The sequence below is a fragment of the Aegilops tauschii genome, chromosome 3 (assembly GCF_002575655.3).
Source record: "Aegilops tauschii subsp. strangulata cultivar AL8/78 chromosome 3, Aet v6.0, whole genome shotgun sequence".
NCBI lineage: Eukaryota > Viridiplantae > Streptophyta > Magnoliopsida > Poales > Poaceae > Aegilops > Aegilops tauschii.
The window spans coordinates 60,006,537-60,078,464 of NC_053037.3; the positions used below are offsets into that span (position 1 = coordinate 60,006,537).

A 71,928-nucleotide genomic window follows, 5' to 3' on the forward strand; every position below is an offset into this window, starting at 1 on the left:
TGCTTTGAAACAACGAACCTTCGCAACGGTGCACAGTTAGGGGGAACACATCTCTTGGAATTTTAGTGAGGGATCATCTTATTTATGCTACCGTCGTTCTAAGCAAATAAGATGTAAACATGACAAATATCACATGCAAATCATAAAGTGACATGATATGGCCAATATCATCTTGCGCCTTTTGATCTCCATCTTCGAGGCGCGGCATGATCACCTTCGTCACCGGCATGACACCATGATCTCCATCATCGTGTCTTCATGAAGTTGTCTCCAACTATTACTTCTACTACTATGGCTAACGGTTAGCAATAAAGTAAAGTAATTACATGGCGTTTTTCATTGACACGCGGGTCATACAATAAATTAGGACAACTCCTATGGCTCCTTCCGGTTGTCATACTCATCGACATGCAAGTCGTGATTCCTATTACAAGAACATGATCAATCTCATACATCACATATATATATAATTCATCACATCCTTTTGGCCATATCACATCACATAGCATACCCTACAAAAGCAAGTTAGACGTCCTCTAATTGTTGTTGCATGTCTTACGTGGCTGCTATGGGTTTCTAGCAAGAACGTTTCTTACCTATGCAAAACCACAACGGTGATTATGCCAATTGCTATTTACCCTTCATAAGGACTCTCTTCATCGAATCCGATCCGACTAAAGTGGGAGAGGCAGACACCCACTAGCCACCTTATCCATCAAGTGCATGTCAGTCGGTGGAACCTGTCTCACGTAAGAGTACGTGTAAGGTCGGTCCGGGCCGCTTCATCCCACAATGCCGTTGAATCAAGATAAGACTAGTGACCGTAAGCAAATTGAACAAATCATCGCCCACAACTACTTTGTGTTCTACTCGTGCATAGAATCTACGCATAGACCTAGCTCATGATGCCACTGTTGGGGAACGTAGCAATAATTCAAAATTTTCCTACGTGTCACCAAGATCAATCTAGGAGATGCTAGCAACGAGAGAGAGGAAGTGCATCTTCATACCCTTGAAGATCGCTAAGCGGAAGCGTTACAAGAACGCGGTTGATGGAGTCGTACTCGCGGCGATTCAAATCACGGAAGATCCGATCTAGCGCCGAACGGACGGCGCCTCCGCGTTCAACACACGTACAGCCCGGGGACGTCTCCTCCTTCTTGATCCAGCAAGGGGAGAGGAGAAGTTGAGGGAGAACTCCAGCAGCACGACGGCGTGGTGGTGGAGCTTGTGGTATTCCTGCAGGGCTTCGCCAAGCACTACGGAGGAGAAGGAAGAGTTGGAGGAGGGAGGGGCTGCGCCAGGGAAGGGGTGTGGCTGCCCTCCCACCCCCTCACTATATATAGGGGGAAGGGGAGAGGGGGCCGACCCCTCTAGATGGATCTAGAGGAGGGGCGGCGGCCAGGGGAAACCCTAGATGGGTTTGGGCGCCCCCACCCCCTAGGAAACTTGCCCCCCAAGCCGGGAGGGGCGGCTGCCCTAGGGGTGGCGCCCCCACCTCTCCAAGTTACATGAGATGGGATGGGAGGGGCGCTCAGCCCCTTAGTGGGCTGATGTGCCCCCTTCCTTTGGCCCATAAGGCCCCCCAACGCTTGCCGGGCCTCTGGAACCCCTTTCGGACACGCTGGTCATCACCTGGTACCCCCGGAACAATTCCCGACTCCAATACCCTTCATCCAATATACCGATCTTCACCTCCGGACCATTTCGGAGCTCCTCGTCATGTCCGGGATCTCATCCGGGACTCCGAAAAACCTTCGGTAACCACATACTATTTCCCATAACAACTCTAGCGTCACCGAACCTTAAGTGTGTAGACCCTACGGGTTCGGGAACCATGTAGACATGACCGAGACGTTCTCCGGCCAATAACCAACAGCGGGATCTGGATACCCATGTTGGCTCCCACATGCTCCACGATGATCTCATCGGATGAACCACGATGTCGGGGATTCAATCAATCCCGTATACAAGTCCCTTTGTCCACCGGTATGTTACTTGCCCGAGATTCGATCGTCGGTATCCCAATACCTCGTTCAATCTCGTTACCGGCAAGTCTCTTTACTCGTTCCGTAATGCATGATCCCGTGACCAAACACTTGGTCACATTGAGCTCATTATGATGATGCATTACCGAGTGGGCCCAGAGATACCTCTCCGTCATACGGAGTGACAAATCCCAGTCTCGATTCGTGCCAACCCAACAGACACTTTCGGAGATACCTGTAGTGCACCTTTATAGCCACCCAGTTACGTTGTGACGTTTGGTACACCCAAAGCATTCCTACGGTATCCGGGAGTTGCACAATCTCATGGTCTAAGGAAATGATACTTGACATTAGAAAAGCTCTTAGCAAACGAACTACACAATCTTGTGCTATGCTTAGGATTGGGTCTTGTCCATCACATCATTCTCCTAATGATGTGATCCCGTTATCAATGACATCCAATGTCCATGGTCAGGAAACCATAACCATCTATTGATCAACAAGCTAGTCAACTAGAGGCTTACTAGGGACATGTTGTGGTCTATGTATTCACACATGTATTACGGTTTCCAGTTAATACAATTATAGCATGAACAATAGACAATTATCATGAACAAGGAAATACAATAATAACCATTTTATTATTGCCTCTAGGGCATATTTCCAACACGACCCCAACTTTGCTGAAGAGGCATTCAATGCCTTTAGCTCAGCGGACACATACATCCGAGCTGCTCAGGATGGACTTGCCGGAGCCACTCACCAGCTTTCAAAGGATATGCGGGTAAGGACTATTGTGTAGATTTAATAATCATATGCCAGTAGCCCCCGAGACCTGAAACAGTTGAAGCAAGTGATTTAAGGATCGTTATATTATAGGTACTCACAGAGAAGAACAACATGTTGTCTCAGGAGTTGGAAAAGTGTCGGACCCAGCTAACTGATGTTATCACCGAACTGGAGAAGTCCAAGAAGGCACCGACTGGTAATGTCCCCTTCTGTCCGGAAAATATAATCATGTGCCAGTAATGTTTATTCAAATAAACACTGTTATATTAAAATGGCAGGATCATCGGATCAGCTGGAAGAGAAACTGAAGGCCACACAGGCGGATAAACAACATGCCGAAAGGCAAGCGGGCCGCTAGTCAACGTGTACTGACACAGACCAGGGATGAGAAGAACAAGCTACAGGATGCCAAAACCCAGCTAGGCGAAGAGCTGAAAGACGCGTGAGCCCAACTGGCGGACGCCTTGAAGGAGAATAGAAAGCTGAGAGGCGGCATATTCAGTATGCCTTTTACCTTACTTTCGCACAGTTCGCTAATGCGAATTTTAACAAGTTTATTTTTGTAGGTGTGCTGACTGGGCGGCCTAAAGGAGAGGTGTCCGGATTTCAAGGCGATCTGCTACAAGAGCTGTGCAAAGTACATGAGCGAGCCCGGAAGGCCATGAGGAACCTTGCTAAGGCTCTATGGTCGGTCGATTCTCCTTCGGGAAGTATGGAGGAGCTAGTAAATTTATTCAAGGGAGCCCGTCACCGCTTTGGACTATGGAAGATATCAACCTGCCGAGAAGGCACGCGAGAGGCCTGGGCCATGGTGAGAACACGGTACACCGGACTTGATCTGAATCATATGGCCCGGGTCAGGCCTCGGGGACCAGATGGACAGGAAATTCCTGTTAGCTTGGTATATGACCAAGTGAAGATAGCCGGCAAGTTTTCGCAACAGGATTGTAAGCTAGACAACTTATTAGATGGTCTAGAGGAGGAGGAAGTTTTCGAGTCCAAGTAGTAATGTACTTTTGTCGACAAACGTATCTCCAGCCGAATTATAAAACGATTGTCATGGCATACCTTCCGCTTTAACCTCCGAAATCCAAAGTTTCGGAGTGTTTCTGAATACTGTACCGGTGGTAAACACCGAAGTATGTTCGGAAACCAGGCAGTCCGGTCATAGTTGCTTGAACAGACAAGTTGTATTCGGGGAGTTATGTTATATTACATTTGATCGTAAGAAACATCTTCCAGAGAGAATTGTTCCGTTAAGGGTTCCTTTCCCTGGGCCAGCATGCGTTGTTATGCATGCTTAAACTGTGATTCGAAAAATTGTAGTACACGTAATATCTAGGGGCTTATATTGCAACGAGGGTAGTTCGTCTTTTGTCCGCCGACCAATTATTCCCTTAAGAATGCTAGCTTTCGGCTTCACCCGTCTGAGGTACCCGTCCGGATAACCCGGCTGTAACAATCGCAGAGGTGCTCCCTTTATGCCCTAGCCGAATAACCGGGAACGTAGGGCATAAGCACAGGAGCCAGGCGACCCAGCTTGGCAAAAACTTAAGTCATAAATGTGCATATAATGGCGAAGAAAAGGCATATATGAGAAGACGACACATATGTACGGTGGGCTTGATGCTCGAAAATGATAATAATAAGCTTCTGTGAAAAGAAGCCCCCAAGTATTGTGGGGATGTACATTTAAGGATGTGTACCCCTTGAGTGTGCGATTTATCCGAACAAGAGCTAGAAGCCGTAAAAATTTGAAAAAGAAGAAAGAGGAAATAGGAGAAAAGGGAACGGACAATGAGTCCAGATTTAGGCGTAGAATCTTCGGAGTCTAGCGACATTCCATGGGTTAGGCTCTAAGCGATTATCCGATGCATCACGAAGGCGGTAGGCTCCTCCAGTGAGAACTTCATCTATAATGAAGGGACCCTCCCATTTGGGCTTGAGCTAGTCCTTTTTATTCTCTGGTAAGCGTAGAACGAGTTCACCAACATTATAAATCTTGGCCCGCACTTCTCTGCTTTGGTATCTTCGAGCTTGTTGTTGATAGAATGTTGAACAAGCTTTTGCGACATCGCGCTCCTCCTCCAGGCCATCTAAATCATCTTGCCGATCGAGCTCGGCCTCTCTCTCTGCATACATGCGCACTCGAGGTGAGTCAAGAATGATATCGCAGGGCAAGACAGCCTCTGCGCCGTACACCATGAAGAACAGTGTGTATCCGGTCATGTGATTGGGTGTGGTCCACAGTCCCCAGAGTACGGAGTCGAGCTCCTCCACCCAGTGCTTATCTGACTCCTTTAATGATCGCACTAGTCTGGGTTTAATGCCGCTCATTATCAGTCCGTTAACCCGTTCAACTTGACCGTTTGTTTGCGGGTGATACACGGAGGCGTAATCGAGTTTAATGCCCAGATTAGCACACCAAGTTTTTACCTCGTCGGCTGTAAAATTAGAGCCGTTGTCGGTGATGATGCTGTGTGGGACACCATAACGGTGTACGACACCGGATATGAAATCTATCACTGGTCCGGCTTCAGCCGTTTTAACTGGTTTGGCTTCTATCCACTTAGTGAATTTTTCTACCATGACCAGCAGGTATTTTTTCTTATGGCTCCCACCTTTAAGGGGTCCGACCATGTCCAGCCCCCAGACCGCAAAAGGCCAAGTAATGGGGATGGTTCGTAGGGCAGTAGGCGGCATATGGATTTGGGTGGCGAAAAGCTGGCATCCAACACAGCGTTGTACGAGGTCTTGTGCGTCTGCTCGGGCCGTGGGCCAAAAGAAACATGTACGGAAGGCCTTGCTTACAAGGGCCCGAGCCGCGGCGTGATGGCCACCAAGACCGGCGTGTATTTCGGCCAAGAGCTTCCGTCCTTCATCCTCGGAGATGCATCTTTGAAGGACTCTGGTAGTACTTTTCTTGTATAGTTCTCCCTCATGAACTTTGTACGCTTTAGAACGTCGAACAATACGACAGGCCTCAATCTGATCATCCGGGAGCTCCTTCCTGGTGAGATAGGCGAGGAGAGATTCGGTCCACGGGGTAATTACAGCCAAAATTTCGTGGGCCGATGGTGTTATTTCGGTATCTGAGCCTCCGATGATATCGGAACTGTGTTCGGAATTTGGGGGTATGGTCGGATCCGGACTGGTGTTGCCGTTCTCGTCCTGCCACACCACGGATGGCTTGAAGAGCCTTTCCAAAAAGGTGTTAGGTGGGACGGGGTCGCATTTGGCGCCCATGCGAGCAAGAATGTCCGCCGCTTGACTACTCTCTCGAGCCACATGATGAAACTCGAGCCCCTCAAACTGAGCTGATATTTTGAGTATGGTGTTGCGGTAGGCCGCCATCTTCGGATCTTTGGCATCGAATTCCCCGTTAATTTGGGATATTGCGAGGTTTGAATCCCCACGCACCTCGAGGCATTGAATGCCCATAGAGACGGCCATCCGGAGACCGTGCAATAGGGCCTCATATTCGGCTACATTGTTAGAGTCTGTGTATAATATTTGGAGCACATAACGGACTGAGTCCCCCGTGGGGGATGTCAGGACGACACCAGCCCCCAGTCCAGCTAGCATTTTAGAGCCGTCGAAGTGCATCACCCAGTTGGAGTATTTGCCATACTCTTTAGGGAGTTCGGCCTCACTCCATTTTGCGACGAAGTCAGCCAACACCTGAGATTTAATAGCTCAACGTGACTTATATGTTATTTCAAATGGCAAGAGCTCAATGGCCCATTTGGCAATCCGCCCGATGGTGTCGCGATTGTTTATGATGTCATTGAGTGGTACTTCGGAAGCCCCGTAATCGAGCACTCTTGAAAGTAGTGACGCAGCTTTCGAGATGCCATAAAGATCGCGTATGCTATCTTTTGATAGTGTGGGTATCGGGATTTGCATGGTGTAAGGACCGTCGATACGTGGTATACTGGTTTTTGAAGTGGGAGTTTATGTCCCTCTTCTTCTCATTCGACGACGAGCACGGCACTCACCACCTGGTGAGTTGCGGATATGTAGAGCAGCATAGGCTCACTGACGTTTGGCGTGGCCAGGATTGGGTTACTTGCTAACAAGGTTTTTATTTCTTCCAATCCGGCCGTTGCACCATCCGTCCACGTGAAGTGGTCGGTGCGTCGGAGCAGGCGATACAGTGGCAGTGCCTTTTCTCCTAATCTGGAGATAAAGCGGCTTAAAACTGCCACGCACCCAGCTAATTTTTGGACCTGCTTAAGGTCTGTTGGTGTAGCCAGTTGTGACAGGGCTCGGATTTTGGCTGGGTTTGCTTCGATTCCTCTATTGGAAATGATGAACCCAAGCAGTTTCCCGGCGGGGACGCCGAAAACACATTTTTCCAGATTGAGCCGTATGTCATATGTTCGGAGGTTGTCGAATGTAAGGCGCAGGTTGTCCACCAATGACTCGACGTGCTTAGTTTTGATGACTACGTCATCTACGTATGCTTCAACCGTCTTCCCAATTTGCTTTTCTAGGCATGTTTGAATCATGCGTTGGTAAGTGGTGCTGGCGTTTTTGAGCCCGAAAGGCAGTGTGTTGGAGATATGCCCTAGAGGCAATCATGTATGATGATATTTCCTATGTGTTTGTGAATAAAGATAGTCCTTGGACATTATCAATGATGTGTATCAACAAGTACGTGACTTGTTTGTGGGACTATGCATTGTATGATGACTGTTCTAAAAGTCCCTAGTCGAAAGGGTTGTGTGGACGCGCAGCCGACTAGACTAGCATCTGGCACGGTCGATGGCTTGGTCTCACTAGCCATGGAGCATTGGATGCTAACCGGATAGGACTTGGAAAGGTATGGTCGGATTCGACGTAGTCGGATCCGAGTCGAGATAATGTCCGAGTCGGACAGACCCAACTATGAGACGCAGCGATATGTCATCTGTGAGTCTCTAGTACAACATACATTCTATGTCCTAAGACCTGAGCTGACGCATGTACTCGGGATGGTGACAGACTTGCTTTGGGCCGACCAAACGCTACTCCATAACTGGGTAGTCGCAAAGGTAGGTTTCGGGTTTGTCCAGACCCATGCTGCGAGACGTGGTCGAGCAAGATGGGATTTGCCCCTCCGATCAGGAGAGATATACTCTGGGCCCCTCGTGTGATCCGACCAGGATAAGAATGGCCATGCGACAAGGATTATGAGATAATCCGGATAGTGGTCGGCATCACTGGAACGAGAAAGAGGTCGGGCTGGCACAAGGATGAGAATCTCGCCTTGAGCCCGACAACATATATCGTGTGGCAAAGGGAAGAGAAGTGTGACATGTTCTACAGGTTTGCCGAACCAGCTTCATAGTCTATTTGGTGTTCAGCATGCCTTGCTAGAGGCCGCTGCCAATCGCGCAGTTCGAAGGTGATCCGAACTACGACCAAGCCGTCTTGAACCTAAGGGGTCGCGCGCTTAAGGGAAGGAACCTACGAGGTCATATTCGAGGACACTGGTCGGATGTGATCCGAGCTGTATTCGGATTGTGGCCGAGTAGACTTGTGGGCTTTAGGATCTGTGTGAGGCCCAAGAGTTGAGCCTGCGACAGATGCCTATATAAAGTGGAGGTGCGGCACACTCATTTGGTTGATCGCTTCGACGCTGTCACTAGGGTTTGCATGTGTTGCGAATAGACACCTCCACTCGCCGCCGGTTGTGTGATTGGACTCTTCTTCCGCTGCACAGCACTGCGCGTCTAGTGGTAACGATCTGTGATCCATTCCCGTAGCATGTTCCTGGTTGTTCTGCGCATAGGAAAATTTTAATTTGCAGTCGACGCACCCTACTGTAGAACCAAACAGTGGTATCAGAGCCTCTGCTATAGGATTGGGATTCAGATCGTATGCATATTAGATATGTGGAGGCAGCAGATGAGATATGTTGTCGTTGAAGACATCGGCTATGTGCACGGTTGATGTGATCAACTGCACATGGGGATCGTTGAGGCTATGTTTTCTGATGATCGGGATCGATGAGGTCGTGACACAACCTACTCCTACCGGTCGGTTATCCGCCATCGGGGTTAACAGTGAAACGTAAACCCAAATTGGATTCGCGATGATCGATAAGATTGGTCAGATCAGAAAATTCGGCGTGATCGGAGTTCAGATGTGATCTGTGATTTCCGAAAACGTTCGGGTCTTGAGTCGCCTCCGAGTCTTGGGCCTCCAATAAGCTTATTTATGAACCGCCGTCTTCACGTCTTGTCTTCTTGGGCCTTCTTGGACCCCTTGCTATAAGTCACCAACGGTGTAACCCGGCCCTTCCTGGACGGGTCACACCGCGGGGTTATATCCCCAACATTAGGCCCCAAATTGATTTGAACCTGTTCATGTCAATCTTCATCCTTTGGCTGGCGAATCTCTAAAATCTTTCAATGTTTAACTTGACAAACTTTCTTAACCCGCCATAACGGAAGGTAACGTCATGTCATTAATCTCAGAAAAAATGCTATGACATCACAACGGATCCTTGCTTTAATCGATCATCCCGAGAATCGATGTCACATCCTAGTTAGTTCATGCATTAGAGTGTTGCATCATGTCTACATTTCACAGAAACCTGAAATGGGGATGCCAGAAACCCCCAGCACCCCCCCCTGGAACAACTAGGGTTTACTAAAATTCTTTTCAATGAACCTGAAATGCCCTCCATAAATGTTCACCACCTTTGGTCTTGGCTAAAACCTCTGCCAAAAATGGTTTCATATTTTTGGAGGCCATCTTGGATTTTTGCACAAGCCATAAGTATTTGCATTTGGGCATTTTAAATGCTATAAATATTTTCAAATGCCCAAATAATCTTGAAGGTATTTTTAGGCTGTTGGGAATAATCTCAAAGGTGCCCCAGAATATTTTCAGGATTTTTCCAAATGAAATAGTATTTTTACTATTTCAAAACACAGTACAGAAATAAATAAAAAGAGAAAAGAATAGAAGGCAGAGAAACTTACCTGGCAGCCCACCTGGCGGCCCAGCACTGTGCTGGCCCGCGCCAGTCAGCTGCCTGCTCTCGCCAGAGCAGGCAGAGAGGTGACGCCAGCGAGCGTGAGCTCGCCACGGCGCCAGCTGCTTGCCGCCCTCGCCGCGGATGAGCTGGCCGACCTCCCTCGACGCGCCCCGAGCCCCTGGACATCGCCATTCTCCCCCATCGCCTCTCCCTCGCTTTCTCCCCACCATGGCCGACGCCGCCGCAGACAACTCACCGGAGTAGTCGCGCCCACCGTCGACCTCGCGCCGTTCCAGCGTGTCCTACAGCACCGCCGTCGCCCACTCCTTCGAGCAAGCCGAGCCCCGAGCGCCCGGTTGCCCCGAAGCTCCGTCACCGACCTCGCCTTCGCCGCTCACCGTCAGAGATCCCCTCCGCCGTCGCCACTGCTACAGCTCATCTCCGACCTCGCCGCCTGCTCCGTCGCAACCGCCGTGAGCATGGCCACCTTCCCATCCTCTCCTCTCTCTCTCTCGAGCTCTGTAGCCACCGCACGAAGCTCACCCGTACGCGCCGCCGCACGAGCTCGTCGCCGACGAGGCTCCGGCCATCCAACGGCCACACCACCGTAGCCATTAGCTTCACCGCAACGCCAGGAACCCGTAGCACCCTCGCACGTTCCTCGCCGTGCTCTCTAGCTACGGTTTCAACCACGCCCGTACCCCGGCAGCCGCACGGCTCGTCGCCGGCGTCGATTCCGGCGACCCCGAGCTCCACTACCACCACCAGTCGACGCGGCTCGCCCCCAGCTACACGTAGGTACTCTCCGCCGTCCTTTTGGTCGCCGGAGGAGGGAACCCGCACTCCACCGCCGCGTCTGGACGTCGCCGGCGGCTAAACACCAGCGAGTCAGCGTGGTTTGACCATGGGTTGACCCCCCAGGGTCACTGACAAGTGGGGCCCGCCTGCTGATTAATCTAAGTTAGAGTTTAAAACTAATCCTAATTAACTAATTACCTAACAGTGACACTGACACAGGGGACCCACACGTCAGGTTTGACCAGGACGACCCCGTTGACCTGCTGACGTCACGCTGACGTCAGGCTGACGCAGTAAAGCATTTACTGGAATTATTCTTATATTGGAAATTCCAGAAATTATCACAAACTTCAAAAAATCATAGAAAATAATCTATAGCTCAGAATGAAAAGATTTATATATAAAAATGATCAGAAAAATCCATTCTATCCATCTGTACTGGTTTCATGCATGATTAAGCAAGTTAACCTACTGTTTTATACAGAACAAGATAAAGCATTAATATGGGCCATTTATGAACTTGGAATTTGAATCTTTGATTCAGATTAGTCCAAACCCATCTGGTCTTAGTTGCATTAGCCCAACACATCCATCTTGCCATGTCTCATGCATGCATCATATTGTTGCACTTGCTTGGTGTTGATTGTGCTTCGGTATGCTCATCGTGGTAGGTCCTGCCTCCGAGGATATTCACGAGTATCCAACTGAAGGGCAGTATCCCACCACCACTCCGTCAGGCAAGCAACCCATTGATCATTTCGATACAAACCCATCTTCTCGCTTCTGCTCTCGTTTACTGCATTAAGACAACGCGATTCAAACTGCTGTGTGTTGCGGTAGTTGAACCCACTTTCCTTTGCATGACCTGTCATTGCCACAGTAACTAGATGAAACCCACTAGCATGTGTAGGAGTTGATTGAGCCATGTTGTGTGTTCCTACAATGCTATGCTTGCTATGCTTAGAGTTGTGTCAGGTCTGGCTCATCAGGGTGATGAACTAGAGTGAAAGTGTGTGTGTCGGTAAAGGGAGTAAAGTGTTGAATACGATTTGGTAAAGGTATCGATGGGAGGCCATGTAGGAGTACATGGTGGGTTGTTTCATTGAGACCGTCCCTAAGAACTGAGATCTGTATGCGTGATTTAAGATTCAGCTACTACCACACATTGGGCCCGAAACCAATGGACCCCCTCGGCTTCTTATTCACCCTTGTCCTCTGTCCAGGAGTTGCACGTAGTTTCTGGTGTTTGTAGTAATATGGAGGCCGTGGACAGCGCTGACCAAGGGGTGGGCTGTGATGCGGTAGGCTCGTGGCACGGTGTACCGAGTCGCCCGTTTGGTGTCCGGGAACCCTGCACACATCGTTTGGGGCCGTATGTGGAAACCTCGGCCGGACTCCCTGCGGATGGAACCTAAATAGGCGATAAACCTGGACTAGAGACTCGAGTGTTTAGGTAGGCTGTGGCCGACACCCACGTTGGGCTTCCGCTTGAAGGTTGCCGAGTACACGTCGTGTAGCGACGATAAGTGGTGAGAGCGTGTGTGACGAAGTACACCCCTGCAGGGTATGAAACTATTCGAATAGCCGCGTCCGCGGTAAAGGACTACTTGGTCGCTTATGCAGTTCATAGACAAGTAAATGGATACTACTAAAAGCCTCAAGATAAGTGTGAGTACCGCGGATGGCCCTCTCGTTGGGTGACGAGGGAGGATCCACGGTGGAGTATTGAGTTGGTGATTAGTGGACTCGTGTGCGAAAACTATTTCACAAGTGGTGTATCGTAGGATAGCTTAGCCAAGAGTCAAAGCTGGCTTGCTGCAATAACCCCACTACCTTCTTGAGAATGAACATGTATAGTAGGATCTGTTGTAAGACTTGCTGAGTACCTTTGTACTCATGTTGCTTTAATTACTGTTTTCAGACGACAACACCGCCCCTTCTGATGGGTTCTACGTAGAACTCGACGACGACGAGTGACGCGCCACCCAGGTGGTGATCTAGGCTTGTGAAGGGCCTATGTAGATAGACAGGCTTCGTCAAGCCTTCTTTCTTTCTAGTGTCTGTACCCAGACAGTTTGCTTCCGCATGTGCTTGTATGATTGTATGACTTGAGTGTCGGGTCATGTGACCCCTATCTGTATGAACAAGTTATGTAAGGCTCTCCGGAGCCCTTTAAATAAAGTACTTGAGTTGTAGAGTTTTGTTGTGATGCCATGTTGTATTTGCACATATCGAGCATATTGTGTGTATGTTTGAAATGCTTGGTATGTGTGGGATCCGACAATCTAGTTGTTTATCTTTAGCAGCCTCTCTTGTGGGGAAATGTAGTCTGGTGCCTCCTTGAGCCATAGTAGTCCGCTACAGCCCGGTTCACCGGAGTCCTGCTAGCCCAGCACTACTGCTCTGGACACTTGACTGGCCGGCATGTGAATCATATCGTTCCTGTGTCTGTCCCTTCGGGGAAATGTCACGCGGTGACATCCGGAGTCCTGCCTAGCCTGCTACAGCCCGGGTTCCCGGAGTCCTGTTAGCCCAGTGCTACAGCCCGGACTCACACGCTGCTGACCGACACGTTCGATGTTGATTCATGTATGCCTGTCCCCATACGTTAGTGCCGCTTTGGGTTCACGACTAGCCATGTCGGCCCGGGTTCTCTGTCATATGGATGCTAGCGACATTATCATATACGTGAGCCAAAAGGCGCAAACGGTCCCGGGCCATGGTAAGGCGACACCCGTGGGAGTACCGTGGGTGAGGCCGCAATGTTATATGAGGTGTTACAGGCTAGATCGGTGTGATTTGGAATCGGGGTCCTGACAGCGTTGGCATCAGAGCCGGACTGCCTGTAGGTGCGATAAGCCAAACTGGTCGATGTCGAGTCTAGAAATGCTTTAGTTATATGTAGGGGAATTGATTGTGGGAGGGAACGTAAGGTGCTTTTACTCCTTTACCTCATGCCCTCTGATCTGAGTCGTACTCTTCTCATTCTACGCGGGTTAAGGACTAGGCTCTCTCCTCTCTATCAGGTTCACGTGTTACTAATCCGTAGTAACTTATAGGATTGTTGGTTCCATGCTTCGGTTCAGTTTCTACTACCCTAGTATGTTGTCGGTTGAACCAGAACTCTGACATGATGTTGTTGAGTGGTACTACAAACTGTTGCGAATGTCTCAAATCCTTTTTCGAGCATTTACAGCCGTTATGCTGTCCAAATTCTCCTAGAAATACTAAATGCCTTGCATTATTTCGTGCTTTCAGATGGCCACCCGTTCCCAGAACCAAGTGGTTCGTCTGACCCGGTGCATCGCGTACCTGGTCACACGGCCATGTTGGTCCGAGTGATGGTTGAGACAGGCTATCGTTGGTATCCTGAGTATACCGTCAAGGAGCAGTTTCGAGACTTTAATCAAAGCCAATATCTTTGCACAGTCAGGATTTACCCATCCTACCCTGGAGCCACTGAACCCCTCCATTGCTCTTATGGACTTGGGGTTACTGTCGAGATGTCCGTGCAGGACGCAGCTCACTCAATGATGACTATCATGCGAGCCAGAATTGCCTTGCTTCAGAACACCGACTTCTGCTATATGCCAGCAGCACTCCCTGGGGCACAGGGGTACTATCAGGCCACTTACTGTGATTCTACCCATGAGGGCTCACTACTCCGTACCACCACCGAGATTCTTGAGGACAAGGACCGTGAGAATCGTGCCTTGCGAATGGAGCTCTTTAATGCTCGTGCTGATCACTGGGCCACCCTGACACGGTTTGCACCTACCGTGCAAGCTGGGTTTATGGACATGAGGGACATATACCCCGTGCGATCTGGTCTGCCAGAATGTATGGAATGGCGTGATGTAGGAGGCATCACCCCTCCTCGTGGACCCCGTCTGCCACCGTTTGTTGGACCAAGGCCACACCCGAGTCCCTATGGACCGCAGGCTCCACAGGACCGTCTGTTTCCGGATGATCATGTTCAGCTTCCAGGTCATGGTGGTGACTTCTATGAAGATTACTACGGAGACGTCTGAGTTGGTAGTAGTTCTACTAGCATTGTAACAGTTGTAATCTCCACAGTCCTGCGTGTCTTGTGGGATACGACTTGGTGTGTATCATGTTCCGGAGGTGTAGAAAAAATAATGTATAGGAGCTTGGAATGCCTCTGATGAGATGTATCGTCTTTCATCATAGTTGTACCTTAGCCTGGGCTTGTACTAAACTATGTACGGCGTGTATGACCGTTGGTGTATGTATCTAGCTATGTTACCATGTCATACTGATGGTCATCTCTGCATTCCGTGTTATCCATTACATTCCGCTTTTCCCTATCAAGATTTAGCCATCCTCGTCTAAACCGCTACTTTGTTTCTCCTAGGATGGTTAACACCCGCAACAACCCTGCTGTCCAGGCGCAGGATGAAGCCAATGCAGCCAGGGCGGAGGATCTGCCCCAACCGCCTTCACTGGCCGAAGTTATGCTGGAGGCAGAAAGAAACAAGCGTGAGACTAACCGCTTGCTAGAGCGAATTGAGCAGAATACTGCACGTCACCAGAGGAACGACCTGGTGTCCATCAATGACTTTATCAAGTTGTACCCACCGAAGTTCAACCATTCCGTCGAGCCCCTTGATGCGGATGATTGGCTTCGCAGCATCAACCATAAGCTACGTTCTGCCAACGTAGCCGAAGCTGATAAGGTTACCTACGCTGCCTATCACCTCGAAGGCCCTGCTAGCCTTTGGTGGGAGAACTTTGAGGCTATGCGCCCAGCTGGCCAAATCACTACTTGGGCTGAATTCAGTGAGGCTTTCCGTGGGCATCACATTCCGGAGGGTCTCATGGATCGTAAGCGGGAAGAATTCTGCAACTTCACCCAAGGCAGACTGACCGTGGATGCATACAGCCGTGAGTTTGGAAATCTAGCACGCTATGCTCCTGAAGAGGTATCCACCGACACCAAGAAGCAGGCAAGGTTCCGCAAGGGACTTAGCCCCGAGCTTCGCCGTGATCTCCGTCTGCATGAGTGCACCTCTTTCCAGAAGTTGGTCAATAAGGCCATCAGTGCCGAGACAGGACAAACTGACTATGACGCTACACGCAAGCACTCTCGTGATTTTGGTTCCTCATCTGGCTCCGGATCCCAGAAGCGCCGGGTCTGGATTCCAAATACTGCTCTGCCACCCAGGTTCACTCCGAGGCCATCCTTCGAGGCGCCTCGCCCCAACCAGCAGCATGCACCGCCCAAGGTTTATGGTGGCCCCGCTGCTAATGCTGCTCCACGCCCCAATATTGTGACATGCTTCAAGTGTGGAGAAACGGGTCACTATCTGCGCGAGTGCCCCCGAAACAACCTCAATCAACCTGGACAGTCCGTTGGCCGTGGTAAGCCAGCAGGAAAGACTTACTACGCCAAGCCAGCCACCACTGCACGTGGCCATGTCAACTATGTTTCAGCTGAAGAAACTCATGAGGATCCCAACGTCGTCCTTGGTACGCTCCTTGTTAATTGCCATCCGGCAACTGTTCTTTTCGATACTGGAGCATCTCATTCATTTATCTCTGAGAGCTATGCTCGATTACACAACACCACATTCTGCGACATGCCCACTTCCATGGTAATCCAAACCCCTGGTTCTAAGTGGCAAACCTCTAAGATAAGCCATGGCAATGAAATTCTTGTTGACAGACTGGTCTTCCTTGCATCACTAATAGCTCTCAAGTCCTCGGACATAAACATCATCTTGGGTATGGACTGGATGTCAGCCCATTATGCTAAAATTGATTGCTCTACTAGCACTGTTCAACTTACCCATCCGTCGGGCAAGACAGTCAATGTTTTGACCCGAGTGTCTAAGCGTCAGCTCTACTCATTAAATGCCAACCCTCTTCCAGACCTCGAAGATGTGCCGGTAGTCCGTGACTTCCCGGATGTCTTCCCTGAAGAACTGCCAGGTATCCCACCTGACAGGGATGTTGAGTTCGTGATAGACCTCGTTCCAGGAACCATCCCAATCTCTAGAAGACCCTATAAGATGGCACCCCTAGAGCTAGCCGAGCTTAAGAAACAACTCGATGAGTCCTTGAAAAAGGGTTTGATCCGTCCTAGTTCTTCTCCGTGGGCTTGCCCCGTCCTCTTCGTCAAGAAGAAGGATGGTATGGATCGGATGGTTGTAGATTACCGACCTGTCAACCTAGTCACAATCAAGAACAAGTATCCGCTTCCCAGGATCAACGACCTGTATGATTAGCTCGCTGGATCCTCAGTCTTCTCTAAAATGGATTTGAGGTTGGGCTACCATCAAATCAAAATCAAGAATGGGGACATTCCTAAAACGGCCTTTGTTACTCGTTATGGCCAATACGAGTATACAGTCATGTCCTTCGGGTTAACCAATGCTCCAGCCACCTTCTCTCGGTTAATGAACTCAATCTTCATGGAGTATTTGGATAAATTCGTCGTAGTATACCTCGATGATATACTCATCTACTCCAAGAACGAGGCAGAACATGCCGAGCATCTAAGGCTAGTACTAACGAAACTTCGAGAGCATCGCCTTTATGCTAAATTCTCCAAGTGTGAATTCTGGTTGCCAGAAGTGACCTACCTAGGCCACGTGATCTCTGGTAAAGGTATTGCTGTCAATCCCGAGCGAGTTCAAGCCATCCTTGACTGGACTCCCCCTGAAACGGTTAAACAAGTTCGGAGTTTCCTTGGCTTAGCGAGCTACTGCCGTCGCTTCGTCGAGAACTTCTCCAAGGTTGCTAAACCTCTAACCGAACTCCTCAAGAAAGATAAAAAGTTCGAGTGGACCCCACAGTGCGAGTTCAGCTTTCAGGAACTGAAAAGACGCCTGATATCTGCCCCCGTACTCGTACCACCAGATTTTTCTAAGGACTTTGTCATCTATTGCGACGCCTCGCGACAAGGACTAGGTTGCATACTCATGCAAGACCGTCATGTGATTGCCTACGCTTCCCGACAGTTGCGTCCACATGAGGATAATTATCCCACACATGATCTAGAGCTTGCAGCCGTAGTCCATGCACTCAAAACATGGCGACATTACCTTCTCGGTAATCGTTGCGAGATTTTCACCGACCACCAGAGTCTAAAATACATCTTCACCCAACCGGATCTGAATCTCAGGCAAAGACGTTGGGTCGAGTTGATCTCGGACTACGACTTAGGAATTACTTACACCCCGGGCAAAGCCAACGTCATGGCTGATGCGCTAAGCCGTAAATCCTATTGTAACAACTTGATGTTACAACAAAGCCAACCACTTCTCCACGAGGAATTCTGTAAGCTTAACCTTCACATTGTTCCTCAAGGATTTCTATCCACCCTGGTGGCGAAACCTACCCTTACGGATCAGATCATCAAAGCTCAGAAGGTAGATCCGGGAATCTCCCGTATTAAGAGAAACATCAAGAAAGGAGTTGCGGATTGTTTCTCCGTTGATGACCAAGGTGTTGTGTTCTTTGGAGACCGCCTAGTGGTTCCCAAGGTACGCAACCTGAGGCGATTGATCCTTAAGGAAGCTCATGAATCTCCTCTCACCATTCATCCCGGTAGTACTAAAATGTATCAAGACCTACGCCAGAGGTTTTGGTGGACTAGGATGAAGAGAGAAATTGCTCAATACATTGCTAACTGCGACGTCTGCCGACGTGTTAAAGCAGAGCATCAACGACCTACTGGCACCCTTCAGCCTCTGGCTATTCCTGAATGGAAATGGGATAAAATCGGTATGGATTTCATTACCGGGTTTCCCAGGACCAAGAGAGGGAATAATGCTATCTTTGTTGTTGTCGATCGTCTTTCCAAAGTAGCCCACTTCCTACCTGTTCGTGAGAGTATAACCGCTAGCCAGCTAGCAGACTTGTACATCTCCCGAATAGTGTCTCTTCATGGTGTTCCATTGGAAATTAACTCAGACCGTGGAAGTCTCTTCACCTCTCGATTTTGGGAAAGTTTCCAAAATGCCATGGGAACTCGTCTCTCTTTTAGCACCGCCTTTCACCCTCAATCAAGTGGTCAGGTAGAACGAGTTAATCAAATTCTGGAGGATATGCTCCGAGCTTCTGTCATCTCTCTCGGCATGGATTGGGAGAAATGCCTCCCATTTGCCGAGTTCGCTTATAACAATAGTTATCAAGCCAGCTTGGGCAAAGCCCCTTTCGAGGTTCTCTATGGACGAAAATGTCGAACGCCTCTTAACTGGTCAGAAACCGGGGAAAGACAACTCTTTGGCCCGGATATGATCTAGGAAGCAGAAGAGCAGGTTCGCATTATTCGTGAGAAATTGAAAACAGCCCAATCTCGCCAAAAGAGCCATTATGATCGCAAACATAAGGCTATGACTTTTGAGGTTGACGAGAAGGCTTACCTTCGGGTGACTCCTTTAAAGGGAACCCATCGATTCGGTATCAAAGGCAAATTGGCCCCTCGCTACATTGGACCCTTTCTCATTCTTGCCAAGCGAGGAGAAGTTGCCTACCAATTGGAACTACCTCCGCATCTTTCCAAGGTTCATGATGTGTTCCACGTATCTCAACTCAGGCGTTGCTTCTCGGATCCTATCCGTGGAGTGGACCACGAAACGCTTGATCTCCAAGATAATCTCACATATCGGGAATATCCCGTTCGCATCCTTGATCAAGCCGAGCGTACCACTCGACGCCAAAACATCAAGTATCTCAAAGTTCAATGGTCACACCATTCTGAGAAAGAAGCTACCTGGGAAAGGGAGGATCGTCTTCGACTTGAGTACCCCACCTTCTTTCCAACGGATCCAAAATCTCGGGACGAGATTCTTTTGAGTGGGGGTGAGTTGTCACATCCTAGTTAGTTCATGCATTAGAGTGTTGCATCATGTCTACATTTCACAGAAACCTGAAATGGGGATGCCAGAAACCCCCAGCACCCCCCTGGAACAACTAGGGTTTACTAAAATTCTTTTCAATGAACCTGAAATGCCCTCCATAAATGTTCACCACCTTTGGTCTTGGCTAAAACCTCTGCCAAAAATGGTTTCATATTTTTGGAGGCCATCTTGGATTTTTGCACAAGCCATAAGTATTTGCATTTGGGCATTTTAAATGCTATAAATATTTTCAAATGCCCAAATAATCTTGAAGGTATTTTTAGGCTGTTGGGAATAATCTCAAAGGTGCCCCAGAATATTTTCAGGATTTTTCCAAATGAAATAGTATTTTTACTATTTCAAAACACAGTACAGAAATAAATAAAAAGAGAAAAGAATAGAAGGCAGAGAAACTTACCTGGCAGCCCACCTGGCGGCCCAGCACTGTGCTGGCCCGCGCCAGTCAGCTTCCTGCTCTCGCCAGAGCAGGCAGAGAGGTGACGCCGGCGAGCGTGAGCTCGCCACGGCGCCAGCTGCTTGCCGCCCTCGCCGCGGATGAGCTGGCCGACCTCCCTCGACGCGCCCCGAGCCCCTGGACATCGCCATTCTCCCCCATCGCCTCTCCCTCGCTTTCTCCCCACCATGGCCGACGCCGCCGCAGACACCTCACCGGAGTATTCGCGCCCACCGTCGACCTCGCGCCGTTCCAGCGTGTCCTACAGCACCGTCGTCGCCCACTCCTTCGAGCAAGCCGAGCCCCGAGCGCCCGGTTGCCCCGAAGCTCCGTCACCGACCTCGCCTTCGCCGCTCACCGTCGGAGATCCCCTCCGCCGTCGCCACTGCTACAGCTCGTCTCCGACCTCGCCGCCTGCTCCGTCGCAACCGCCGTGAGCATGGCCACCTTCCCATCCTCTCCTCTCTCTCTCTCTCGAGCTCTGTAGCCACCGCACGAAGCTCACCCATACGCGCCGCCGCATGAGCTCGTCACCGACGAGGCTCCGGCCATCCAACGGCCACACCACCGTAGCCATTAGCTTCACCGCAACAACGCCAGGAACCCGTAGCACCCTCGCACGTTCCTCGCTGTGCTCTCTAGCTACGGTTTCAACCACGCCCGTACCCCGGCAGCCGCACGGCTCGTCGCCGGCGTCGATTCCGGCGACCCCGAGCTCCACTACCACCACCAGTCGACGCGGCTCGCCCCCAGCTACACGTAGGTACTCTCCGCCGTCCTTTTGGTCGCCGGAGGAGGGAACCCGCACTCCACCGCCGCGTCTGGACGTCGCCGGCGGCTAAACGCCGGCGAGTCAGCGTGGTTTGACCACGGGTTGACCCCCCAGGGTCACTGACAAGTGGGGCCCGCCTGCTGATTAATCTAAGTTAGAGTTTAAAACTAATCCTAATTAACTAATTACCTAACAGTGACACTGACACAGGGGACCCACACGTCAGGTTTGACCTGGACGACCCCGTTGACCTGCTGACGTCACGCTGACGTCAGGCTGACGCAGTAAAGCATTTACTGGAATTATTCTTATATTGGAAATTCCAGAAATTATCACAAACTTCAAAAAATCATAGAAAATAATCTATAGCTCAGAATGAAAAGATTTATATATAAAAATGATCAGAAAAATCCATTCTATCCATCTGTACTGGTTTCATGCATGATTAAGCAAGTTAACCTACTGTTTTATACAGAACAAGATAAAGCATTAATATGGGCCATTTATGAACTTGGAATTTGAATCTTTGATTCAGATTAGTCCAAACCCATCTGGTCTTAGTTGCATTAGCCCAACACATCCATCTTGCCATGTCTCATGCATGCATCATATTGTTGCACTTGCTTGGTGTTGATTGTGCTTCGGTATGCTCATCGTGGTAGGTCCTGCCTCCGAGGATATTCACGAGTATCCAACTGAAGGGCAGTATCCCACCACCACTCCGTCAGGCAAGCAACCCATTGATCATTTCGATACAAACCCATCTTCTCGCTTCTGCTCTCGTTTACTGCATTAAGACAACGCGATTCAAACTGCTGTGTGTTGCGGTAGTTGAACCCACTTTCCTTTGCATGACCTGTCATTGCCACAGTAACTAGATGAAACCCACTAGCATGTGTAGGAGTTGATTGAGCCATGTTGTGTGTTCCTACAATGCTATGCTTGCTATGCTTAGAGTTGTGTCAGGTCTGGCTCATCAGGGTGATGAACTAGAGTGAAAGTGTGTGTGTCGGTAAAGGGAGTAAAGTGTTGAATACGATTTGGTAAAGGTATCGATGGGAGGCCATGTAGGAGTACATGGTGGGTTGTTTCATTGAGACCGTCCCTAAGAACTGAGATCTGTATGCGTGATTTAAGATTTAGCTACTACCACACATTGGGCCCGAAACCAATGGACCCCCTCGGCTTCTTATTCACCCTTGTCCTCTGTCCAGGAGTTGCACGTAGTTTCTGGTGTTTGTAGTAATATGGAGGCCGTGGACAGCGCTGACCAAGGGGTGGGCTGTGATGCGGTAGGCTCGTGGCACGGTGTACCGAGTCGCCCGTTTGGTGTCCGGGAACCCTGCACACATCGTTTGGGGCCGTATGTGGAAACCTCGGCCGGACTCCCTGCGGATGGAACCTAAATAGGCGATAAACCTGGACTAGAGACTCGAGTGTTTAGGTAGGTTGTGGCCGACACCCACGTTGGGCTTCCGCTTGAAGGTTGCCGAGTACACGTCGTGTAGCGACGATAAGTGGTGAGAGCGTGTGTGACGAAGTACACCCCTGCAGGGTATGAAACTATTCGAATAGCCGCGTCCGCGGTAAAGGACTACTTGGTCGCTTATGCAGTTCATAGACAAGTAAATGGATACTACTAAAAGCCTCAAGATAAGTGTGAGTACCGCGGATGGCCCTCTCGTTGGGTGACGAGGGAGGATCCACGGTGGAGTATTGAGTTGGTGATTAGTGGACTCGTGTGCGAAAACTATTTCACAAGTGGTGTATCGTAGGATAGCTTAGCCAAGAGTCAAAGCTGGCTTGCTGCAATAACCCCACTACCTTCTTGAGAATGAACATGTATAGTAGGATCTGTTGTAAGACTTGCTGAGTACCTTTGTACTCATGTTGCTTTAATTACTGTTTTCAGACGACAACACCGCCCCTTCTGATGGGTTCTACGTAGAACTCAACGACGACGAGTGACGCGCCACCCAGGTGGTGATCTAGGCTTGTGAAGGGCCTATGTAGATAGACAGGCTTCGTCAAGCCTTCTTTCTTTCTAGTGTCTGTACCCAGACAGTTTGCTTCCGCATGTGCTTGTATGATTGTATGACTTGAGTGTCGGGTCATGTGACCCCTATCTGTATGAACAAGTTATGTAAGGCTCTCCGGAGCCCTTTAAATAAAGTACTTGAGTTGTAGAGTTTTGTTGTGATGCCATGTTGTATTTGCACATATCGAGCATATTGTGTGTATGTTTGAAATGCTTGGTATGTGTGGGATCCGACAATCTAGTTGTTTATCTTTAGCAGCCTCTCTTATGGGGAAATGTAGTCTGGTGCCTCCTTGAGCCATAGTAGTCCGCTACAGCCCGGTTCACCGGAGTCCTGCTAGCCCAGCACTACTGCTCTGGACACTTGACTGGCCGGCATGTGAATCATATCGTTCCTGTGTCTGTCCCTTCGGGGAAATGTCACGCGGTGACATCCGGAGTCCTGCCTAGCCTGCTACAGCCCGGGTTCCCGGAGTCCTGTTAGCCCAGTGCTACAGCCCGGACTCACACGCTGCTGACCGACACGTTCGATGTTGATTCATGTATGCCTGTCCCCATACGTTAGTGCCGCTTTGGGTTCACGACTAGCCATGTCGGCCCGGGTTCTCTGTCATATGGATGCTAGCGACATTATCATATACGTGAGCCAAAAGGCGCAAACGGTCCCGGGCCATGGTAAGGCGACACCCGTGGGAGTACCGTGGGTGAGGCCGCAATGTTATATGAGGTGTTACAGGCTAGATCGGTGTGATTTGGAATCGGGGTCCTGACAGCGTTGGCATCAGAGCCGGACTGCCTGTAGGTGCGATAAGCCAAACTGGTCGATGTCGAGTCTAGAAATGCTTTAGTTATATGTAGGGGAATTGATTGTGGGAGGGAACGTAAGGTGCTTTTACTCCTTTACCTCATGCCCTCTGATCTGAGTCATACTCTTCTCATTCTACGCGGGTTAAGGACTAGGCTCTCTCCTCTCTATCAGGTTCACGTGTTACTAATCCGTAGTAACTTATAGGATTGTTGGTTCCATGCTTCGGTTCAGTTTCTACTACCCTAGTATGTTGTCGGTTGAACCAGAACTCTGACATGATGTTGTTGAGTGGTACTACAAACTGTTGCGAATGTCTCAAATCCTTTTTCGAGCATTTACAGCCGTTATGCTGTCCAAATTCTCCTAGAAATACTAAATGCCTTGCATTATTTCGTGCTTTCAGATGGCCACCCGTTCCCAGAACCAAGTGGTTCGTCTGACCCGGTGCATCGGCGTACCTGGTCACACGGCCATGTTGGTCCGAGTGATGGTTGAGACAGGCTATCGTTGGTATCCTGAGTATACCGTCGAGGAGCAGTTTCGAGACTTTAATCAAAGCCAATATCTTTGCACAGTCAGGATTTACCCATCCTACCCTGGAGCCACTGAACCCCTCCATTGCTCTTATGGACTTGGGGTTACTGTCGAGATGTCCGTGAAGGACGCAGCTTACTCAATGATGACTATCATGCGAGCCAGAACTGCCTTGCTTCAGAACACCGACTTCTGCTATATGCCAGCAGCACTCCCTGGGGCACAGGGGTACTATCAGGCCACTTACTGTGATTCTACCCATGAGGGCTCACTACTCCGTACCACCACCGAGATGCTTGAGGACAAGGACCGTGAGAATCGTGCCTTGCGAATGGAGCTCTTTAATGCTCGTGCTGATCACTGGGCCACCCTGACACGGTTTGCACCTGCCGTGCAAGCTGGGTTTATGGACATAAGGGACATATACCCCGTGCGATCTGGTCTGCCAGAATGTATGGAATGGCGTGATGTAGGAGGCATCACCCCTCCTCGTGGACCCCGTCTGCCACCGTTTGTTGGACCAAGGCCACACCCGAGTCCCTATGGACCGCAGGCTCCACAGGACCGTCTGTTTCCGGATGATCATGTTCAGCTTCCAGGACATGGTGGTGACTTCTATGAAGATTACTACAGAAACAATTTTTGAAATTTGGGCATGATTTTAAAATTCACGAACATTTTTTAATTGATGATTTTTTGGAATATTCAAACATATTTCCGAAATCATGATTTTATTTATTTCCCAAACTTTTTTTCGAAATCATGAACTTTTTTTAATATCTATTTTTTTCAAAATCACGAACATTTGTGAATCCACAAACAATTTTGGAATTCACAAACATTTTATGAAATCTCAAACATTTTTTCCAAAATTTGCATTTAAAAAATGGAAGTTTTTTGAAATCTCAGATTATTTTAAAGAGTAAAAAATAAAAAAGGGGGCGTCCCACCCCGCACATTGGTTGGCCGAAAAACACGTGCAGGGGAAGCGGGAGGTGCGCTTTCCTTCCTATTCAACGCATAAGTCGCTGAATAGGAGCTCCCATATGTAGCTAGGAGGAGGCTGAAACCGGCACCAAGCTCTTCTCTCCCACCTCTGTCTCTCTTCATCAATTCCCTCCATGCTACCCGTGCATCTCGAATTAACTACCTCTTGATTGGTTAGCAAGTGGGACGCTAACATGAATGGTAATTAAAATTCATATATCATATGACCAGACACCACTCCCTGAACAAGACCCATACCTAATTGAATTTCTGTTGATCAATTATCAATGTTGCATGAGCAGTAAAACTAGTTATGCAACAGCATAAAGTGGAACAAATGGTTGTCCAAAAGAGAGCTACAAAAGGGTTTTGCAAAGTGATAAAAGTGCAATCTGTTTGATTACTTCGTCCTTTGAATAATCTTCATGGCCTTTGTTCTATAAAAAGGAAAATCAAAGGGCAATCGCAATTGAGGTGGCCGGTTCCCATGATCGTTTCATCAAATTTTCATTCAAAAAGAAAAGGTGCCTCTAGCTAGGTAGTAGCCTATCCAGAAGACGCGCCGGACGTCAAAAGATACAGCAGATCCTTCGGATCGAGGTTGGGCGTCGGAGGGCCCCTCTCTTTGAAACCATGGAGGTCAGGCGTACAAGTTGGACTAGATGCACATGAAGATTTCACGCGAGTTCTGACATGGTTATTATCGTCGTGTTAAGCAAACAGAGTGGTGTCGCCTCTACCGACTTATTAGCAGTGGTCTCCAGTGAGTCCACTCCCTGAAACAGAACACTCTCGGTTAGCTGTGCGTGTGGGCACTCCAAGTTCACAAGCAAAATCTATTGTCGACTTTTTTTTTGAAAAGGAGGATGACCTTCGGCCTCTGCATCTGGGCGATGCATGCGGCCACAAATCTATTGTCGACTGATTTGGCACCTACTGAAATAACTGAAACTTGCCAAGTTTTTGCTGAAATTTCATGGAAAGCCAGAACCATCACATCATGCCTTATAGGCTGCTGTGCGTAGATACTACACTACAGTATAATCAATACATTCATAAGGGTTTGGCATGGCATGATTCTTTCCACATACGTATATCCGACTCATGGCACACTCATACACGCCACCTCACTCATTGGCCGAATCCATGCCAATCCAAACAGCAAGATTTCCCCTATAATATTACCCGAAATCTCAAAAGTGCACGCGCACTTTTTTGCGAGACCGAGCGGCCCGCTGTAAACCGCACGATTTCAATCACACGCATTCATTCCCACTTTAGGTGTCATCTGGTCGGGAGCCCACCCACCCGTCATCCCACTCCGGCCAGCCGGCCGAGCCCACCATCCACCCTGTTGTCTCTCGCATCTTCCCAAATTCATCTGGATCCAATCGCCGCCAGCTCCTCCGAGCGCCTCCTCCGAGCGCGGCCCTCACCAGATCCACATGACCGCATCCACATGCTGGCCTCCTCCTCTAGCTCGACCCCGAGATCCCCCACCCGGACCCTCCCCGGCAACGATGCGGTCTAGGCCGCCGTGGAGCCATGGATCCAGGCCATGGCCCTCCCTGCTCGTCCCTCCATCCCCTCTACAACGGTGAAGACGAGGCCCTAGCACTCGCCTCCCCCACGAGCTCCAGGTATGAGGTCCAAGACCCGCCTCATCTGGATCGGGCCACGGTGTCGCGCCACCACCACGTGAACCCGGCTGCCTCCTCCGCCATTGACGACATCCACACGGACGGCCGTGCACCACCAACACCACCACCTCTCCCCCCGACACTCGGCTACATGGAGGTCGTGTGGGTGCTCCCTGCGGCCTCTCCTCTCTCTCTCCATAGTTGCAATGGATGCCTGGAAAAGAATTAAGAACATGTACGAGCAAGCTAAGCGATCAACAGAATCCTGATGCAGTACTGACCAATCCTTACTGTGTATCTCAATTCAGAAACATCATTTGCTTTTTTGTTTCTGGTATTTGATCTGATGCATCTATACCTGACATGGGATTATTCTGCATTTGGTACATCAATTTGTATTTTAAGTTGCTATGCTCGACCGTCCAACTGAGTAATTTGATTGTCGTATTCTTGCTTGGTAGGTTATCTCATTCCTGAGGGGAACAGCGTTTGAGCAGCCGCTGCCGGATTTGGTATCGTTCCTTTACAAGAACAGGATCATGTACCTGGCCGTCACTAGGCTCCTCATTGGAGCGATCAATTTTGCGCCTGGATCTAATCCTCTCTCACCTTTATTTCTCTGATCTACGATCTTACATGTTGTAGTGCCTTTTTTTGAGTAAACTGTGAAATACTACTAGTCTAGTTGCACTATAGTAGTCTCGGTTGAATATAATTATCGGGAAGTTGCACAATACGGTGATATTAAATTGGCTAGATGATGTTTTCGCTTAAGTTAATTTATTTTTGCTAGTCACATTTTGGTTGGCATCCACAATAGTTGTAGTTGCACACATGATATCTCACGCTTGTATTACTTAAGTATAGTTAGACACGCGGCCAACTACTACTGTAAACTGGAAGAATGTTGCACACGCACGACCATGAAGTTGCTCACTCTCGTTGGTATAGTCGCACACGTGCGACCGCTTGAAATAAGTGTTTTCTTTAGTCAGCTAACACTATAACGCTTGTATGTTCTGTAAATTATCAATCTTGAATTTTCTGAAGAGCATAGAAAGAGTTGCACAACCATATTTTCAGAGTTGCACATTGACTACCATGCAGTTGGTCAGGGCTGTTGTCAAAGTTGCACATCCTACTGGTAGGGATTTGCTTAAGTCGATCTATTTTTGCTAGTCACATTTTTTGTTGGCATCTGCAGTATTGTAGTTGCGCATATAGTAGTTCTCGGTTGGATATGACTATGAAAACTTGTACAACACTACTATAAACTGAAAGCATGTCGTCCTACAAGTAGGCCTCATCGCCCACCTTTTTTGCAACTAGGCAGGTCCCCTTATCCAAGTTGTTTTGAATGGTTGGTGAAGGAGAGGTGCACAATACCATCCAACTAGTTGACATCCTCAGTCTTTTTGTAGCTACGTTGACACCCTCAACATTTTCTTCTAGAAGCCTGAAACCTGAATGTGCAATTTTTTGATTGGTCATGCAAGTGTTGAATATTTCTTTTACCAAGACTATCTAATTAATTGGCATCCTTAAGATTTATAATTGCACAAGAGTATTCAATTAGTTGGCATCCACAACATTTCTACTTGCACAAACAGTATCCAACTAATTGACATCTTCAGCCTTTCTAGTTACACAAGAATAACTATTTTTTAGTCCCATCTTCAAATTTTTGAGGGTTGCCCAAGAGTATCTAATGACTTGGCACCCTCAACCTTACTAGTTTCACATGAGTATTTAATTAGTTGGCATCCTGAGCATTTTCTAGTTACACAATAGCATCTAACTAGTTGACATCCTCAACCTTTCTAGTTGCACAAAAGTAACTATTTCAGTTGGCATCCACATTTTGTAGTTGCACAACTAACATAATATCGAGTTGGCATCGTCAACCTTTTTTATCCGGTTTTTCTGAAGAAGAACAAATATTTTGTGTGTAGTGTTAACTAATCACCTTTGGCTCCTTTTGTTTTGCAAAACCGCGGGTTATCACGTCGGAATGTGATCACCTTTGGCACCTTTTTCTGATGACAAGAAAAAAGAATTTCGTCTTCTTTTCTGTTTCACTTTTAGTAACATCCTATAGAACATATTCCCCCTATTGCAATTTGTGAGACAAGCCTATTTGTACGCTCGTTTTTAATACTGTTCGTGTGCGTTTTCTAGTCTGGTTTCTTTGCTGCACACATTTACAGCAAAAGTTGGGCTTTGGATACAAGTTTAGTTGCACAGTGATATGTTTATATTTGCAGACAGCAAACCCAGTCTTTTTTAGTTTCATCTAGTCTGTGTGTTGGTTGTACACATTTTTTGCAGGAAAAGATGGACTGAATGTAGTGTCTATGCAAATAGAAGCCCATATTTGTGCCAACTAAACATGAATCCAAAACCATCTTTTCCTTCAATGTGTGCAACCAACAACCAAAAGATTCGAACAGATGGTCTCCAGTCTGGGCTGTTTTGTTGCACATTTACATAAAAAGGTTGGCTTGGACCCATGCTTAGTTGCACAAATATGTTTAGAAACAGTACAACCAGTCCATCTTTCTAGTTTGGGATGTTTTTTTTTGCACACATGTTGCAGGAAAGTTGTTTATGGACCAATGGCTTAGTTGCACAAATATGTGCTTCTTTTTGCACAAACAGTACACCCAGTCCATCTTTCTAGTCTGGGCTGTTTGTTGCATATATTTTACAGGAAAGTTGTCCTTGGATTAATGCTTAGTGTGCACATATATTTACTCCTTTATAGTTTTGGTTGTTGGTTGCACACATTGCAGGAAAAGTTGGCTAGGATACATGATTTAGTTGCACAAATATGGGCTTATATTTGCACAGACACTACATCCACTTCATATTTCTAGTCTGGGTTGTTTGTTGCACATTTTTTTGCAAAACTACTCCCTTGTGTCTATTTGCGCACATCCAGGCAGAAGTTGGTTTTGCTACTGGGTCTACTTGCACAGAGTGGTGTTTAATTACACAGACAACAGATTACTGTTGCTACTCCCTCCAATTATGGAGAAGATCGGTGGTAGATCCAGAGGCAAAGGGGAAGGAAAAGTGAAAAAGGGAGGATCTGGAGCCAGAAGGGAACTTACCTTGATTGATGCTGCCTGGTACGCCTCTCTCCTCCCTCTTGTTACCACTTCAGTTCTTGCCAAAAAAAATCACCTTGTTTGGTTTGCCATAGCGGCTCTGTAGGTTTTTGGATCCAGGATGGGATCCCCTTTTATTATGGAGAAGAAGGAGACGCCGTGGAGGAGGAGGTGTGGGCGAGGGAGATGTAGGAAGCTTCTGGAGGGTAGTGGGGTCACTCGATAGCGACCGGGCATGCTGTTTCTGTTTCGTGGTTTTCGCGTGTCGGAAGGACGCTTTCCTTTTTGGAAACTGGGGGATGAAGTTTTCCTTATCTGGCCGGCCGCTTGCGAGCGCAAGCGAGCCAACGGCCATCAGCCAGACGCGGGAGGTGAAAAATGCACATCCACGAGGTAGGGGGGATGCACATCAACTATTAGCAGTTGGCCGAGCGGCACATGGAGTTGCACATCGTCTACTAGGCAGGTGGACGAGACAACAGATGAAGTTGCTCATTACGTGAAGTTGGTTCATGTAGGACTAAAATTGCACCACACAGTATTATAGTTGATTGCGGTAGCACAAACGTTGGTTTAAAAAATAGTTGCATCTCATAGTATAAAAGTTGCATCATCTAGTACAACCAGTTGGCAATGAAAAAAGTTCATCGAAACATATATAAATGGGGCCTGGTTTTAAAGATCTCGTCGCGAGGGTTTCAACGATGAAAACGAATTTTAATTTTGACATGTAATTCAAAAGTTATAGCTTTTTGAATTTTTTGGAATGCAATTAATTGTCTTTTTTACTTTATTACTGGCATGTCAGAGCACATGGAAAAGAAGTTGGGCCAGCATAAAGGAAGTGCGTTGGGAGATACTTTTCGATTTTGGTCTTCTAGAAGTCAAGCGGACTTTCCTAATCAGGAGATGGGACATAAATTTTTCTAATACAGCCGGCTGCCGAGGAGCGCTAGCGAGCGCACGGCTGCTCGCTAGACGCGTCCATAATATTATCCCCATAGTGGGGTACTAACCACATGTGAGAAAAGAGATGCGTATGTATGTAGGGCGGTCAGGTCATCTCTCACACACAAGCTCATCATCTGCCTCCTACATATCTATCCTATATATGAAGAGAATGAGGTGACAAGACACCGCCGCACTAATTATTGTGAGCCTCCTCCTATCCACTCGCCTCGTCTCACTCCCGCTTCCATTTCTTCTCCTCCGTCTGCTTCATCACCAGAAATTCACATTCTTCCTTGTTCTTGCAGTGTCCAAGAGCTGGATGGCAGTTCCATGCCAGCCTCCGCAAGGAAGGAATGAGCTGATGGCATACGATGCCTGTGATCCTACAGTGAGCGGAGCTGTCGACGACGTCCTCGTCGACGACGGGGTCGGGGAGGACCGCGACGGAGGCAAGGGCCCTGAAGGTCCACAGCGAGGCCGAGCGCCGGCGTCGGGTGAGGATCAACGCTCATCTCACGGCGCTCAGGAGGATGATCCCTGATACCAAGCAGGTTTGCGCTATCAATATCTTAGCCATTTCACCATTTCAGTGTTGTGAAGCATCAACCAAACAAAGCTCAGCTGCACATAATTATTGTCGTTAGCTGATCAGCTTTTCTGGTAGAAACTAACTTTGCATTAAGAAGTCTCTCTTCAAACAATTCTGATTGACCTTTATGTCAGCACCAGACATGAGCTTTTATGAAGAAGATCATTGAAAACTCGCACAAATGTTCACATTTCATCAGACTTTTCACCCTGAAATTCTATCTATGATATAAGACAAAGTACAGCACCGCAGTAGACTGCTATTATGCGACTTGTCAGAAGAATGTCTCTTGTCTTCCCTTCTGCAGATGGACAAGGCCGCCTTGCTGGCCAGGGTGGTGGACCAAGTGAAGCATCTGAAGCGGAGAGCAAGCGAGGCCGCACAGCTAAGGCCCGCCGTCCCGCCGGAGGCCGAAGAGGTCTCCGACGAATTCTGCTGCACCGGGGACACGGACGACGACGATAGACGCCTGTACATTAAGGCCTCTGTCAGCTGCGACGACCGCCCGGACCTCGTCGCCGGGCTCATCCAGGCGCTCCATGGCCTGAGACTTTTACCCCCATCCCTCTCTCTTCTTCGTCTTCCTCGCGCCGACCACTGCCGCATGTGCTCTGCCGCCGTCGTCGACCTTCTCCAACAGCTCCAACCTGGCCGCTGCATCAACCTGACCTTGACCAGAGATCGCGGCGCCACTCCGCTGTCCGTCAAGCACCACCAGGTACTCGCTTCTCCTCATTTCCAATCTGCATTAGGCTGCCCTAGTTCGTCGGGGGACGATGTGTTCGTCCAAGTTCATCCTATCTTTTCCATCTACGCTTAGTTCAATCCAAAAGCAGTACTGAAGTTGTGCGGTAGCAGTTCTAGCATCTTCTTCCAATCGTAGATGTATCCCCTTTCCCTGAGATTCATTCCCAGCTCGCATGTTTTTCCACTGCCATATTTAGGTTTAGTAATTATTCATCCTTTTCTGAACTACCAAACGCATACGCCTGCGTTGGCTACATTTCATATTGGGCCGACCCAAGGAGGCTTGTATGGTAGAGTCTCTATTCCGGCATTATGAATTTTTGTCAAATTTGGGAACAATTTTGAAGTTTGTTAACATTTTGAACAATTTTAAAAATTCATGAACATTTTTGGAATATTCAAACATATTTTCGGAATCATGAATTTTTTTATTTCCCAAACTTTTTTTCGAAATCATGAACTTTTTTCAATATCTATTTTTTTAAAAAAATCACGAACATTTTTGAATCCACGAACAATTTTGGAATTCACAAACATTTTATGATATCTCAAACATTTTTTTCAAAATTTGCATTTAAAAATGGAAGTTTTTTGAAATCTCAGATTATTTTAAAGAGTAAAAAATGAAAAAAAAAAAAAGGGGGCGTCCCACCCCGCACATTGGTTGGCCAAAAAAACACGTGCGGGGGAAGCGGGAGGTGCGCTTTCATTCCTATTCAACGCATAAGTTGCTGAATAGGAGCTCCCATATGTAGTTAGGGAGGAGGCTGAAACCGGCACCAGGCTCTTCTCTCCCACCTCCGTCTCTCTTCTCCGATCCCCTTCATGCTACCCCTGCATCTGGAATTAGCTACCTCAAACTCTGTAATCTTGTTATGTTGATTGGTTAGCAAGTGGGACGCTAACACGAACGGTAATTAAAATTCATATATTATATGGCCAGACACCACTCCCTGAACAAGACCCGTACCTAATTGAATTGCAGCTGATCAATTATCAATGTTGCGTGAGCACTAAACTAGTTATACAACAACATAAAGTGGAAACAAACGGTTGTTCAAAAGAAGAGCTGCAAAAGGGTTTCCCAAAGTGATAAAAGTGCAATCTCTTTGATCACTTTGGCAAATCGTAATGTTCATGGCCTTTGTTCTATAAAAAAAGAAAAAGAAAAGTGCGATCGCAATTTGAGGTGGCCGGTTCCCATGATCGTTTCATCAAATTTTCATTCAAAAAGAAAAGGCGACTCTAGCCTATCCAGAAAGCGCGCAGGACGTCAGAAGATCCATCAGATCCTCTCTTTGAAACCATGGAGGTCAGGCGTACAAGTTGGACTAGATGCACATGAAGATTTCATGCGAGTTCTGACACGGTTATTATCGTGTTAAGCAGACAGAGTGGTGTTGCCTCTGGCGACTTATTAGCAGTGGTCTCGAGTGAGTCCAGTCCCCGAAACAGAACACTCTCGGTCAGCTGTGCGTGTGGGCACTCCAAGTTCACAACCAAAATCTACTGTCAACTGATTATGGCAAGGAGAGCCCGCTCTGGTGTCCACCCTGTTCGTCTGTTCACAAGTCAAAGGGAAAACTGTTTCATTTCCTGACTTTCACATCACACGTTCTGAGGATCACAGGCAGTCGAGAAATGGCGTCGATCGGAAAATTATCAGGTTTGAGCTGAACAGTGTGAATGAAGTTGCTGGTCAGATGTGGAAGGAGAGGGAGCGCGGCGTGGTTGCAAGAGGCCAAGCCCGACACTGCTCCTCATAATGACTTCCCTTAACCAACAGCAGGCGTCGTGATTATATTCCAGTCAACGAATCTTGTGAGCAGACAGTGGTCGCTCGTGCCGGTTTCAGATTTTGGTTCCAGAAATGTTTGCAGCGCCACTTTTTTCGATTTATTTTAAAATTTATCTATGTGTACCTTCTGAAAGTGCTGAAACATTTAGGCACCTACTGAAATAACTGAAACTTGCCAATTTTTCGCTGAAATTTCATTGAAAGCCAGAACCATCCCATCATGCCTTATAGGCTGCTGTGCGTAGATACTACACTACAGTGTAATCAATACTTACATTCATAAGGGTTTGGCATGGCATGATTCTTTCCACATACATACTGTATATCCGACTCACGGCACACTCATACACGCCACCTCACCCATTGGCCAAATCCATGCCAATCCAAACAGCGAGATTTCCCCAATATTATCCCCACAGTGGGGTACTAACCACATGTGAGAAAAGAGATGCGTATGTAGGGCGGTCAGGTCATCTCTCACACACAAGCTCATCATCTGCCTCCTACCATCCAGTATCCATCCTAGTCTATATATGAAGAGAATGAGGTGACAAGACGCCGCCGCACTAATTATTGTGAGCCTCCTATCAACTCGCCTCGCCTCACTCCCACTTCTACTTCTTCTTCTCCTTCTTCTGGTTCATCACCAGAAATTCACATTCTTCCTTGTTCTTGCAGTGTCCAGGAGCTGGATGGCACCTCCATGCCAATCCCCGCAAGGAGGGAACGAGCTGATGGCATACGATGCATGTGATCCTACGGTGAGCAGAGGCCCGGCTCCGCTGCCCCGGCAGGCCAGCTCGGCGCCACCGGCCGGGCCGCCGGAGCTGTCGACGACGGGGTCGGGGAGGACCGCGACGGAGGCAAGAGCCCTGAAGGTCCACAGCGAGGCCGAGCGCCGGCGTCGTGTGAGGATCAACGCTCATCTCACGACGCTCAGGAGGATGATCCCTGATACCAATCAGGTTTGCGCCATCAATATCTTGGCCATTTCACCATTTCAGTGCTGTGAGGCATCAACCAAACAAAGCTCTGCTGCACATAATTATTGTCGTTAGCTGATCAGCTTTTCTGGTAGAAACCAACTTTGCATTAAGAAGTCTCTCTGCAAACTTGTATCCGCGAGAGATTGTTGCTACTTATCGTGAGATCCATAGTGTGCCCCTAACAGAGAGGCCTCGGGGTGGGCTTATATAGCCGCGGGGAGGGGTGTGCCGTGCTGTCGCCGCGGACGCGTGGCCGGCGCCGCGGACGCGTGTGCACGCGCATGAGCTCGGAGGCAGGCGACGAGGGAGGCACAGGGGAGAGCTCACGGGGAGGAGACGGCCAAGGGAGCGCAGGGAGGAAGAAGACGGCGAGCTCCTAGCCAAAACCGCCACTGTTCGTCCGTGGGCGCGCGGCGGCTTGCGTCGGTGAGGAAGCGGACGGAGGGGGATAGGGGTCCAGGGGAACGGCGACGACTAGAGGAATCTAGGGGACATGCCCGTGCTAGCTGAGACGCCGAGCAAGGGAGGGGCCCGAGCAAGAAGACGCTCTGGACGCGGCCAACGCCAGCAGAGCGCGCGCATTGCATGCCAAAACTCGTGATCACCGCGTGCACTGGTGCACACAGTGGTACACGGCCGGCCAAACAATGTCTGGTGGTTTTTCCTTCCTGGGGAGGTTGCAACTGAGGTGGTAGTTCGACGAAACACGCTCTGGTTAAATGGTAAGAACCCTCTGAAGTTTACTGCAGTAAACTTGATCGTATACTGTTGATTTACAGGGACTTGGTTGGATCCAAAAGGTTTGTCGTGGGTGTTTGGGTTAGGAAGAAATACCATACTGGGGAGTTTGGCAGGAAATGGACCAAGATTTAATGCACTTGCTTTGCAACTGCATAATCTGGTCCAGAAACTTGATCAGGAAGGTGCAATCACATGGAGAGTCAAATTGAGCTCAAATTGGGCAAGGCAAAGTCATTTGGTCCTATGAAGATGCTCAAAAAGTCTCACACCAATTGGTCAAGCCAAACTGGTACTTGCTTCACAAACATCTCCTCTGGACAGAAACTTGCAAAAATTCTAGAGGAATAATGGCTTGATGAACCATGCCCAAAATGGGTGGAGGTAGGTTATATGGATAATGGAAGGCCTAGAAAATTTGGCAGCCATAATGGAGCAACATAAAATATACTTGCTTCACAAACTGAAATTTTGGACAGAATCAAAGAATTGAAGATGAGCTCACATGGAGGCATGACATGAGCTCTACTTTGGTGGAGGGCTATGATATGATGATATGAGGGATCATGCAAAATGGAAACTCATTTGGATATGCCTAGCTTGCACCTCCTTCACAAAGCTTCTTTCTGAATAGAAACTTTGGAAAATCATAATTAAATAAGCTTTATAAATCAGTGACGGCGTCGGGTGAGGATCAATGCTCATCTCATGGCACTCAGGAGGATGATCCATGATACCAAGCAGGTTTGCGCCAACCCTTCGGTTTTGTGATTGTGAAGCCTTTCGCAACAATATCTTAGCCATTTCAGTGTTATGAAGCATTACCAAACAAAGCTCAGCTGCACGTAGTTATTGTCGTTAGGTGATCAGCTTTTCTGGTAGAAACTAACTTTGCATTAAGAAGTCTCTCTTCAAACAATTCTGATTGATCTTTATGTCAGCACCAGACATGAGCTTTTATGAAGAAGATCATTGAAAACTCGCACAAATGTTCACATTTCATCAGACTTTTCACCCTGAAATTCTATCTATGATATAAGACAAAGTACAACACCACAGTACTATTTTGGCCCGATTTGTCTTTTTTGCTGAGAGCTGCTCATATGTCCAAATGACTTGAAATTTGGAGCGGGCCTCACGCATCAAATTGTCTACCACACAAATTTTATTGAGAATTTTTTGAATTTGTTTTGAATTTTTTACGAATTTTTTCTAACCGGGTGCAGATGAGTCTGGGCATCAAAACGCCCTACTCCATTTCATCAGACTTTTCACCCTGAAATTCTACGATAAGACAAAGTAGGGCACTGCGGTACGTACACTGCTATTATGTGACTTGTCAGAAAAATGTCTCTTATCTTCCCTTGTGCAGATGGACAAGGCCGCCTTGCTAGCCAGGGTGGTGGACCAAGTGAGGCACGTGAAGAGGAGAGCCACCGAGGCCGCACAGCTAACGCCGGCAGTTCCATCGGAGACTGACGAGGTCTCCATCGAATTCTGCTGAAGAGGAGAGCCACGGAGGCCGCACAGCTAACGCCGGCAGTCCCACCGGAGACCGACGAGGTCTCCATCGAATATTGTAACATGAATTTGTGTGTGTGTGTGTGTGTGTAGCCAGACCCTGGACTGCCCGGCCATGGCCTGAGGCATGGAACTAAAACACTCAGTATACTTTAGCTACTGTAGCCTACTGTAGCTACAATATTTACGGTTTCAACGAAGCTGGTCTGGGGCGTAGCTATATCCTGGCTACGGCACTATGTGTGTGTCTCCACTTGCACATATGCCCGCACATTGCAATGGGAGAGATAATTTTCTTTCAATATTTCAGTGTGTGACTTTTATATATTCCGACTGGGTTTTGAAAAGATGTTGCAGAATTTGAGAAATAATGTTCATGAATATAAAAAATGTTCATCAATTTTAAAAATATTCACAAATTCAAAAAACGATTGTGAATCCAAAATATGTTCATGTACAATTAAGAATATGTTCCTATATATAATAAAAAGTACACAAATTCAGAAAATATTCGCCAATTCAAAATATTTTCATGAATGGAAAAAATATTGATATTTTCAAAATATAAAGAAAATTTCTAGTTTTGATCAACATTTTTTGTGTTTTCATGAAAACAAATTGAATTTTTTCATCACCAATTTTTCAATATTGATGAACATTTTTTTACCAGATGATCAAATTTCGAATTTGATGACCATTGTTTTCAACTTGATGAAAAAAAATCTCAATTCAAGAACATTATTTGAAAATCGGATGAATTTCTAAATGGAAGAACAGTTTTTTTAATTTGATGAGCATTTTTTAAAATTATGGCAAACAAAATATCAATATGATGAACAAACTTTGAATTTCATGATTTTTTGAATTAGATGAACTATTTTTGAATTCAATAAACAAAAAATGTTCCCGGTTTTGAAAAAATAAGTTCACGAAAACGAGAAAAAGGAAGAAAAGAGGAAAAAATCAACATAAAAAGAAACGAAAATGAAAACAAGAAAAAAATGAAAATGCAAAAGGAGAAAATAAAACTTGGTTTGGGAACTTTCTAGAAGGTTCAAGAGCTTTAACAAAACCGGACATGAGTGACTTGGGCCAGCCACTGGCGGCAGCGCTCCTGCGCACTTTTCTATTTTTAAGTTTTCTTTCAATATTTTAGTGTGTGACTTTTATATAGTCCGACTTGGTTTTGAAAAGATGTTGGCGAATTGAAAAATATAATGTTCATGAATCCAAACAATGTTCATGAATTAATAAGAGTTTACAAATTCAGAAACTGATTGTGAATCCAAAAAATGTTCACATACAATTAAAAAACTGTCATGAATTTAATACTTGTTCACGAATTCAGGGAAAAAAGTTTACAAATTGAAAAAAATATTGGCCAGTCAAAATATGTTCATGAAGAATTGTGAAAATGTTCAGGAATTTGAGAAAAGTTCATGTATCCAAAAAATGGTTACAAAATTTCACTTAATTCGGAAATGTTCACGGATTGGAAAATTGTTCGCAGATTTTCAAAAATATTCATGAATTTTTGAAAAAATGTGAATTAGAAAATGAACAAGTCTTATATAAGTGAAAACTTTCTGGAATCCCGAAAGAATTGTTTGAAAATGTGAACAATTTTTGAAATTTTGAACATTCACATGAAACTGTGATTGTTTAAATTCCAAACATTTTTTACAAACATGAACATTTTTCAAATTTCAAGAATTTTTGAAAAAGATGAATAAAATTTGAAAACATGAGCAATTTTTTATATTTGAAACTTTTTTGAAGATTTTAAAGATTTTTTGAAATTTCGGAAATTTTATAAAAAGTAAGAGAAAAACAGAAAATAAATGAAAGAGAAAAAATGGAAAACCACTTGAATGAATGAAAAAACCGATAGAGAAATAAAGAAAGAAGAAAATTTGGTCCGAAGCTCCCCAAAACCGGATGGAATCTTCTGAGCCTTCCCATGAATCACGGACAGATGGAGGGATTAATGGGCCGGCCACTTTGAAATGTTATAGACAATTGTGTTCATAACGATAGCATAGAGCGATATATAGAAGTTGCTCAAGAAAAAAAAGGAATGATATATAGAATTTCTGAGAATTACCTGTTCTAGTGGATCATGGTTGAAACCGGCACCACGCTCTTCTTCCCACCCTCGGCTCTCTTCCTCGATCCCCTTCATGCTGGCCCTTTTTTTCGATAAAGGGTGGATTTTATTGGCTCAATATAGAGCATCAAAAAGATACAAACACAGTGAGCACACATCCGGCCTCTGCATAACTAGCATGCACACAGCCAACATCAACACACACACAGAAAAAAAAAGCCAACAAATAGCAAAGTCATGAGCGACCAAAGCTATGTGTAAGCGAGTAAAAAAACTAAAAGCGATCAGATGCACGATTACAAACTACAGAAATGATCATATCCGCACCAATCATCTAATGACATCACATGAACCACGATATTCTTCAACGGCAAAGCCTTCAGAAGGGGAACGACACTCAAGCGTCGCCGTCACCGGATCCAACCACCAAGGCCAGAGTCTAGATTTTCACCCTGAAGAACTAGTCCGAGCTTATCCGAGCAATGCCTTCAAGACGGATGATGCTTGAAATCCCTGTTCAAGAATTCAACCAATTTACCAGTTAACTTGCCAATTAATTCCTACTCATAGGGTCACTCGGTAGTCGATAAACTGATAATTGTCCGACTAATTCATTAATCGGCCGATTAGCCAATTAATCCCCTACTCGCCGACCAAACGAGCAACTATCAGTGTCAACGAATTCCTCAATAATGCTTGAAATTTGTATACTTGACTAAGATAGTGCTCCTCGTGTACCTAATTGAATTGCAGTAGATCAATTATCAATGTTGCATGAGCAGTATGTTAGTTATACAACGGACATAAAATAAAGAGGAAACAAAGGGTTGTCCAAAAGACGAGCTACAAATGGGTTTTGCAAAGTGATCAGAGTGTAATCAGCTTTGCCAAATTGTAATCTTCATGCCCTTTTCTGTACAAAAATATACTATATAATGAAAGTGCAACGAAAGAGGCGGCCGGTTCCCATGATCGATTCATCAAAAATTTCAAAAAGGGAAGGTGACTCTGGCTAGCTAGCCTATCCAGAAGGCGCGCAGGACGTCAAAAGACACAGCAGATCCTCCGGATGGAGGATCAGGCGTCTAGCGACTAGCAGTGCTCTCCAGTGAGCCCAGTCCCTGAACTCGGTTGTTTCTCGGGCAGCTGTGCGTGTGGACACACCAACTTCACATGGAAAATGTATTGTCGAGTGATGGTGGCAAGGAGAGCATGTGTTTGGTGTCTACCCTGTTCGTGTGTTCATAAGTCAAAGGGAAAACTGTTTCATTTCCTGACTTTCACATCACATGTTCTGATCACAGGCAGTCGAGAAATGGCGTCGATCAGAGAGAAAATTAGCAAGTTTGAGCAGGACTGTGTGAATGAAGTTGCTGGTCAGATGTGGAAGGAGAGGGAGCGCGGCGTGGTTGCATGAGGCAAGGCCGACACTGCTCCTCATAATAACTTCCCTTAACCAACAGTACGCCTTGCGCTCAGAGGCACTGCACGGAGGATTATATTCTAGTCAACCAATCTTGTGGCCAACAGACAGTGGTCACTCTCGCTTCCCTTCAGATTTTGGTTCCAGAATTATTTGGTGCGCCACTTTTTTTGATTTATTTTAAAATTTATCTATGTGTACCTTCTGAAAGTGCTGAAACATTTAGGCACCTACTGTAATAACTGAAACTTGCCAATTTTTCGCTGAAATTTCATGGAAAGTGAGAACCATGACGTCATGTCTTATTGGCTGCTGTACGTAGATACTACACTACAGTGTAATCAATACTGCATTCATAAGGGTTTGGCATGGCATGATTCTTTCCACATACGTATATCCGACTCATGGCACACTCATACACGCCACCTCATCCATTGGCCGAATCCATGCCAATCCAAACAGCGAAATTCTCCCTATATTATCCCCATGCATAGTGGGGTACTAACCACATGCATGTCAGAAAAGAGATGCGTATGTATGTAGGGCGGTCATCTCTCACAGACAAGCTCATCATCTGCCTCCTACCTATCCAGTATCCATCCTAGTGTATATATGAAGAGAATGAGGTGACAAGACGCCGCCGCACTAATTATTGTGAGCCTCCTATCCACTCGCTTCGTCTCACTCCTTCCTTGCTCTTGCAGAGTGTCCAAGAGCTGGATGGCAGCTCCATGCCAATCTCCGCATGGAGGGAACGAGCTGATGGCATACGATGCCTGTGATCCTACAGTGAGCGGAGGTCCGGCTCTGGTAACCCGGCAGGCCAGCTCGGCGCCACCGGCTGGACCGCTAGAGCTGTCGACGACGTCCTCGTCGACGACGGGGTCGGGGAGGACCGCGACGGAGGCAAGGGCCCTGAAGGTCCACAGTGAGGCCGAGCGCCGGCGTCGGGTGAGGATCAACGCTCATCTCACGGCGCTCAGGAGGATGATCCCTGATACCAAGCAGGTTTGCACCATCAATATCTTAGGCATTTCACCATTTCAGTGCTGTGAATCATCAACCAAACAAAGCTCAGCTGCACATGATTGTTGTCGTTAGCTCATCAGCTTTTCTGGTAGAAACTAACTTTGCATTAAAAAGTCTCTCTTCAAACAATTCTGATCGACCTTTATGTCAGCATCAGACATGAGCTTTATGAAGAAGAACATTGAAAACTCGCACAAGTGCTCGCATTTCATCAGACTTTTCGCCCTGAAATTCTATCTACGATAAGACAAAGTACAGTACCGCAGTAGACTGCTACGTATTATATTATGTGACTTGTCAGGAAAATGTCTCTTATCTTCCCTTGTGCAGATGGACAAGGCCGCCTTGCTGGGCAGGGTGGTGGACCAAGTGAGGCACCTGAAGAGGAGAGCCAGCGAGGTCGCGCAGCAGACGCCGGCCGTCCCGCCGGAGACCGACGAGGTCTCCGTCGAATTCTGCTGCGCCGGGGACGCCGACGACGACAACAGCCGCCTATACATTAAGGCGTCTGTCAGCTGCGACGACCGCCCGGACCTCGTCGCCGGGCTCATCCAGGCGCTCCATGGCCTGAGACTTAGGACACTAAGAGCGGAGGTGTCCTCCCTGGGAGGAAGGGTGCAGCATGTCTTCACACTCTGCAAGGAGGAGGAAGGCAGTGCAGGGAGTGCTGGACTGAATTCCCTGAAGGAGGCTGTGAGGCTGGCTCTGGCCAAGGTTGCTTCACCAGAGCTGGTGTGTGGCGGCAGTCCGTTCCAGTTTCAGAGCAAGCGGCAGAGGATTCTCGAGTTGCATTATTCAATCATGTCCATATAGATGAGTATTTTCTGGAGTATATTTTTAGTGTGCCAGATTTGAGGTTGGGACTGCTGTTAGTGCTGTAAGATAAGATAGATGCAGACATGCAGTCACTCCGGGACAGATATCATAGCAACAGGGTTTACACTGTGTGCCTGATGCAGCATGGCTGCCGACATTCCAGATTGCAGAGATCCTAGCTGATGACGCAGGGTTACATGATTAGTTTGACGATTCAGCAGTGGCGTGGATAGGCTAATACTCTATGCAACACCTCCTCATTGGTGGTTCTCATGTTAAGATATGACTATATATGAGACACACCTAGAAAGAATTACTTTGTCTTTTTTACTTTTGTTATGTTAGGTATATCACCAAGTTTTCCTGCTCGCCGGGTGCAGCAGCGCACAAGTGTGGCGTTCAGACATCTTGGGCGTTTTCAAATGAAAAGAAAACTTATGAGTTTTCAAGGTTTTTGCACCCATGCAAGTTTTCAAACTAAATAGAGCATTTTAGCACCTTCAGAAGGAAAAAAAATTAACTTTGTACTCTAGTGAACAGTAAAACTTTCGTTTTGCACAATATTTTCCCATGAAAAGTTAAGAGCACAAAACAGACTATTGAATTTACGTTTGTTCTGTCTGTAATATTTTGACATTCATAAATTGTGGGCACTCTTTAATTATTCCCCTATACTTGGGCACCACTCAGTTACTCCCTTATGCCTAGTTGCCTACGCTAGTTTACCACAGAGTTCAATCTTCTTCAGATTCTAGAAGCACAACTTTTTCTTACTAATGCCTAACTTTTGCTTTTGAAAAGCACAGGAAGCCTGAAACTTCTGTCTGGGAGCAGCTATTTGACTAGATGTGCAAAGAGAGCCTTGGCTCAGTGGTTGGGCATGCGGTTGTGCAGCCTAACGACCCGAGTTCAATTCCTAGAATTGACAGGTGATGCACATGGGTTTTCCCTTATTTATTGAGGATCAAGTTTGGTGTGCGGTGGAATCACTCATCAAAAAATATCTTGATACTCATTTAAAAAAATTTGAGGACCATGTTTATCTTGGTACTCATACTAAAATGGCCGTATGCATCCCTAGTTGGTGCAGAGGCCGGGGAAGTGAAATTCTCCCCCAATTTTATTAGGATCTGAAGCGCCGCCTGACGTGACGCCGCCTGACGAGACACGGTCATCCGTCGAGGCCGGCGCCGGCGCGGCCTGCGGCTCATCGCGGTCTAGCGCGGCGGATCCTCGCTCTATCCCGACGTCGTCGGCGCTCTCTCTCTCTCTACTCGTGCGGCGGCGCCGTCGGGTGGAGGGGCGGGGACTGCGGCAGCAGCGGGAGCGGATCCCGGCGTGAGGACGGGTGGTGGGAGCGCAGGAGATCTGCCGAGGCTGCGGCAGTGGCAGGTTCAGTTTTCCGACGAGACGGATCCTGACACATGGATCGTGGGGCGTCTTCGTTTCTCACCATCGTCGCGATGGATGGCTCTGTTGGATTTGGAAAACGATGTGTTGGCCGGCGATTATCTCCCGGACGGCGATCAGATCGAGGTAGGTCTTCGAATTTCCTTGGATAACTATGTTGTTATCGTTGGTCATTGCGTGCAGGTTGATCAGATCCCGGTCGTGGACATTTTTGATTTGACGAACACAACGAAGACGGGGAGGGTGGCTGCCGGGATCCCGGCGGGGTCGCGGTCTGCTCCCTCCGGCGAGCGGCGGCAGGTGGGGGGCCGGTTCTGGGCCCTTGCCGACGCAGACGAGGACGAGGGCGATGAAGACGCGGATGCGGCGCCGTCATCTCCGCCTACTCCAACGCCCTCTGACCTGTTGTGTGAGTTCTTGGGTGCAGGGTATGAAGAAGATGAGGCCGCTTCCACCGTCGACAAGGTCTTGCCCCTCGAGGATCCGGCTAGGGTCGGGCTTCATGCGGGAGAAACCAAGGAGATGCTGCGCCGGGTGGTTCACCGGAGAACGGCGGCGACGGCGATCCGGCCGTGGAAGGGCCCCTTGCCTAAGGTACGTCTACCAGATTTAACTGTTTTCGATCTGATTCGGCCGGATTCATGGAATTTGGTCAAGAGACGTAAGAATGCTCGCCGGAAAAGTTCTCGATCGGCGCCGGAGGTGACCGCGGCATCATCGCCGGCGGTCACGGCGATCCAGATCAGAAGCGCTCGCCAGGAGCGTTTGAATTTGCTCCTGGGCCGAGCTGAGCCGCATTCTGTTGGGCCGGTGAGTATTATTGGGCCAAGGTCTGGTGGGTATGAGGCCCAGCCGGACTTGGTTGCAATCGATACTGAGGGGAGGGGCGCATGCACGTTTCGATCGTCTTCGCCTACTCCGTCGCCGCACCCTAGGGTTTTGCTTCGTCGAGCGCCGCGCTTGCGCACTGCCGGACCTGGTCGGGCTCGCCGCATTCCCCCTCTCGGCGCGATGGTTGGCTCTGGAGGCGCGCCTCCTCCCAGGAAGCGGCCGCCTGCGCCCAGCGGGGCTGGTCGGGCTTCTGGGGCGACGCCGCCGGGCCAAGGCAATGGCAGGGGCGCACTGCCGCCGGGCCAAGGCAATGGCCGGGGCACGCTGCCTGCGCCGGAGTCGGGTGCTGGTCGTGGTGGCGTGCCGCTCCCCAAGACCGCTCCGGGACGCGGGTCGGGTGGCCCTAATGCGGCGCGCTATGCTGACGGGGCGCCCATGGGGAGGCCGCCGGCTCCGGCCTTGCCGTCGGGCGGGCGTGGCGGACCGGGCTCCGGTCCTCGGCCGGCGGCTCAAGGCGGTGCTGCGGTCGCAGCTGCGGGCCGGGGGGCCGCGCCACCAAGGCCACCCGTGCCTTCGGATCCGACGCCTAGACCGGCTCCTCCACCCCACGTCGTTGCTCGCCCGTCTCCGTCGTCGCAGTCCAACGGTACTGTGGCTGCGCCCCGGGGTCAGTGGGGGGATGACGGCTACGATGCCTACGGGGCTGGCCAGCACCGTGGTTCTTCGTCCACGGGTGGCGGGCATGGCTATGCATGGCAAAGCGATGGCTCGGTTGAGAGGCCGTTCTTGGGTCCTACCGGTGGCTTCGTTGAGGGGCCTTCGGATCCGGGTCATCAGCAGCGAGGAGGTTACCGTGGCCATCGTGGTGGTCGGGGCGGTCGAGGGGGCCGGTACCGTCCACGTCCTCCGCCCCCACCTGTTGTTGTCGAGCAGATGACAGATTACGGGGCTGCCGAGGAGCCAGTGCTGCCCGGTCACGCTATGGAGGTGGTGACGGCTCTTGCTGCTGTTCAGGTTCCTGAGAACGAGGTCATGGCTGATGTGTCTGTGGAGATGACGGACAGGGCTGAGTCTGATAGGGCGTCCAAGTGGGCGCGCAAGAAGGAAAAGATGCTTTGTTATCGATGTGGAGACAAGGGCCACTTCATTGCGGAGTGTGTGGCTCTGTTATGTGATACCTGCGGTAAGCTGGCACACGACTCTGGGGACTGTCCGATACTGCGAGATCAGGCACCGTCGCTCATGATGTAAGGAGTTTACTGTGCTGAGCTAACGTTTTTTGAGTCTCCGAATGAGCGAGAGGTTACTGATGAGACCCCGAGCATGACTACGGGGATTGTCAAGGTCACCAGAGGGGAGGTCTCTGAGACACAGATTGTGCAGAGGCTTCGGGAGCTGGCCCCTAGGGAGTTCCAGTGGGACCTTATCAGTCTCGCTGATAAGATGTTCAGAGTTGAGTTTCCTTCCGTGGAGGATCTGCAGAGGTTGCTGAGTTTTGGGATGTGTAAGGTGTCGGGAACTGATGGCATCCTTGAGTTTCAGGAGTGGAAGCACATGGAGCCTCAGGGTAAGCCGCTCACTCAAGCGTGGTTGCGATTCTCCGGGGCCCCCTCCAAGCCGTTGCAGGATGCTCGGGTTGTGGCCAGCTTGGGCATTTTGGTGGGGAAGCCTGAGCGTGTGGATATGGCGTTCACCAGAGCTCATGGGATTGCTCGGGTTCTGGTTAGTATTCTGAACATTGAGTATGTGCCGGAAGTGGTTAAGTGTGCTTATCGAGGCAGGATTTATAATCTGGTCATTGAGTTTGAGGATGAGAGCCTTTTGGCTGCGGCGGCTCACGAGTCCGACGTGGATATGCACGAGGGTGACGGCAGCGCGGGGGCAATGGAGTCGCCGGTCGAGGACTCTGGACGGCAGATGTCCATGGGACCGGGGTCCGAGACCGCGACGTCCGGGGATGGAGCAGCCGTACCCTCCTCGGTGCCTACGACGACTCTGAGATTTGGGTCATTCGAACCCTCTTCTGCACCCCCGAGGCTGTGGAGTGATCGGGTGGAGTCCGAGGAGGCTTTTGAGCTCGTGTTGCCTGCTTTGGGGTTTGAGGATACTGTTTGCACTATTCCTGGGGTTCTGGGGGACATCGCCGACCTCGGTCTAGGGAGAGGAGGAGGTGGGTCGGCAGGTGGCCACTCCCTCTCGTGCTCAGCACGCTGTACTCCCTCAGGACGTGACGCCGGTGTTCGTGGCTGGTTTGTCGGGACGAGTCCCGGGGCTGGCGGCCTCGGGCTGCACTTCTCCTGCTGATGTAGGGGATTCGGGGCAGGTGGCACCCGTGTCATTCTCTTCGTTGGGAAGGGGTCTGGGGCAGGTGGCCTCGGATTCTTCCCCTCCCGTCGCGTCTACCCCGTGCTGGTGGTGGCTGTACCATTGGGAGAGGGTTCGGGGCAGGTGGCCCCGGAGCCCTCTTCTCCTGCGGCACCTGTGGTGGTGGCCTCTCTGGTGCTGGGTGGGGAGTTTGGGCAGGCGGCCCATGCGATCCCTTCACCCCGCTCGCTGCCGGCCCCGTCCTGCGGGGCGCGCCAGACGTCTGAGGCCCCGGTGAGTGCCTTTCCACTTCCTGGCGAGTCTGCTGGGGAGTCCGTGCAGGTGGGCTGGCCTAGCGGGTGGGGAAAGGCAGGAGGCCTTACCCCAACCAGGATCTCTCGGGAGGAGGTCATTGCGTTTGGAGGGATTCAAGATCCGATGTCTGAGGGGCGACGGGTGAGTGGCCGTCTCCAGACTCAGCCGGATGTGGACGACATACAGCAGCGGTGCGCCATGAGGGCGGCCAAGCTCCGTCACGTTGAGGTCACTACTGGTATGTCGGTCAATACTTCTAATTCTATTCTGCATTTTTCCAATGATGAGATTGTTGAAAATGCAAATCAATTAGGAGTGTCACTAGGTAGTAATGTCACTGAAATCTCTAATTCTGTTAATGATCTTCTGGATTTAGAGGCTGAGCGGGCCTTAGAGATGATTCATAATATTGCGGCGGTTAAACCCATGAGTGTTTCTGAGGTTGATGCGCTGGGGGTCAGGGCGCTCGACAATTTTTGTGCGGATCTTATGCCGCCCATTCCTGAGGCGGATGTAGAGGATGATTCTACTGAGATGGTTTTGGCTACACCTTCTGAGACTGGTTGTGAGGACCGGTTGCAGAGTCAAAATGTCTCTAAGCGCAAGTGGAAAAGGAAGGTGTACCCGGTGTCCGCAGTGCGTAGGAGTGCTAGGATTCGTACGGCTAAAAAATTCCATGATGAACTATGAGAGGAATCTTTTGGAATAGCAGAGGTCTAAAGGACTTGGCTAAAAGAAGGTTTCTTGCTAAGGCGTCTGTCGAGCATTGTTTAGATTTTATCGCTCTATCGGAGACTGGTAGAGATAATTTTGCACCACAATTTCTAAATACTTTGTCGGGAGGTATTGATTTTGATTGGCATTGCCTGCCACCGAGAGGGAGATCGGGTGGCATCTTACTCGGCGTTAGATGCGAAGCGCTTGAGGTTCGAACTGTGGTTATGGGTGACTTTGCAGTCAAGTTTCGGGTGCGTTCGAAGGAAGATGGGTTTAATTGGGCTTTGGGTGCGGTATATGGTGCCGCACAGCCCGAACTCAAGCCCGAGTTCTTGGCTGATCTCGTTCGGATTTGCGGTTCCGAGTAGCTTCCTATCCTGGTGGGGGGTGACTTCAATATAATTAGAAGGCGTGAGGATAAGAACAATGATAACTTTGACGGCAGATGGTCGTTCATGTTCAATACTATCATTGAAAGTCTGGACCTGAGAGAAATTGAGCTCTCGGGTAGAAAATTCACCTGGGCTAACGCGCTGCCAAATCCGACGTATGAGAAGTTGGATCGAGTGTTGGCTAGTGTCGATTGGGAACAGAAGTTCCCGCTAGTAACAGTCTAGGCTTTGTCCCGTGGAATTTTGTTGGGTAACGTAGCAGAAATTCAAAATTTTCCTACGTGTCACCAAGATCAATCTAGGAGATGCTAGCAACGAGAGGGGAGGAGTGCATCTACATACCCTTGTAGATCGCGAGCGGAAGCGTTCAAGAGAACGGGGTTGATGGAGTCGTACTCGTCGTGATCCAAATCACCGATGATCCTAGCGCCGAACGGACGGCACCTCCGCGTTCAACACACGTACGGAGCGGGGACGTCTCCTCCTTCTTGATCCAGCAAGGGGGGAGGAGAAGTTGATGGAGATCCAGCAGCACGATGGCGTGGTGGTGGAAGTAGCGGGATCCTGGTAGGGCTTCGCCAAGCGCAAGCGGGGAGGAAGAGGTGTCACGGGAGGGAAGGAGGCACCAGGGCTTGGGGTGCTGCTCCCATGCGCCTCCCCACTATATATAGGGGTGGAGGGGGCTGGTTTCTTGCCCTCCAAGTCCATTGGGGCGTTGGCAAAGGTGGGGGAAAGAAATCCCATCATTTCCCTTCCCCACCGATTGTTATCCCCCTTTTTTAGGGATCTTGATCTTATCCCTTCGGGATATGATCTTATTCCTTCTAAGGTGGGATCTTGGTGCGCCTTGACCAGGGGTGTGGGGCCTTGCCCCCACTACCCACGTTCATGTGGGTCCCCCCATGCAGGTGGGCCCCACCTCGGAACCTTCTAGAACCTTCCCGGTACAATACCGAAAAATCCCGAACATTTTCCGGTGGCCAAAATAGGACTTCCCATATATAAATCTTTACCTCCGGACCATTCCGGAACTCCTCGTGACGTCCGGGATCTCAACTGGGACTCCGAACAACTTTCGGTTAACCGCATACTAATATCTCTACAACTCTAGCGTCACCGAACCTTAAGTGTGTAGACCCTACGGGTTCGGGAGACATGCAGACATGACCGAGACGACTCTCCGGTCAATAACCAACAGCGGGATCTGGATACCCATGTTGGCTCCCACATGTTCCACGATGATCTCATCGGATGAACCACGATGTCGAGGATTCAATCAATCCCGTATACAATTCCCTTTGTCAATCGATACGTTACTTGCCCGAGATTCGATCGTCGGTATCCCAATACCTTGTTCAATCTCGTTACCGGCAAGTCACTTTACTCATACCGTAATGCATGATCCCGTGACCAAACACTTGGTCACATTGAGCTCATTATGATGATGCATTACCGAGTGGGCCCAGAGATACCTCTCCGTCATACGGAGTGACAAATCCCAGTCTCGATTCATGCCAACCCAACAGACACTTTCGAAGATACCTGTAGTGCACCTTTATAGCCACCCAGTTACGTTGTGACGTTTGGTACACCCAAAGCATTCCTACGGTATCCGGGAGTTGCACAATCTCATGGTCTAAGGAAATGATACTTGACATTAGAAAAGCTCTAGCAAACGAACTACACGATCTTGTGCTATGCTTAGGATTGGGTCTTGTCCATCACATCATTCTCCTAATGATGTGATCCCGTTATCAATGACATCCAATGTCCATGGTCAGGAAACCATAACCATCTATTGATCAACGAGCTAGTCAACTAGAGGCTTACTAGGGACATGTTGTGGTCTATGTATTCACACATGTATTACGGTTTCCAGTTAATACAATTATAGCATGAACAACATACAATTATCATGAACAAGGAAATTTAACCATTTTATTATTGCCTCTAGGGCATATTTCCAACAGTCTCCCACTTGCACTAGAGTCAATAATCTAGTTCAGATCACCATGTGATTAACACTCAAAGTTCACATCGCCATGTGACTAATACCCAAGAGTTTACTAGAGTCAATAATCTAGTTCACATCACCATGTGATTAACACTCAATGAGTTCTAGGGTTTGATCATGTTATGCTTACGAGAGAGGTTTTAGTCAACGGGTCTGCAACATTCAGATCCGTGTGTGCTTTACAAATCTCTATGTCATCTTGTAGATGCAGCTACCACGCGCTACTTGGAGCTATTCCAAATAACAGCTCTACTATACGAATCCGGTTCACTACTCAGAGTCATCCGGATTAGTGTCAAAGTTTGCATCGACGTAACCCTTTACGAAGAACCCCCTTTCCACCTCCATAATCGAGAAAATTCCTTAGTCCACTAGATACTAAGGATAAGTTCGACCGCTGTCATGTGATCCCTTCCCGGATCACTATTGTACCCCTTGACTAACTCATGGCAAGGCACACTTCAGGTGCGGTACACAGCATAGCATATTGTAGAGCCTACGTCTAAAGCATAGGGGACGACCTTCGTCCTTTCTCTTTCTTCTGCCGTGGTCAGGTCTTGAGTCTTACTCAATACTCACACCTTGTAACACAGCCAAGAACTCCTTCTTTGCTGATCTATTTTGAACTCCTTCAAAATCTTGTCACGGTATGTATTCATTTTAAAGTACTATTAAGCGTTTTTGATCTATCCTTATAGATCTTGATGCTCAATGTTCAAGTAGCTTAATCCAGGTTTTCCATTAAAAACACTTTTCAAATAACCCTGGATGCTTTCCAGAAATTCTACATCATTTCTGATCAACAATATGTTAACAACATATACTCATCAAAAATTCTATAGTGCTCCCACTCACTTATTTGGAAATACAAGTTTCTCATGAACTTTGTATAAACCCAAAATCTTTGATCATCTCATCAAAGCGTTCATTCCAACTCCGAGATGCTTACTCCAATCCTTAGAAGGATTGCTGGAGCTTTGCATACTTGTTAGCATCTTTCAGGATTGACAAAACCTTCTGGTTGTATCACATACAACCTTTCCTCAAGAAAATCGTCGAGGAAACAATGTTTTGACATCCTATCTGCAAGATTTCATAAATAATGCAGTAACTGCTATTATAATTCTAACAGACTCTTAGCATCGCTACGAGTGAGAAAGTCTCATCGCAGTCAACTCCTTGAACTTGTCGGAAAACATCTTAACGACAAGTCGAGCTTTCTTAATGGTGACACTTACCATCATTGTCTGTCTTCCCTTTAAAATCCATCTGTACCCAACAGCCTTACGACCATCAAGTAGTTCTTTCAAAGTCTATACTTTGTTTTCATACATGGATCCTCTCGGATTTTATGGCCTCGAGCCATTCGTTGGAATCCGGGCCCACCATCGCTTCTCCATAGCTCGTAGGTTCATTGTTGTCTAGCAACATGACTTCCAAGATAGGATTACATACCACTCTGAAGTAGTCCGCATCCTTGTCGTCCTATGAGGTTTGGTAGTGACTTGATCTGAAGTTTCATGATCACTATCATAAGCTTCCACTTCAATTGGTGTAGGTGCCACAGGAACAACTTCCTGTGCCCTGCTACACATTAGTTGAAGTGACGGTTCAATGACCTCATCAAGTCTCCACCTTCCTACCACTCAATTCTTTCGAGAGAAACTTTTCCTCGAGAAAGGACCCGTTTCTAGAAACAATCACTTTTGCTTCCAGATCTGAAATAGGAGGTATACCCAACTGTTTTGGGTATTCTATGAAGATGCATTTATCCGCTTTGGGTTCGAGCTTATCAGCCTGAAACTTTTTCACATAAGCGTCGCAGCCCCAAACTTTTAAGAAACGACAGCTTAGGTTTCTCTAAACCATAGTTCATACGGTGTCGTCTCAATGGAATTGCGTGGTGCCCTATTTAAAGTGAATGCAGTTGTCTCTAATGCCTAACCTATAAACGATAGTTGTAATTCGATAAGAGACATCATGGTATGCACCATATCCAATAGGGTGCAGTTATGATGTTCGGACACACCATCACAATATGGTGTTCCAGGCGGTATTAGTCGTGAAACAATTTCCACAATTTCTTAATTGTGTGCCAAACTCGTAACTCAGATATTCATCTCTATGATCATATCACAGACATTTTATCCTCTTGTCACGACGATCTTCAACTTCACTCTGAAATTACTTGAACCTTTCAATAATTCAGACTTGTGTTTCATCAAGTAAATATTCTCAGCATCTACTCAAATCATCTGTGAAGTAAGAACATAACGATATCCATTGCGTGCGTCAGCACTCATTGGACTGCACACATCAAATGTGTTACTTCCAACAAGTTGCTCTCTTGTTCCATCTTACTGAAAACGAGGCCTTTCAGTCATCTTGCCCATGTGGTATGATTTGCATGTCTCAAGTGATTCAAAATCAAGTGAGTCCAAATGATCCATCTGTATGGACTTTCTTCATGCATATATACTAATAGACATGGTTCGCATGTCTCAATCTTTTCAAAAACGAGTGAGTCCAAAGATCCATCAACATGGAGCTTCTTCATGCGTTTTATACTAATATGACTCAAGTGGCAGTGCCACAAGTATGTGGTACTATCATTACTATCTTATATCTTTTGGCATGAACATGTGTATCACTACGATCGAGATTCAATAAACCATTCATTTTAGGTGCAAGTCCATTGAAGGTGTTATTCAAATAGACAGAGTAACCATTATTCTCCTTTAATGAATAACCGTATTGCGATAAACATAATCCGATCATGTCTATGCTCAACGCAAACACAAAATAATAATTATTCAGGTTTAACCCCAATCTCGATGGTAGAGGGAGCATGCGATGCTTGATCACATCAACCTTGGAAACACTTCCAACACATATCGTCATCTCACCTTTAGCTAGTCTCCGTTTATTCCGCAGCTTTTATTTCGAGTTACTAACACTTAGCAACCGAACCGGTATCTAATACCCTGGTGCTACTAGGAGTACTAGTAAAGTACACATTAATATAATGTATATCCAATATACTTCTGTCGACCTTGCCAGCCTTCTCATCTACGAAGTATCTAGGGTAGTTCTGCTTCAGTGACCGTTCCCCTCATTTCAGAAGCACTTAGTCTCGGGTTTGGGTTCAACCTTGGGTTTCTTCACTAGAGCAGCAACTGATTTGCCGTTTCATGAAGTATCCCTTCTTGCCCTTGCCCTTCTAGAAACTAGTGGTTTTACTAACCATCAACAATTGATGCTCCTTCTTGATTTCTACTTTCGTGGTGTCAAACATTGCGAGTTGCTCAAGGATCATCATGTCTATCCCTGATATGTTATAGTTCATCACGAAGCTCTAATAGCTTGGTGGCAGTGACTATGGAGAACCATCACTATCTCATCTGGAAGATTAACTCCCACTCGATTCAAGTGATTGTAGTACTCAGACAATCTGAGCACATGCTCAATGATTGAGCTTTTCTCCCTTAGTTTGCAGGCTTAAGAAACTTGTCAGAGGTCTCATACCTCTTGATGTGGGCATTAGTCTGAAATCCCAATTTCAGTCTTTGGAACATCTCATATGTTTTGCGACGTTTCAAAACCGTCTTTGGTGCCACAATTTTAAACCGTTAGCATCACACACTGAACTATCACGTAGTCATCAAAACATGTATGTCATATGTTTCGTAACATCTACAGACGACGCTCAAGGTTCAGCACACCGAGCGGTGCATTAAGGACATAAGCCTTCTGTGCAGCAATGAGGACAATCCTCAGTTTACGGACCCAGTCCGCATAATTGCTACTATCAACTTTCAACTAAATTTTCTCTAGGAACATATCTTAGTAGAACTAAAGCGTAAGCTACGACATTATTTGCAAAGACCTTTTGACTATGTTCATGATAATTAAGTTCATCTGATTATTTAATGAACTCCCACTTAGATAGACATCCCTCTAGTCATCTAAGTGATACATGATCCGAATCGACTAGGCCGTGTCCGATCATCACGTGAGATGGACTAGTCATCATCGGTGAACATCTCCATGTTGATCGTATCTACTATACGACTCATGTTCGACCTTTCGGTCTCTTGTGTTCCGAGGCCATGTATGTACATGCTAGGCTCATCAAGTCAACCTAAGTGTTTTGCTTGTGTTCCGAGGCCATGTCTGTACATGCTAGGCTCGTCAACACCCGTTGTATGCGAACGTTAGAATCTATCACACCCGATCATCACGTGGTGCTTCGAAACAACGAACCTTCGCAACGGTGCACAGTTAGGAGGAACACATCTCTTGAAATTTTAGTGAGGGATCATCTTATTTATGCTACCGTCGTTCTAAGCAAATAAGATGTAAACATGACAAACATCACATGCAAATCATAAAGTGACATGATATGGCCAATATCATCTTGCGCCTTTTGATCTCCATCTTCGAGGCGCGGCATGATCACCTTCATCACCGGCATGACACCATGATCTCCATCATCGTGTCTTCATGAAGTTGTCTCGCCAACTATTACTTCTACTACTATGGCTAACGGTTAGCAATAAAGTAAAGTAATTACATGGCATTTTTCATTGACACGCAGGTCATACAATAAATTAAGACAACTCCTATGGCTCCTGCCGGTTGTCATACTCATCGACATGCAAGTCGTGATTCCTATTACAAGAACATGATCAATCTCATACATCACATATATCATTCATCACATCCTTTTGGCCATATCACATCACATAGCATACCCTGCAAAAACAAGTTAGACGTCCTCTAATTGTTGTTGCATGTTTTACGTGGCTGCTATGGGTTTCTAGCAAGAACGTTTCTTACCTACGCAAAAGCCACAACGGTGATATGCCAATTGCTATTTACCCTTCATAAGGACCCTTTTCATCGAATCCGATCCGACTAAAGTGGGAGAGACAGACACCCGCTAGCCACCTTATGCATCAAGTGCATGTCAGTCGGTGGAACCTGTCTCACGTAAGAGTACGTGTAAGGTCGGTCCGGGCCGCTTCATCCCACAATGCCGCCGAATCAAGATAAGACTAGTAACGGTAAGCAAATTGAACAAATCGTCGCCCACAACTACTTTGTGTTCTACTCGTGCATAGAATCTACGCATAAACCTGGCTCATGATGCCACTGTTGGGGAACGTAGCAGAAATTCAAAATTTTCCTACGTGTCACCAAGATCAATCTAGGAGATGCTAGCAATGAGAGGGGAGGAGTGCATCTACATACCCTTGTAGATCGCGAGCGGAAGCGTTCAAGAGAACGGGGGTGATGGAGTCGTACTCGTCGTGATCCAAATCACCGATGATCCTAGCGCCGAACGGACGGCACCTCCGCGTTCAACACACGTACGGAGCGGGGACGTCTCCTCCTTCTTGATCCAGCAAGGGGGGAGGAGAAGTTGATGGAGATCCAGCAGCACGACGGCGTGGTGGTGGAAGTAGCGGGATCCTGGCAGGGCTTCGCCAAGCGCAAGCGGGGAGGAAGAGGTGTCACGGGAGGGAAGGAGGCGCCAGGGCTTGGGGTGCTGCTCCCATGCGCCTCCCCACTATATATAGGGGTGGAGGGGGCTGGTTTCTTGCCCTCCAAGTCCATTGGGGCGTTGGCAAAGGTGGGGGAAAGAAATCCCATCATTTCCCTTCCCCACCGATTGTTATCCCCCTTTTTTAGGGATCTTGATCTTATCCCTTCGGGATATGATCTTATTCCTTCTAAGGTGGGATCTTGGTGCGCCTTGACCAGGGGTGTGGGGCCTTGCCCCCACTACCCACGTTCATGTGGGTCCCCCCATGCAGGTGGGCCCCACTTCGGAACCTTCTAGAACCTTCCCGGTACAATACCGAAAAATCTCGAACATTTTCCGGTGGCCAAAATAGGACTTCCCATATATAAATCTTTACCTCCGGACCATTCCGGAACTTCTCGTGACGTCCGGGATCTCATCCGGGACTCCGAACAACTTTCGGTCAACCGCATACTAATATCTCTACAACTCTAGCGTCACCGAACCTTAAGTGTGTAGACCCTACGGGTTCGGGAGACATGCAGACATGACCGAGACGACTCTCCGGTCAATAACCAACAGCGGGATCTGGATACCCATGTTGGCTCCCACATGTTCCACGATGATCTCATCGGATGAACCACGATGTCGAGGATTCAATCAATCCCGTATACAATTCCCTTTGTCAATCGGTACGTTACTTGCCCGAGATTCGATCGTCGGTATCCCAATACCTTGTTCAATCTCGTTACTGGCAAGTCACTTTACTCGTACCGTAATGCATGATCCCGTGACCAAACACTTGGTCACATTGAGCTCATTATGATGATGCATTACCGAGTGGGCCCAGAGATACCTCTCCGTCATACGGAGTGACAAATCCCAGTCTCGATTCATGCCAACCCAACAGACACTTTCGGAGATACCTGTAGTGCACCTTTATAGCCACCCAGTTACGTTGTGACGTTTGGTACACCCAAAGCATTCCTACGGTATCCGGGAGTTGCACAATCTCATGGTCTAAGGAAATGATACTTGACACTAGAAAAGCTCTAGCAAACGAACTACACAATCTTGTGCTATGCTTAGGATTGGGTCTTGTCCATCACATCATTCTCCTAATGATGTGATCCCGTTATCAATGACATCCAATGTCCATGGTCAGGAAACCATAACCATCTATTGATCAACGAGCTAGTCAACTAGAGGCTTACTAGGGACATGTTGTGGTCTATGTATTCACACATGTATTACGGTTTCCAGTTAATACAATTATAGCATGAACAACAGACAATTATCATGAACAAGGAAATACAATAATAACCATTTTATTATTGCCTCTAGGGCATATTTCCAACAAATTTCTGATCACACGCCGTTATTTGTGGACTCTGGTGAGGCCACCCACCTGGGAAACAAAAACGCGTTCTCCTTTGAGCTGGCTTGGTTTGAACGAGAAGGCTTCCTTGATCTCGTGGCCAGAGAGTGGGCTAAGGATTCAGGAGGGAAGTCTGCGCTTCAGCGCTAGCAGAATAAGATTAGGCATTTGAGGAGTTTCCTGCGTGGGTGGGCTTAGCATCTTAGCAGGATTTATAAGGTCGAAAAGGAAAGGCTCCTTTCCCTTATTCAGTCCCTAGATGTAAAAGCAGAAACAACCGTGCTGCCGGCCGCGGAGCTTCATGCCAAGCTTGACGCGGAGATGAGGCTGAAAGAACTTCTTCGAGAAGAGGAATCGAAGTGGGCGTTGTGGGCCAAGGTCCGGCGAGTAGTCCAGGGGGATGCGAACACTCAATTCTTTCACATGATCGCTAATGGTAAACATAGAAAGAAGAGGATTTTTCAGCTTGAGCAAGATGAAGGAACAATTTTAGGACAGGAAAACCTAAAACTGTACATTACTGAGTATTACAAGCAGCTGTTTGGCCATCCAGAAGAGAACCGTGTGTCTCTCGATGAGTCCAGGATTGAGGATGTTCCTCAACTCACAGCGGTGGAGAATGATATTCTTGCGGCTCCTTTCTCTGAGAAAGAGGTGTTTGACGCCATTTCGCAAATGAAAAATAACAAGGCGCCGGGCCCTGATGGATTTCCAGCGGAGTTTTATAAAAAGTGCTGGCATATTATTAAAGGGGATCTGTTGCCTTTGTTCAATGATCTATTCTCTGGGCAGCTTCAGCTTTTTCAGCTGAATTTTGGAACGATAACCCTTCTTCTTAAGAAAACAGAGGCGGTGAGAATTGAGCAATTCAGGCCCATCTGTCTTCTTAATGTTAGTTTCAAAATTTTCACCAAGGTCGGGACTAATAGGCTCACACAGATCGCGCATGCTGTGGTGCAGCCTACCCAAATTGCTTTCATGCCGGACAAGAACATCCTTGAAGGGGTTGTGGTTCTTCATGAAACGCTCCATGAAATACACACGAAAAAGCTGGATGGGGTTGTTTTCAAAGTGGATTTTGAGAAAGCGTACGACAAAGTCAAATGGCCCTTCCTTCAACAGGCCTTACGCATGAAGGGTTTTGATGAAGCTTGCCGACGCCAGGTAGAATCCTTCACGCAAAAAGGGAGTGTTGGAATTAAAGTGAATGACGATATAGGTCATTATTTGCAGACACACAAAGGCCTGAGGCAAGGTGATCCAATGTCCCCTATTTTGTTCAACATTGTGGTTGACATGTTGGCAATTCTCATAGGTAGGGCAAAGGAGGCCGGTCAGGTGGGTGGCTTGGTGCCTCACCTAGTTGATGGGGGTGTGTCCATTCTGCAGTACGCTGATGATACAATCATCTTTATGGAGCATGACTTGGCAAAAGCGAGAAATATGAAGCTGGTGTTATGCTTATTTGAACAATTGACCGGATTAAAGATTAACTTTCATAAAAGCGAGTTGTTCTGCTTTGGTAGAGCCAAGGAGGAACAAGAGGCTTATAGGCAATTGTTTGGATGTGAATTAGGGGCTTTACCTTTTACTTACCTAGGTATACCCATTCACCATCGTAAGCTAACAAACAGAGAGTGGAAATGCATCGAAGATCGGTTTGAGAAGAAGCTTAGTTGCTGGAAGGGCAAACTTATGTCTTATGGTGGCCGGTTGATTCTTATTAATTCGGTACTCACGAGTATGCCGATGTTCCTGCTATCTTTCTTTGAAGTTCCAGTTGGGGTCAGGAGAAGGCTGGACTTCTATCGATCAAGATTTTTTTGGCAGAGTGATGAGCTAAAGAGAAAGTATCGACTCGCCAAGTGGGATATCATTTGTAGACCAAAGGACCAAGGGGGTATGGGTATTGAGAATCTTGAGGTCAAGAACAGATGCCTGCTCAGTAAGTGGCTGTATAAGCTATCAGTTGAGACTAACGCTACATGGGCGCAGATTCTCCGTAACAAGTATCTGCAGTCCAAGACTTTGTCACAGGTGACAGTGAGACCAACTGATTCGCCGTTTTGGAAGGGGCTTATGAGAGTTAAGGCAGCCTTCTTTAATAGAACAAAGTTTACAACGGTGATGGCAACAATACCCGTTTCTGGGAGGATACTTGGCTTGGTGATACACCATTGGCGCTCCAGTACCCGTCCCTGTATCGTATCGTTCAGCGACGCGATGCGTTAGTTGCAATGATTATGCAGTCCATTCCCCTTAATATCCAGTTTCAGAGGGTGCTTGTTGGTGGTAGATGGGAAGCATGGCTTCATTTGGTGAGTAGACTGATGGAGGTTCAGCTAGCTCATCAGCCCGATCAGCTGTGTTGGAAACTTACTAGGTCTGGACAATTTACGGTTAAGTCGATGTACATCGATGTCATTAACTCGAGTGTCATTCCTAGTTCCAAACATGTTTGGAAAGTAAAAGTTCCTTTGAAAATTAAAGTGTTTATGTGGTTTGTACATAAACAAGTCATTTTAACAAAGGACAACTTGGTTAAGCGCAATTGGACAGGATCTACTAGGTGTAGTTTCTGTGATCGGGACAAGACCATTAAGCACCTCTTCTTTGAATGCCCGTTGGCGAGAATTTTGTGGCGCACCGTGCAAATTGCCTTTAATTACTCCTCCGAGTTCGGTCGGTACGTTATTTGGAACGTGGCTTGATGGGATAGAGTCCGATACAGCTAGACACATTCGTGAAGGAGTATGTGCGTTGTTATGGGCAATTTGGAATTGCAGAAATGATTTGGTTTTTAACAGAACAACAACTATTCATTTTTTGCAGGTTTTATTCCGAGCTACGACGTTGATCCGTATGTGGTCCTTACTCACTCCGACGGAGGCCAGGGAGCGCTTGGTTACTGGATCTGTCCGGTGGGAGATGGTAGCGCGGGATATCTTCAACCGGTTTGGATGGCGGTCATGTAATAGGATAGGCGATTAGTTTTCCTATCTTTATTTTGCCAGCCGGTTGTGGCTCTATGGCCTTTTTTTGGCGTTGAGGCTCTCTGTGAGCTAACCTTTATTTTGTTTCATGACTTTAAGACCTTGTTTAACCTTTTCTATTTATAAATGTGGCCGTATGCATCGTTCTGATGCAGAGGCCGGGGAGTCCCCCCTTTTTGAATTTTTTTTTGACTAGATGTACTCCCTCCGTCCCAAAATAAGTGACACTCAACTTTGTACTAGTTTTAGTACAAAGTTAGTACAAACTTGAGTCACTTATTTTGGGACGGAGGGAGTATAAAGGTACCGAGTTGCCAATTGGTTTAACTCACAAAAGGTGACAAAATCAAGAGTATCTTTAGCTCGCTAATTTCAGATTTATTGAAGTAATATAATATAGCTAATTTTTTTAAATAATACATTTTTTATTAATTTTCAGAAATAATACGCCGTTTTGATATTTTTCACAAATAATACGGCATCATCTTCCTAGAAGACGATTGGACCTAATCGTCTTCCTGGTGGACGATTCGGGTCCAGTCGTCCACCAGCAAGCCGACTGGGCAATCGTCTATAGGGTTGGCCACCAGTCGTCTTGCAGGAAGATGATAAGTTGCAGTCGTCTTGCAGGAAGATTATTAGTTGCAATCGTCCATAAGAAAGATTATTACAACTAATCGTCCAGCAAAAAGATAATTAGTTCTAGTCGTCCACCAGGAAAATGATTAGTTCCAACTGCATACATAGCTAGCATACGTACGTCCCTTGCGTACATAGATAGATATAGTGGTAGACAAGCATCAGCCACGTCGTCCGGCGCGTCGTGGAGGTGGTGTAGGCGGCGTGGCCACAGATACCTGTGGGGTGCCCGAACGTTACGGGGAGGAAGCTCAGACCATGCCTGGTCATGCTGTGTTTCCTGTGTGGGAGGTGGTGCAGGAGTCGTATATATGTCCATCCACTCGTTGTGCTGCGACAAGAAATCCTGTCTGTTATGCCCACCTTCATGGTCACTATCCCACCCGGATCCGGACATAGACGCGTCATGTCCATACGACTGATATCCGTAGGACCCTGTTGGATGGACGAACATAAGTAATTATGAAATACATAGGCCCAATTGATATTCACAAGAATAAATATGAAGAAACATACCTATAGGCGGAGGCCGTGGCCGAAACACGTAGGCAGACGTGGGATCCGGCTGGTGCTGCCACGCCGAACTACCGACCTGGTCAGGAGGTGGTGGCCTGGCCGTCCACTGCTCTGCTAGACGTGGACGTGGATCATGTCGGTGATGCGTGGGTTCGAGCTGACCAGTCGAGTGACACGGCGGCTGCTGGTGCGTGGATTGGCGGCGGGGGGGGGGGATGCTGGTGAAGTACGTCCGAAGTGCGTGTGCACGTAATAGCTCGATACACAGATCGTACTTTCTCCTCAATGCACGACATCCAGGTCTGGACCTAAGCCCGAGGAAGCATTAGAGGTGCAGACGACAGTGAACGCTGAAAGGTGGACACCTCCTCGCCAAGTCCGCGAGTCAACTCAGCCTGAAATTGTGAGGACGATTATTACGTGCGCACGGCAAAGTATGTATGGACTACTTGCATTATATGAATAGAATATATCTTACCGCTTGCTGCCTAGAGCCCGAAGTATCATAGCTCAGGTACATATCCGCCGTATTAGGGGCAGGTATCTCATCTAGGTGATTGTGATGAATGATGCATAACCGTGTTCCGGTCATGTACCGCTGCAGATAGAGATTGAATTCGTCCATATCAAAGTTGTGATTCTCGTGCCAGAGATGTGTGCTCGCAGTCTCCCATTGTGCAACGTACGGCTGAACCCTATCTAGCCACTCAGTGGCAGTCCTGTTGATCCCCTTCTTTGTGATCCTAAAATTTTGGTGTTCGTTGAACAATTAACTAACAACTTAACTATGGACAATTTTTGAAGGACAGTGCAATATTAATAACTAGACAGTACCTGTGGATGTCTCTGTGCAGCGGGGCCTCTATAGGGGGAGGTGTCTCCAATTGCAGAAGACCAAATTGCCTCATAACCCTTTGTTGGGCCATCTCCTCAACGAAGACATCGAAGATGATCTTCGATTTCGTCATCCAATAATCGGCATCTCTTGTGCACAGCACGGACAAACCACCGGGGTATCTTGCATCTATGGCTTCTTGCGTGTACGGCTGCCAGATCACCCCAGTGTACGCATCAAACCTGGAAATGGAGTAACCATTCGTACTTAGGTCCGTGATTATCCGATGTCAGCGCCGGAGCTCGGTCATAAATACCCGCGAAACGCTGTGCAATACCAAGCTGCCAATCAGCCGGTGCCTCCAACGGTCCTATGGCATGACCTGCCAACGGTAGTCCCAATAAAAAGGACACATCCTGGAGAGTAGGAGCCATCTCTCCCCAGCGGAAGTGAAACGTGTGTGTCTCAGGTCTCCACCGGTCCACTAAGCATGTGAGCAAAGAGGCGTCGATGGCGAGGCGTTTGGAGGTCTGCGTGGACTCAACCAGACGCGCGAAAGGTAAAAGGCCAGCCCATTTCAACCTGCATGTGAGGACAAATCAGTAGGTGTGTCTCATCCATATATTCTTGAAGGAAATAAGTAAAGCACGTACCGCTGAACCCATCCCTCGTGTATTTTCCAATCTTCCTTTTGAGTGCGAGTGACCAGCGCATCAAGCTTGCGCTCAGAACCTATCGCAGCACGATGCTTTCTATCAATTTCCGCACTAAGCAACCCCATTCCCGCCATTCCTGCATATACAAATTTCAAACATAGTGTTAGACTTAATACAAATCTCAAACGTAGTACCAGACTTAATACAAATTTCAAACGTAGTGCCAGACTTAATACAAATTTCAAACATAGTGCCAGACTTAATACAAATTTCAAACATAGTGTCAGACTTAATACAAATTTCAAACGTAGTGCCATGGTAGGTGAAGCAACTTTGGTTTGTTGCATGTGCACTCACACGTTGGCCATACTTCATTTCCAATTTTGACATCATGTGTCCTCAGCTCATTTGCACAACCGAATTTGTTGTTAGATAAGCGGACCTCAAACCTTCTTTCTTGATTACCAATGGGGACTACAGTGTGTGACCTAGCTTTTTGCATCTTTTCTTCCATGTACTTCATAATCCTTTCACAGTAACGTGTGCCTGGGTTGTTCAAGATATGTTGCTCTGCTTTTTGACGTCTATCTCTGAAATACTTCACGGTGCCATAGAAAATACCCTCAACGATGGCTGTAAGTGGCAATGCCCTGTTTCCTCTGAGGACAAAGTTGTATGTTTGTGCAAGATTGGTAGTCATGACACCATACCTTGCTCCATGTGTGTCATGCAACAAAGACCACCTCTCCAGAGGCTCATGCTCTATCCACTGCTCGAAGGTTTTAATGGACCTCCCGAGCCTTCTCCTAGTACCAGGTGGGTCAAATCCTGGCAAGTCACAAAGCCCAACAGGCTCCTCCTCCACAGCCGCTGTTCCAGTTGCTAACTGTGCTGCTACTGCTTCCACATGTGCTCTGACTGCTGCATCTCTTGCAGCTTTCCTGTCCCTAACGTGTCTCTGCATGCACACATTAAGTCTGTCACGTATCAAATTGTACTTCCATAGTTGGTTCTGTTTACAGAGTTTTTTGAACAAATTCATCAGGTTCTTATTTCTGAACTGCGAGAAGAAATTAGCCCCCAGATGGCGCATGCACCAACGGCTCTGCAAGTCCTGCCATGGAGTTTGTTCTTCAGGACTAGGGTTTGTCAGTGTCTTTATCGCACTGAGTATACCTGCATGCCTGTCATGAAGGATGCAGACATTGGGCTTATCCTTCACAACTGCTACTTTCAATTGCCTGAAGAACCATGTCCAACTTTCAATGTTCTCACTCTCCACAAATGCAAAAGCGAATGGTACTACTTGATTTTGTCCGTCTTGACCAATGGCTGTCAGGATCTGACCCTTGTACTTGCCAGTGAGAAAAGTGCCATCTACACATATGACCGGTCGGCAATGCCTGAAGGCTTCGATGCATACACCGAAAGAGAAGAACAGTCGATGCAGCACCCTCACAGTTGGGAACTCTGGCATGAAGAGGTCTTGGATGTCGACATAGGTGCCGGGATTGCGGGCCTGCAGCGTCTGGAGGAGCCGGACAACAGAGTCATATGCATCAAAAAAGAACCAAATCTGGTCTCAAGCGCCCTATGCTTAGCCCTCCAAGCCTTGCCATAAGAAATTCTGTATTTGAACCTGACGAATACTTTTGTCTGGAGAGCCTTAACTTCCATCGCTTTGCACTCCACTATCTCACTGTAAAGCAACCGAGCAATAAGCGTGGACGAAAGGTTGGCATGATCTTGAGGGATGCAGGGAATAAGACATGTGTGATGAACTAGGTCACTAATCACCCAACTTGTGCCATACTTAGGGAGATAGCCATGCACCCTGGCGGGGCAATCTTCATTCTTGCATACCATTGTCAAGTATTTCTGAGTTGACACCTCAGCTGTGAAAACCCTTTGTGTGGACATTGCCCATTGAATGATTGCATCCTTCAGAGCGTTCTTGTTCGGATACATAGCACCCGTCGCAATGTTATTCTGGTGATATTGCCAGGCAGAATCATGCCCATCGTTCACGATCATTGCTGATGAGAAGTCATGATTCCATGATGCAGGATTCGGCACATCCTCTAGGTTCTCTTCTTCATCAGACTCGTCGGAATCATCGGCATGACCAATGTGAACATCAGTATTCTCATCTTCCATCTGGTTCTGCATGTGCCCATCTACCTCGTCAGCGTCCACCTCCCCACTGTAATAATCATCGGCATTTCCTCCATGTACCTGACTACTCTGTCCTTGTTCGTAACCATCATCTCCAGCATTTGACATTGAGTGCTGCATCACATCACTTCTTTGCCCAGGATTGTAACCACCCTCGCCTTCAGGTGAAATTATCTCCTTCACAACGGGAAGCACTAAGGCACAAGGATTGCATCCCCTGGTTTCGCAACCTTGTAACCACCGCACCCACTGAGAGTCCCGCTCTATTGGCCTCAAATAGAATAAAATGTTTGTACTTGACCGGGTCCACAATGCATGAACACCCACAGTGTGAGTTTCAGTATTCAGCCCTAAACTTGATGTCACCCATTCTTTCAACTGACTAAGAGACCATGTTTGAGGTGCGGTCAGTGGCACCTCTATGTTCTCAAATTCACTCAGATCAACCCCAATCTCATTTGTTTGGACAGTACCAGGACCATAGAAAAATATGAACGTCACTACATCAAACATCTCGGTTCACCTATAAAATTATTTAACATGGACAGACAACTGTTAAACATCATGACAAACTAAACATATTCACAGTCCTAATTGACACACCTAAAATTATTACGTAATATTAATGGATAAACTAAAATTATTCACACACCTAAAAATATTGAAGTACTAAATATTTTTAGGATATTACCGGAACAACTTCAAAAATTGATACAACAACATGTTTGACATCTATATATATATATATATATATATATATATATATATATGTATATATATATAGTACATATAGTACCGCACCAACTAAAATAAACGGACATCCTTTTTTTGCGGGAAAACTGACATCCACATCCACATATAATACGCCATATTATTGGAGCAACTGAATATATTCACACAACTAAATATTAGACATCCAAAAATATAACGGTTACTACTGGAGCAAATACCAATATTCGCACACCTAATACAAAATATTAGTGGAGCAAATAACATCTACAATATTCGCACAACATCTACTGGAGAAAATGTCTGTAAAATTATACCCTTGAAGCGTGCGAAGCAACGCCGACGAACATCGGCCTTCAATCACCGGAGCCGGAGCTTCACGTCCACCACAGTGCCGCAGCTTCATCAGTTCATCTTCACCTCCACCACCTCCACAAAATTGCTCACCACCATCTCCACCACCTCCACCACCTCCACCACCTCCACAAAATTGCTCACCACCATCTCCACCACCTCCACAAAAATGCTCACCACGACCACCACGAGCTACCCCATCAGTAGATCGAGGTCTCCCTTGCCTCCCCCAACTATCTACAATGTATCTACGGTGGCAAATCAGGAAGAAAATGGCTCACTTTGGAGTATAAATGGGTTACTTTTTAGTCGGAAGAGAGAAGAAAGAAGAACAGGAAGAAGAACACAGAAGAGCGAGGGAATAAGGTCGCGCGAGGGAGAAGGAGCCGGGCGACCCGGGGCTGGGGACCCTGTCGTCCTCCTAGTGGACGATCGTCCTGCAGCAGGACGACTGGGCCCTGTCGTCTGGGCCCCAGCCACCGACGGCCCATGCAAGCACGAGTGGGAGCGCTGCGACGTGGCCGGGCCAATCGCCGGCTGCCACGTGGATTACGGGCCACCTGTCGTCCTCCTATAGGCCGACTGGACTCAATCGTCCAGCAGTAGGACGAGAGGCTGCAGTCGTCCTCTAGCGGGACGAGGCTGTATTATTTTTGGAAAATAAAATTTCGGTGTATTATTTATGAAAATTAATAAAAAAATGTATTATTTAAAAAAATACAAGTTTTACAGTAGTTGGCATTTTTTGGAGCCGTTCGTTTGTCTCGATCTAACGGCGCATACATACGTAGTACTCGAAAGTACGCGGATGAAAGTACTCGAAAGTACTATTAGTCTAGGGGCATTTTAGTCCTAGGAAATATATGACAAGGTGGGGCCCTCTCGTCCAATGCAAAACCGCCGCCCCTCTTCTCCAATGCAAAACCGCCGCCCCTCTCGTCCAATGCAAAGCCGCCGCCGTGCTCCTTCCCCTCTTCCATCACCATTGCAACTGCGGCCATCTCCTAGCCTTCTCCCCTTTCTCGCGGCCGCAACTTTGCTCTTCTCATCTTCCACATCCACCCCCCTCTTCCATCCACGCAAGATCCTCGATGGAGCAGCAGATCGAGCACATCGGCGGCGGCGAGAACGCCGACTTCATGGAGATCGCCGGCGGCGAGAACACCGACTTCATGGAGATCGCCGGCGGCGACCAGGTCAAGATGGCCAGGTTGACGGAGATCCGTTCTTGGTTTCACAACATATTGCAGATGAACTGGACGGCAATGGCCACTTTGAAGCAAATGATGAGGAGGGAGAGGGCAAAGCTTCCCCCCCCCACCCGCACAACCGATGCACAAGGTCGAGATCCTCCTCTGGGCGATGGAGCAGGCCGATTCGTCCAGCCCGTGGACCAGGCGTAGGTGGTGGGCGTTCAGATCCAGGGTAGAGCATCCACTGGATCAGGAACCCACGGTGCACGAGGTGCCGTTGCAGATTGTGGAGCCTCCAACCGAGTCGGAGATGACTCCGAAGCGCAAGAGGAGGAGGACAGTGGTCGTGACATCGCTTCCCCGCCGTTCTCCACGCTTCCCTCGCCGCTCTCCTCGTCAGAACGGCGGCCGTAGCTATGTTTAGGGTAAGATTGCTGAATTTCATTCATCATTACTTGCCACTTGCTTAATTTGATTCTCTGCAATATGTTCTTGCTACCTATGTACTTGAATCCGTAGCCTCTGGATGGCAGCTTAGTTTGATCGACGAGGCTGTAATGAGTCTAGGCATATAGCATTGCTATGTTTACTTGCTACGTTTTGATGTGCTGGAGTTGTATCCATGATAGGAAATTTTGTCTGTCACCTCAAGAGTTGTGTTCAAATTACGTGATGCAATCTGTGTAAATTGAACTTGCAATATTTTGGCTGCAAGCAGTGCCTCCCGAAAAGTTCAGTACACAGTTTAGAGTGATAGACTCTGGGTTGACACTGAAATATTTCAATACTGCAAGTTTAGTAGATAGTTGTAGGCATTGAAATATTTCAGTACTGACAGGTTCACACTGAAATATTTGAGTAGTGCAATTGCAGTACACACGGGTACACACTAAAAAATTTCAGTAGTGGAATGAAATTTCAGTACACACGGGTAGACACTGAATATTTCAGTACTGCAGTTTCAGTACACGCACGCAACCCCAGAAATATTTTGGTGTAGCAGTTTCAGTACACACGCGTAGCCACTGAAATATTTTGGTGGTGCTGTTTCAGTACAAGCACGTAGCCTCTAAAATATTTCGGTGGTGCACTTTCAGTACATGCACGTACCCACTGAAATATTTCAGTGGTTCACTTTCAGTACACGCACGTACGAAATGAAATATTTCAGTGGTGCTGTTTCAGTACACGCATGTAGCAACTGAAATATTTCAGTGGTGCTGTTTCAGTACACACACACGTAGCCACTGAAATATTTCAGTGATGCACTTTCAGTACAGAGATGTAGACACTGAAATATTTCAGTAGTGCCATGTCGGTGATCTTGCATGCAAATATTTAGGGCTTCCTAATGATTCAGCAAAAAAATAGACATAAGCAGTGAAATAATTTTTGTAGGGATGTTGGCTTACTCATGTTTTAGAGTGGTTGGGCTTTTTTAGAACCGTTCGTTGATGTCGATCTAACGGCAGACAAATACGAAGTACTGGGTAGTACTCCGGTGCCATATCAATGTTGCTGATATGAATATGCATGTTTTCACCAAGTGTTGTGTCTGAATTAGAACTGAGCATTTTTTGTTGATGGTATCCATGGATCTAGAACTCCTATGAATTTGCTCATGTTGGATGTTTTGTTCTCCATCATTTGTACTAGCATTCCGTGCGATTAGCTGCCATGACAAGACCCCTGGCAAATTTATTTTCTTGCCTCCAACATCCCAGGTGTGTTTTGCAGGAAAAAACCTGGAGTTCACCAGGCTGGCTGAAGTTGTGAGGCTGGGAGGCTGATGGTGCTGCTACTGGCTGATCCTTCTTCTTTCAGCTTTTGTTCGTCCTTTCTCAAGCCGTTGGACCAGGGCCACTTCCCTATGTGCTGTTCATGTATTAAGTAGTTCCTTCGAATTTGTAGTATTAGTTAGTTTGAATGTGGAAGTACCTTAATATTTAGGAACGAAATGTTGCTTTGTATGACCAAGGGTTTGATACCTTAATCTTTGGATAATTAATTATGTGAACTGTTGGATGTGGTGCACAACGAAACGCCTCTACCATTGATACTAGTTCAACATGTCAGTCCAATTAGAGACCAACCACTACCATATAGAACAGTTAGCATTTCATACTACAACCTGGCACGTACAAAACATCACACAGTGGAATAATCCCAGCGAGTAGACCACTAAATACCGAAAACATCACAACATGTCAGAAGTGTTTTAAGCATTTTATCGTTGCAAAAACCTTAGAAAATCCATACAAATGCCGACAACCTTAGCAAACTAGTCATGATTGCTTTTCATGTTGATACAAAGATGTAGAAAAATATTGGGTCCGTTTACAACCTTAGCAAACTTGCTTCTCATGTTTACATCACGGCCGCCGGGTGAAGGAGGAGAAAAGCCCACCTACCTAACATGAGATTTCTCACACACCACAGCCTGCATACGACTACAAACCCAGTGATATGGGCCACGATGCAGGCCCGTGGGTGGTTATAGAATGGAACACGAACAGCACGAGCCCCACGACCCCCACGATAACGATAACGACGAGCGCCTCCCTCACGCGACGAACCGCCTCCCCCAGAACTCAAAAAGGCACCTTCTCCTCCATTCCTCCCTCATTATGCGAACCATGTCCATCTACTCCACAAACTGCAACCACCGTCTCTGTCTCAAAACCGCCGTCGCTGGAGAAGGGCAATGGCGGAGGAGCCGTCTACCAAGCGTCGGTGTGGCGAGACGTCCGACCAGAGCATCAAGGAAGAGCAGAGCATCAAGGAAGACGACGTTCAGGTCCCCGGTGAGAAGCGCGACTACACCACCAAACTTGACAAGGTGGAACTCCACGGCAAAGAGACGCTGGAGGTCGTCTGCACCAGCAATCCAGACACTGCCGACGAAATGCTCAGGAGGCTCTTCATGAAAGCCGCCGGCATGTATCCTAGATTCGTCGGCGTTGATGTGGAGTATACCAGGGATGACGAACCTCCGCAGTATGCAGCAGTTCTGCAGTTATGCGTGGAGGAACTCTCTCTGGTGTACCACATCGCTGCGGCCACAAAATGGTGAGCCATCCTACTCATATACCCTAGTTTCTCAACTACATGTACTAGTGTAGATTGTGAAGTGGACGCACTAGTGTGGTTTCTCAAGTACATGCACTGGCATAGATTTTTACCCTGATGCACTGGATTAGTATCTTAAAATCTTGCACCAGATTAATCACCAAACTTGATATACTAGTGTAGTTTCTGCACTTGATGCATTAGTGTTGTGTCTACCGGTGTGGATGCATTAGTGTTATTTTCTCAAGTTGATGCACTGGACTAGATGTATTAGTGTTGTGTCTACTAGTGTAGTTTTTGATATACTAGTGTAGTTTCTGATATTGATGCATTAGTGTTGTGTCTACCGGTGTGGATGCACTGGACTAGATGTATTAAAAGTTGTTTTTGAAGTTGATGTAGTGAAGTAGTTTGCTGTAGTGTTATTTTCAACTGTATGATCCAAAAAGAGAAATAACATCATGTACTTCATGCATTCATCACTCGTATTGTTTGGTTCTGGCACTAGCAGTGTCACACTTTGCCACAATTTTTTGCCAAGTTTGCCTAAGGTTAGTTCATCAAAATGAGGGCCACAAGTTGGCAAGCCTAAGGGAATCTTGCCACACTTTTTGTGTGTATGCCATGTGGGACCCAAGTGTGGCTTGCCTAAGGTGTGGCTTGAACCAAACACACACCTAAGTTGGTCAAACTTGCCTAACCTTAGGTGTGGCAATCTTTGGCAAACTTAGTCACAAACCAAACAACTCCTAAATCTTCAAAATTACTACTAATCTTCAATATGTCTCTCCCCTCGAAGGCCCAAGCGCCTCAAGAGCTTCCTCCAGGAGAAGAAGTTGTTCACCTTTGCCGGTTTCAGCATTCATAATGACAAAGAGATGCTGAAGATGTCTGGTTTGGAGATCAACCCCGAAAAGTACATCGACATTCAGAAAAACTATAGAGTTCCATATGGCTGCAGAAAGAAGCCGTACGACTCCTTGGCTGATGTTGCAGCCAGCGTCATCCACCCATTTTACCAAAACATGAAGAAGAAGATCAACAGGACCGAAGACCATAAACTGTGGGGGATCAGCCCGCTGCCAGACTACCTCATCGAGTACGCAGCGAAGGATGCGTACGCCACCTACAAGACTTGGAAGATAATAGACAACATCAAATGAGGTGTGGAAATTTCAGAAGCACAGGAGGCTGACCCCTACTACCACTGCCACTACGCGGCATGAAGAGAGATCAAAGTCTGCCTTCAAGTTGCTAGCGCAGTGTCCTTTTATGATATCTATGTTTCTTTGTTGTTCGGTGTGTCTGAACTTATGTCCTATGGTGTGTCTGAACTTATGCTGTGCGGTGGTTGATCTGCCGTTTATCTTAACAGTTTGCTGCTACTCTGGTTTAGTGTTCCAAGTTGTTAATACTATTTT

General features: G+C 47.5%; 3 protein-coding genes across 10 annotated transcripts; all 3 read left to right on the forward strand.

Annotated features, from left to right (window-relative positions):
- Positions 1–26,366: 26,366 nt before the first annotated feature.
- LOC109777536 (transcription factor bHLH51-like) lies at positions 26,367–37,389 on the forward strand. 8 transcript variants are annotated; one of them, XR_012204287.1, is made up of 7 exons: positions 26,368–26,918; positions 27,107–30,908; positions 31,012–31,257; positions 31,603–32,013; positions 34,519–34,805; positions 36,791–36,876; positions 36,937–37,389. XR_012204287.1 is itself a non-coding variant. In XM_073510014.1 (6 exons), the coding sequence occupies exons 4-6, from the start codon at positions 31,237–31,239 to the stop codon at positions 37,066–37,068; spliced, it is 564 nt and encodes a 187-aa protein (XP_073366115.1). In that variant the 5' UTR covers positions 26,379–26,918; positions 27,107–29,776; positions 30,564–30,908; positions 31,012–31,236; the 3' UTR covers positions 37,069–37,389. The 8 variants fall into 8 exon arrangements, 2 of the variants coding, with proteins under 2 accessions (XP_073366116.1, XP_073366115.1); XR_012204288.1 differs by having other exon boundaries at positions 36,791–36,863; XR_012204286.1 differs by having other exon boundaries at positions 26,367–26,918; positions 34,519–36,876.
- Positions 37,390–41,117: 3,728 nt separating this feature from the next.
- LOC109777534 (putative transcription factor bHLH107) lies at positions 41,118–42,790 on the forward strand. The gene is made up of 3 exons (XM_020336155.4): positions 41,118–41,241; positions 41,320–41,623; positions 41,975–42,790. Exons 1-3 carry the CDS (start codon positions 41,228–41,230, stop codon positions 42,455–42,457), a joined length of 801 nt encoding a protein of 266 aa, XP_020191744.1. The 5' UTR covers positions 41,118–41,227; the 3' UTR covers positions 42,458–42,790.
- Positions 42,791–70,142: 27,352 nt separating this feature from the next.
- On the forward strand, positions 70,143–71,670 carry LOC109737521 (uncharacterized). Its single transcript, XM_020296651.1, has 2 exons — positions 70,143–70,507; positions 71,307–71,670. Exons 1-2 carry the CDS (start codon positions 70,143–70,145, stop codon positions 71,668–71,670), a joined length of 729 nt encoding a protein of 242 aa, XP_020152240.1.
- Positions 71,671–71,928: the final 258 nt, after the last annotated feature.

What these genes read in the sequence shown, in the direction of transcription:
- LOC109777536 (XM_073510014.1), top strand. Translation starts at nt 31,237, where the DNA reads ATGATCCCTGATACCAAGCAG. An exon ending in TGATCCCTGATACCAAGCAG is followed by an intron (nt 31,258 to 31,602) that starts GTTTGCGCTATC and finishes TCCCTTCTGCAG; the next exon opens with ATGGACAAGGCCGCCTTGCT. An exon ending in TGTCCGTCAAGCACCACCAG is followed by an intron (nt 32,014 to 36,936) that starts GTACTCGCTTCT and finishes TCCCTTGTGCAG; the next exon opens with ATGGACAAGGCCGCCTTGCT.
- LOC109777534 (XM_020336155.4), top strand. An exon ending in TGATCCCTGATACCAAGCAG is followed by an intron (nt 41,624 to 41,974) that starts GTTTGCACCATC and finishes TCCCTTGTGCAG; the next exon opens with ATGGACAAGGCCGCCTTGCT.
- LOC109737521 (XM_020296651.1), top strand. Translation starts at nt 70,143, where the DNA reads ATGGCGGAGGAGCCGTCTACCAAGCGTCGGTGTGGCGAGACGTCCGAC. An exon ending in ATCGCTGCGGCCACAAAATG is followed by an intron (nt 70,508 to 71,306) that starts GTGAGCCATCCT and finishes CTCCCCTCGAAG; the next exon opens with GCCCAAGCGCCTCAAGAGCT.